Here is a 61,373-nt window from a genome sequence, read left to right as displayed (position 1 = left end):
GTTTTGAGAAGAAACTCTTCCACATAGGAATTCAAATTAATATTACATGAATATATAATGCCAAGGAGAAGAAGAAAAAAAAAATTTTTGGCCATAACAAGGTTTTTGTGATATCAAAGTTCGAGATATCGAGAGTATACTGTATATTTTTTGTAAAGAACTTTGATATTTTTTTTTTATTAGCATTTCACTTCAAATAATTTCATTAAGTCAACCGAAATAATAAATCACTAAAAGATTATTAATTATATTTTTTGTAAAGAACTTTGATATTTTTTTTTATTAGCATTTCACTTCAAATAATTTCATTAAATCAACCGAAATAATAAATCACTAAAAGATTATTAATTATATTTTTTGTAAAGAACTTTGATATTTTTTTTTATTAGCATTTCACTTCAAATAATTTCATTAAGTCAACCGAAATAATAAATCACTAAAAGATTATTAATTATATTTTTTGTAAAGAACTTTGATATTTTTTTTTATTAGCATTTCACTTCAAATAATTTCATTAAGTCAACCGAAATAATAAATCACTAAAAGATTATTAATTATATTTTTTGTAAAGAACTTTGATATTTTTTTTATTAGCATTTCACTTCAAATAATTTCATTAAGTCAACCGAAATAATAAATCACTAAAAGATTATTAATTATATTTTTTGTAAAGAACTTTGATATTTTTTTTTATTAGCATTTCACTTCAAATAATTTCATTAAGTCAACCGAAATAATAAATCACTAAAAGATTATTAATTATATTTTTTGTAAAGAACTTTGATATTTTTTTTTATTAGCATTTCACTTCAAATAATTTCATTAAGTCAACCGAAATAATAAATCACTAAAAGATTATTAATTAGATCTAAATATAAATAAAGTTGAAAAAATCATTACTGTGAGGGGTTAAGAAAACACCCTAACTCTCGGCATTTTTTTATTTTTTACCCTTCTATGGAAACATTAGGGGTCAGCGGAAACTGCTTTAATCTGTGATTTTTAATCAGTGATTTTTTATCTTCGTAAATATAGTATCGAATTATTTTGTTCACTATATTTTATAAATTTTTCGAAAATTATAAATAACTCCATATTATGGTCTTGTTGCATCATGATACGAATCCTTAACGTTATCCTAAACAGAGAAGAAAAATATTTCGATTGTTCTTTCTTATTGCTAAGCCTGCAACAATAGCCTCCAAGAATATCCTCTAACTTAAATTATTTAAGATCAAGACTCGTCTTTAAGAAAAGAATAATAAAATTTAAGTTTGAAAGTTGAAGCATATTTGATTAAAAGTGATAAAACTAAATTAATAAATGTCAAGCGCACTTACCGAATTTGGAATAGGCTTTCGATTATCAACACATACGCCATTTGCCGACTCGCACGGAACTCTGGAAAGTGAGGTAGTTAATGTGAAGTGTACTTTAAACAACCTTAAAACAAGCTTAGGTATAAATAAAATGACTTCATACATCTCAATAAATACTTCACTCTCTTTAGTTGAAATATGGTATACTTTTTTATACCTCGTAAATACCTCACTCTCGTTAGTTGAAATAAGCTAAATTTTTTTATACCTCATAAATACCTCCTTTGTTACAAGTGTCATAAAATCAACCTGGTATACCTTGAAAATCACCTCATTAGTCTGATTGATTTGAAGTGAATTTAAAACAACCTCAAAATGAGCTGAAGTGCATATAAAACAGCCTCGTATGCCTTAATTACAACCTTTACGAGGTATAATTTTTATTGCCGTTTTCTCAGCAACCTTAAATATACCTCAAATATACTTCAAAACAACCTCGATACCTCAAAAATACCACCGTAAATTTTCGTAAGGGTGTATTCAGAAATTTTGAAACTTTTGACCTAACTGAACCTAACTGACATTGCAATATTGAAACAAAAGCTAGATAGATTAAGTAATAATTGTAAAGACGAAGTATAGACAAACTATAAAAGTGATAATTGTGTAGACTAAGTGATAATTGTAAGATTAGTGTTGACTAAGTGAAAATTTACTGTTTCAAAAAGTAAATTCGCTTCGAAACAATTCTCAAACGAAGGATCCACATGGGCGTCTTGTTACTTTAGTCCATCAAATAAGAGTTCCCAAATTTAAGATGAGTTTGAATCTATTTCATGTGTTTATTATAATAGCTTCAGGCTAAAAAGGAAAACAAAATTCGTAAAAATTATAAGCATATAGACAAAATATAATGTCTACTATAAATAAAAGCAATATACTACAGTAAATGCCGACCAATTACATTTCAGTTTTTCGTTGAAACTCTTTTTCCCGATTATACAATTATGTAATAACTAAAAAAAAATTAAAAATTGCAGGATATATTGCCCTCTTTTTAACATGTTACAGGAGAGAGTTGTTTCGGGAGTATCGCTCATTCGCAGCTAATGTATACATCCTAAATACTTAAGGAATGTTGTTGTTTTTAATTCCACCAAGCAAAGGGTGCGTTTCTTGTTTTTCAGTGGCGCCATCTATAGTGAAGAATACGACTTCAGCCACACGCACGTCGTTTATAGGGCAAATCACCATTCATTCACAGACGGTAATTTTGACCTGAACCAGAAAACGATTATTTTCCATTTCAGTACCCCCAGAGGTATTGATTTGTTATGGGAACATAGAGGACTTTGTGACCTGACAGATTTAATTTGCACTAGTCACCATTTACGACACGGGGAGTTTTCGGTCGGTAAGGATCGAACTCACGACGTCTTGGAGATGAGCCCAATGCCCCGTCCCACCCTACTTATGGATTAATTAACCCAAACCTCGGATAACAGTTTCTGGAACAAAACCATATTTCTGTACATGCCAAAGACACTTCAATATATGAAACTTATTAAGTTGATAGACTTCGTTGACCTAAACCATTGCTTAGGAAGAAGGCGATAATACATTTCAGTTTATGAAGTCATAGATTAAGGTCATATGTTTTTTGTCTTAAGTGTATATGTATGTATACAAACCTATACGTTCTTTATAAACTTGTGCATTAAGACAAAAAAATAAAATGAAATAAATACATCATTTTAAAAAAAAATCGATGTCAAACCTTATGTTTACATTGAGTTCCAGAAATATCAATTATTTAATTGATAAAACTAAAAATTAAATGTATAATTTCTTTGTCTTATAAATTAATTTCTTAATTGAACACTTATTCAGACAGTGAATTGTTCACACAAACTGTTTTTCCAATATTATTTGCATTCTGTATTTTTGTTGTCCTTGTATTGATTTTCTTAAGTCAGAAATCACTTTGAGACACGAAACATTTAAATGACAAAGAACGGACAGTATTAATAAATATTACACTTTATAAATCTATACATTTTTTATTTATCTAAAAGAAACCATTTTGATGTTACAAAAGTTTGTTTATCAGATATTGATTGTTTAAATTCTCTAAACTTATTTTCATTAAACTCTTAAAAGATTTTATATTTTGGTAATACTTTTTCATTCAGAAATTAGAGATTTCATTTAAATTCATCATCCTTTAACTTCGGCATCATATTCTAAAAATATTCAGCCAATTAATTTCAGAAAAATGGATATTTACCAAACTAAACGAGCATTTAATACAAAATGCTTTATTTATTATTTTGTATATATGGGTTTGGTTCGACTGAAACCTTCAAAATGGCACATATGCGTTTTGTATTCAGTTCGCGCAATATTATTTTTTGCTTTCGTAGATCTTATGGCTTTGGGAGTTTATGTTGTCACCAAATACAGCGCACAAAAATTAGGCTTAATTCACAGTTTTGGTAACATTGCGAACGTAATTGCTTTGGTGACAATGAATTTGAAAAGGTCTAAACTAACGAGGCTCCTCACGACAAAAACGATGTGTTCTTATCTGAAAAGCAATCACATCACCCTCATGACAGCTTGCTTAATTGTATTGCCTGCATATTACGCTATTTCACCAATGATGTTTGCATGTGGAACTGAAGATATAAGTTTTTTCACATTTGGATACGAATTCAAGAATACAGTGTTGCAATACGGTGTTGTTTTTTTATCACGTTTGCCACAGGCGCTTCTATACAATACATGCAATTTAATAGCCGTTGCTTACTTAATTATTTGCCACAAGATCTGTCTTAATCTTGACAAATTGATTGAAGATATAAATGCCACACTTCCGGAAATATTCACCAAATGCTTGCAGAAGGAGTATGCTGTCAAACGATCTGCAATTTTCAGGTGTTTAGAGGATATTCAGGCTACATTCTCAGTACCCATATTCTTTGCGTTTAATACTTTTTTCTGGATGAGTCTCTACGCGATCGGAAGTTACATATCCACAGAAAACATCACTCTAATGTACAAAATAGAAGCGGCCAACTATATGTTCACCTCAGTGGTGGCAATGATGGTCATTTTGTTTAAGGTTGGTCAAGTACCCATTAACATTATAAGACTTCGGAAAGCTTTTTATGAAAAGATTGAAGCCATGTCTCTGAAAGAAATTAATGTCGGAGATGTGGACCGAATCCTTTACGATACTCCAGAATTCGTGCTCTCGGGAATGGATATCATTTATTTCCGAAGAAATACCATTTTAGGGTTGTTGGGGTCTATTCTTACTTACAGCTTCTTACTGATGAATGAAAAAACTTAGTTTCTCCGAATTCGACACTCGAATGTCATTTGACGCACTCTATTCAACCCCAAAGTACACATGTCTATTCAGAATGTCTCTGAACTTTTTTGTTAAAAAAATTATCTACATATAAAAAATAAGTGCTTCAATTTTAATCCGTTTCAGAATATTATAATTTTTGCAATTATTAAGATAAATAATTCTAAGCTGTAATAATTTGCAACTATTCAGCTACACATATATATATTCCAGACATGCCAACTGCTCCGGAAGCGCCAAAATAATTAAAAAAACGGTAAATAACTACAAAGTAAATTTTGCAAATATTTGACTATTTTTGCTTGCTTTTTAAGAGGTATAGCAAGACATAATTACTATAAAGTGGTGAACTATTTAAGCCCATGAATTATTTAGAAATAGTGGTGGATAAAAATCTACTAAATTGAATTTATTAAACCAAGAATCACAATTGATAAACGACCACTTGAAAATATATATTTTCTGTCCGGAGCAAGTTGGCATCTCTGATATTCCATTATTTCTAGCTTTAACACCAGAAATTTTAAAATCATTGTAATAGCATTATTGCAATTATTTATACAAATGCTTATTTTAATAACAGTGGTATTTTAAAAGTAATACAGTGCACTCCCGATTATCCGGGTTAATCACCAGGACAGGTCGCACGGACAATCGAAAAACACGGATAATCCGAAAACTCATTTTATTAAAGAAAAAATCAAGATCAATACAAAAAATATGAAAATTACTGATATTTGCTTGCTGTATAGCATCAAACTAGGAATTTTCCTTTAAAAAAATGTGTAATGCGCCATATATTGTCGCATATTTTACGAACCGCATTAATGTCACCGTAATCAAATACTCCCATATGAACTAATAAAGTTTCCACAAGGCAGCAGAAGGAGAAATTATATTTCCCTCATTTACTACATCTTCTGCATTAGTTACTATCATCATTATTTGATTTAACAACATAACGATGTCTTCATCTGCCAAATACTGGTAGCCAGGCTCGCAAGCATCACTTTGAAACCAATCTTCTAAATTTTCTTCATCAAGAATTTCGATACCTTCGATTTCTTTTGCTTGTTCAAGAATACTATTATCATATTCTTCTTGAATATCTGAAGAAGATTATTCAACAAGAGGTATCATCTTTCTCCACGATCGTGATAACGTAGACGATTTCACCTTTGACCATGCTGCTGATATTCCATATACTGCAATACAATAACGAATATTGTTTCCAAAAATTGGGTAGTGTTATAACTTCATGAATCAAATTTTTTTAATCTTGAAAATGTTTCTCCTTCAATTTTTTTTTTGACTTCGGAATGAGCACGGATAATCCGCAAACCGGATAATCAGCGCACGGATAATCGAGAGTGTACTGTAATTAACTTCCTAAGCTAATTTTGGTGGATGCAAATTTTCATGAGAAAGAAGAACTTAAACTTCGAAAAGCTTTAAATATGACTATTCAATATTTAAGTTTTAAGATAATACAAAGACGTCAACTATCAACTTTCTGTGCTTTGTTTTAAAACTTTTTTGAGTTTTAATTTCAGGTTCTTGTTTTAGTTAATTTGATGGAAGGATATTTTACCCACCAAAGCATTAAAATAATTCATACAAATATAAGAACAGTCTCTTTGTTCCTGTTTTCCTGAAAACTGCTAACTTTTGCATGGAATTAGTTTAAACCCCTGGTTTTCTTAATTATCATCAACTCATCCTCTCCAAAAGTATATTTTAACACTAGGTTTACGGACGTTTCTTATATTCCTATCTCTACCAACACGCGTCAATTTGAAGCATGAACGAATACATATTACTGCACTTATAGAGATGCCAACTTGCACAAGACAGCAAATATATATTTTAAAGTGGTAATTTATCAATTGTGATTCCTGGTTTAATAAATTCTATTTAGTAGAATTTTATCCACCACTATTTCTAAATAATTAGTAGGCTTATATAATTCACCACTTCATATTTGCAAAATTTTCTTAGTAGTTATTCACCGGTTTTTTAATTATTCTGGCGTGCCCGGCGCAGTTGGCCCCTCTGCACTTAGAAAGCTATGTAATTATATACTATAAGGGGAAAATATGAGATATATATTTATGAAATATTCTACTAGTTTATTTTTCAATACTCGAACTAAGCAACTTAAATCTAAACCTTCATAATCTGACACTCTTACATCCATTGACATTCTGCGTTTATTCTTTCTATTATTGCTTATCGGCAACAGTTGTTTATAGTTCGTTTCATTTGAGATAGCGATATCGGATAACGGATCGAAGTACTGTCGGTACATTCTTATTTATTAATGATGTGATGTTTGCATGTTTACTCGAAATTTTGTCTACCTTACGATAGCGTCAAATGGACGCATATCTGTAGAGATAGATATACCACAAAGAGAATTTCATTATTTCAACGCTTTTGAAGAAAATAGACTTCAATATATATTTACCTCGATCAATGGATAAAAGTCATTACAAGAGATAAAATAAAAATGCAAACGGGTTTTGTAAATTCCCTTATAAAATTCGAAATGCGTCAAAATGATGCGTCCCGTAAACCTAGTGTTAAACTAAAATGCTTAGAAAATTTACCTGTACCTTTACCTGTTACCTTTACCTGTAAACCTTTTACCTGTTACCTTTACCTGTAACCTTTTACCTTTACCGTCTCACTGACTGTTACCGATACTATGAATAGGCAAAGGCCGAGTTCTGACATCCAGTTAATTTTAAAGGGAAGTGAAAAAGAAATTAAACTAAAATATTTCGAAAATAAACGTAACGTGGTATTTGTTGACATACTCCTTAACAAGCCAGGAAGTAATTATAAAACCCTTGAAATATTTTTTTTTAAAGTTTGATTTTTACTTCCTTTTCTGCGGCAATACGATGAGTCAAGTATTTTTATAAAGAAGGTATGGAAGCCTCAAGAATATTCCAACTATTCTACATTTATTAATGTCAGAAGCCTTCAAGACTGATGAACCAGTCCGGAGAAGTTTAGCTTTTGTGGATGAAGAAAAAAAATGAAACTCACAAATGTCACCACCAATTAGACTCGGCTTACTTACAAATATCTTCCGCAGTTTGAAACTGTTTACAGTTTCTCTTTTTTTGCGATTGTTTTAGTTCAAGATTTCAAAATGGGAACCAAGGTTGAAAAACTCTGATGAGATTTGATGGCTTTACCTTGAAGACATGGTAGGAAAAAACAGATTTTTGTCTTCTTATTATCTCCTAATGAGTGTTGCCATCTCTGTTTTGGATGATCCTTAACTACTTATTGAATATACAGAAATTTTTAGAAGCTTTTTTTTCTTGAATTATCTGTCACAGAGATAAGTCTATAATAAGATTATAAAAATCGCTTTAGTTTCAAGTTTCAAAGCCTAATATATATCATAGGAACGTAAAAATTTATTGTGACATTCATTTCTATTTTTGCTCTAGGATATTTTTAAATATTTACGTATTTCAGACAATAATTCTTAGTAAGAAAAGACTCGAACTTAAAAATAACAGGGTAGAAAATTTAAAAATTAATTATTATTACAACATTGAATTTTGTATAACACCAATAAAGTAAAATAAGAAGATGCAAAATTATTAAATTTTAATAATTACCTACAAGTTGGTTCATATTATAATAAATAAGAATTTCATAAACACACTGCCCATTTTAAAAGCTCAATTCAATATAACGATAAGCCACATTTTACTAGTGTTCAGGAATTTTTTTTTCGGAGGGGGGGAACTTTACGATTTCCATTTGTCTATAAGATATTACTGCGTATTGCGCTGTACTCAAGCAGAAATTGTATAAACGCGATAAGACCTATCTGGGAAAAATACTAATTTTGCGAAAGTGTTAAGTACCTATCTGAAAGAATAATAAAGAGTAGTTATATGTATAAATGTGCCCTTTGTAAAAATGAGTAGCATAGTTCGAATGTGTAAAGTAAAAACGTGAAAAGTGGTAAATAATAAAAAGCAAAAATCTTTTAACCCTTAAATGGGCGCTTTATTTCTAGTAAAAGTAAATTAAAGTATTTTTGGAATTGAAATTGTTTTAAGAACAGTAATTGATATAAAAAAAAAACTCATTTAGTTTATAAAAATGCCATTTTTTTGGTGGTAAATATATTTAACATGACCTATTAGGAACTTACTGACTTTTATTTTTCTTTATTTATAAAATAAATTTCTTAAATGCTACAAACTTCAAAAGGAATTATATATTTTATAACTTTTATACGTTTTTCAAAAGTGACAAATAATTTACAAATTTTATTCAAACTCACTTCAAGAAAGCTGAAGTCATTGAAAAATGGAAACCTAAATTAAAAGTGGTAAAACGTGGTGGTAAGTATACTTACCACGGCCTTCAAGAGGGTTAAAAGAGATCAAAATAAACAACTTCTTCTTGCATGCTTCTTTCAGTTTACTATATAAAGGTAAGATTGTTTTCGTTTCAAATATGAATAATTTGCAATGTAAATTCATGGTGGTAGTGACAATAAAATAATAAAAAGCGAATTTAGGTTCCAGCACTACTTAAATTTTTCGTTGCATCCCTAATTAATAAAATTCTAAATCTTATTGAAAGAAATTAAAATCAGCAAATTCATTCATTTTATTTTACTTTTGAAGGCATAGTGTATATCGCTATTTTATTTTAAATATGAATAATTTAAAATTTAAGTCATAGTGGTAGTTAAGATTGAATAATTAAGGATATTATAGAAAAATTTAAAATGAATAGAGTTTTATATCACGTTTTAATTCCTACTGTTAAAAAAGATAACTTATTTCTTTATCTACTTCAATAGAACAGGTATCAACTAAAGGTTTTTTTACCTTGTTCTTCTACTCGGGTCGGTACGTACCTAAATAAATCATATCAGTGACCACAAACTGAATAAAGTACTCCTACGAAATGGTTAACATATGTATATTAACAGCACTAAACACTACAAAAAAAACATGATCTCTCCAACGACAGTAACATAATCAAACTAACTAAAAAATTGTTGTTCTTGGAGAGTTCTAAATCTCGTGGCGCCATCTATTGGTTCGTTTTCTAGCAAAAGAAAATGGTATTCTGTTTTTAACACCTACTATTAGTTCACATTCACCCTATATATATTTATATATCTTGCTCAAATTTCCAATCGTTCATAAAATACTTTTTATTCGTCCACTCAAGTTCATATACATTTTTTTAAACTTTGTAGTGGATAAAGCTTGATGTTAATACAGTTTTTTTTCTTCCAAATATTAATTCATTAATAAAATTTAATTAATTCATTTTAGTTTTATATGGGAGAAAAAAAAGGTAACTAAAAGCTTTGATAGCTGTAACAAAGAAGGAAGGAATCTACCATAGAATCTACAATAACTTTAGCCAGACTACTCTCCAGGATGCGAATGCAATCGCCAGTCACCATTTTAAAGGAAATGACTTTTAAAAAAAAGACTTGCAGATCTGCGAAATCAGTGCCAAGAGTGATCTCATAAAAATTATCACCCGTTTAAGATCCGGGCATGAAAATCAACAGAGATGAAGTAAGAACTTTTCGACCTTGCAACAATCGCCCTGATAAACCACCATCACCTCCTACAACAGTGAGCATATACACGATATTTTATAAGTAGTTGTGCGCACTAACCGAAACTGTATATTGAAAGTACTTTATTTAACAAAAGCTGGGCACCGCAGAAGACCCATATCCCATTCATCGTGAAATTACAGACAAATTAAAAAATATAAACAGTTTGTATACAGGGTCTCTGGTGTGACTGATATGTATATTGAAAGTCAGTTCGTTGTAGTGGAACTGGGCGTCTGAGGCCTTACGGCCCTTTTCCCATTCATCCTGAAATTAAACTACGAAACATACATGACAAAATTAAAGTTTGGGGAGTAAATGCAGTTCTTGATAGAAGAAAAATGGCACTTTGCCATTATTAGGCAATAACAAAATTACAAGTAATAAATATGTACATGAAAAAAGGTAAAATTAAAGCATAATGGGAAAATAAACACTAATGAATATTCACAGTTTGGGAATATATACAAAAGGGGCACTCTACACTTAAGTTACAGGAAATAGCTTACCTCTGATCAGACCCCGAGGCATACCTGTCAACTCTTCCGGATTTTCCGGAAGATTTTATTTTCATATTTAAAGTGATAGTAAATATATACTATTTTTCTTTTATAAAGTTAATTTTTAAATGATTTTGATCACCACTATTCTTTCAAAAATTAAGCACATATTTTAATATGCGGTACTATCATGGTTGTCAGCTTAAGTTTTTTCAAATGCAAACGTATTTGTTTGCTTAAAATTGAAGTTTTATTTCCATTTTAATACCACTGGGAAAAATGATAATGGAAGGGATTAAAAGTTGGCAGGTATGCCGAGGGGATGCTCTTGTACATTGAAAGTGATTGAGAGAAATTTGTCATATATATTTGAGAATTGAATCTGTAGTGGTAGACAAGTAAATAAGACAAAACAAACATATTCATAAATTAAACAAATTTTTAGACATATATTTGCTACCACTTTCCTATTTTTACTAGATTTTCTATTAATGGACTCTTTCGTAAACTAGTTTACCTTCATAGTGGTCTGATCGGACTACGCATAAAACACCGTGCTGAGGCTTTCAGTTGTAGAAGTCGTAGGTTTGATGCCCTGCAATTTTACGTCCTTTGACGTAGAGTGATTCTACTCGAATAAGATCACCGAGATTGCTGCCTGTGTGCTTCAAACCCATGAGTATATTTGATCGTCCGTGGACACGACACCACCACCAATAGATTAAATGATAAGTTATAAGACGCGTCTACATTAGACCACTCTGTGAACAAAAAAAAATTTTAAAAAAATATTAAAACAGTATACATTCCTGTGGGAATGGTAGCTAACGACAATGTCAACCTTCATCTATGAAAAGGTACCCCAACTTATAATTGAGGTAATATGTCTTATATACTAGTGAATTGGAATTATATATTTTGTAGTGTTAGATACAATACAGTTCTCCCCCACCAGAATTATATCAGTGATAGAATTCTATGAACGGATACCACTAGTTGACTCATTGCTGTTTCTTGAGAAGCCGAGAGCGCCGTTCATTTTGAGTACTGATCGTGAGAGTTGTATTAAGTTCAAGGTCGTGGTCGCCTTCAGCAGTCGAGCGTGTACGTTGTGTGTGATCGAGACTGAGTGGCAACAGCGCGAGGAGGTGGATAATGTCACAGTCGCAAGTCAACTGATCAATGTGGACCATCCATCGGAAAAGGCGTGTTCAAATCGCCTGTCCCTGTCACTGTCTGTCAGTGCCTGTTACTGTCTAGGTAAGCATGTTCACGTCACGTTCGAAGGTCACCAATGTGGGGTTGGTAATTATCGACAATGTCAACCTTCATCTACGAAAAGGTACTCCGGCATAGAATTAAGTCTGGTCTGGTCTTGTTGGTTGGTCGGGGTGCCTGAGGCCGGAACGACCCTTTACCCCTTCATCGTGAGATGGGATCCTTGAGGTGTTTCCTTGTGGTGCTGATAATCTGAAATTGAAAGTAGATGGAATTAAGTCATACCTGTTAACTTTTAATCCCTTCCATTATCATTTTTCCCAGTGGTATTAAAACTTCAATTTTAAGCAAACAAATACGTTGTATTTGAGAAAACTTGGTTGACAACCATGATAGTAATCAATATTAATATATGTGCTTAATTTTTGTAAGAATAGTGGTGATCAAAATCATTTAAAAATTAAGTTTTTAAAAGAAAAAATAGTATATGATTACTACCACTTTAAATATGAAAATAAAATCTTCCGGAAAAGTTGGCAGGTATGTTAAGTTAATATGTTTTAATTAAGTTAATATGTTGGAATTATATTTTTGTAGTGGAAGATACACTACAATTCCCATTAGCTCATGTGTTATTCAAAATGAAGATAAGCATTCAAATTTTATTGAAAAAAAGAATACAAGATATGTTTAAAATAACGCAGGGCTGCCAACTACCACGCTATGGGCAAATTATATAATAGAGAGGTAGCTGATCAAAAACTTGTAGATCATTGAGTTCTGACTGTATAATTGTATGCAGTAGGGTATAATTGCAGAAATGCCAACTGCTTCGGATTGGACAAAATGTTTTAAGAAACGGTAGAAAACTAGAAACTAAAATTCGCATATTTTCGGTTAATTTTGCTAAATTTTTTAAAAGGCTCAACCCGTCTTACTTGTAACAAAGTGGCGTTATAAATAAGCCTTTGAATTATTTAGAAGTAGTAGCATACCTGCCAACTTTTAATCCTTTCGATGATGATTTTCCCCAGTGGTAGTAAAATGGAATTTAAATTACAATTTTAGGCAGAAACATACACAGTATTTTGAAAAAGTTTATGCGGACTACCAAAGCTATATTGCATATTAATATACGGGATTAATTTTTTTCAAAATAGCGGTGGTCAAAAAGATTGTAAATTAAGTTTATAAATGCAAGGAATATGTAGAAAGCAGTAATTTTACTACCACTTTAAATATAGAAATAAAATTTTACGCCAAATGCGTAAAAGTTGGCAGGTATGTAGTAGTGAGTAAAAGTCCTGTAAATCGAATTTACTAAAACAAGAATAACAGATTAAAAGAATACCTCTTGAAAATATTTCTCCGCAGCTCGGAGCAAGTTTGCATTTCTGAAAATAACTGTTCTCGAACAAAATAACTGTTCTCGAACAAAATAACTTTCGAATCATTCAAAAATAGTGGTGTGGAAAATAACTTTAAATCTAATTTACTAAAAAAGGAATCATACAATAAAACGTAAACTTTACTACTACTTGAAGAAATTTTCTCAGAAATCTGGCAGCCCGACAAAGATTAGATTTTTTTTTTGTTGCTAATTAATAAAAGTTTTCCATGCTAGTCTCCATCTACCCTACAAATTTCTGATTTTTTAATGGATCTAATTTCGCAGTAACCAAAATTTTCTTGAAAATTTTAACATTGGAATGAATGGGAAATAATTTAATTCGGTAGGGGTAATAATCAGCTTCCTCCAATGCTTAAATTGGTAAAGAAATATCAAGTTAAATGAGATTTCTTTAATTTCGTCCTCATTTAACCCCTTCCTTCTCGCTCCCGTGAAAATGACGGGGTGAATTTTCACCCTCTATTTCTCGCTCCCGTGATATTGACGGGCTGGAGTGATCAGTAGTAATGCGCAAATAAGAATAAAACTTTTTTTTTTTTATTTCCAATGCAGCAGGCGATACGGACATTATCCTAACGCCGTACAGAGATCGAAATAAAACAAAAATACAAATACAGAAGGAGATGAAATATACAAAATACAAAAACAAAAGCAAAACATCAAACACAGAAATTAATTCAAGAACTTAAATTGAACAAAAGTTCTCTGGCCTCCCAGTATCGGGAGTAGATGCAGTTCTTTGTCAGAACTGAACAGTTTAGAAGATGTCCAGCATTCATCGTCGCACCACTGCGGCAGAGGGGGCAGGCAGGATTATCCACTATTTTAAGACGGAAAAGATGATCGTATAAGCAGTCGTGCTTGGTAGCAAGACGAAAGGCAGCTACAGCACTGCTTCTTGGGCAATCGGGGAGATTAAAGATGTCATTTCCCCACGATTTTTCTTTTGTTCGTTCCTTTAGCAATGATATATGTGTTGTCTTAATTGCATGATTAATCATTAATGAAGTGGACTTATAGCTAACCAAGTTGTTTGGGGCTTGATTAACAAAGCAACCTTTTTTGGCCAGTGCATCAGCTTTTTCGTTGCCAGGGATACCACAGTGGGATGGGATCCATTGTAAGGCAATCGTTTTATGTTTTTCACCTATCTCTGTCATTAAAGATCTACATTTCACAATGGACAAAGAGCTAGGGGCTTGAGAGTAGTTGGAAATGGCCACAATCGCAGCTTGGGAATCCGAGAAGATGACAGCTTGATCGTAAAGAGAAGGACGAGCATTTAAATTAGTTAAAGCTACTTTGATTGCCTCAACCTCACCATCAAAGGCAGTCTTGGCTGTTCCCAATAAGAATAAAACTAATTCATTTCTTTTTGCTTGGAAAACATTTTATTTTTCATTTTATACAAGATGGCAGTACCAGGATATTTTTAAGGTAATTGTAGATAATTAGTTTATTTTGTACTAAATGTCTGCAATAATCAAATGCGTTATACAAATACAAAAGCGGCAACAAAAAAAAAAACTTTTATGACAGTTTTCTTGAAAATTAACCGATCGTTAAGGAGTTAAAAACCCTTTGCACTCCGAGTAATTTCAAATACTATTTAAACTGGCGTAGAAACTACATTATTTGCAATACATATTGAAGTTTTATATAATAATCAATAATTATAAAATGACGAAGTTACTAATTATTAAGATATAAAAATTGTAATTTATCACCGAGTTAAATTTAAATAATTGTATACCTGTAGATTTGATTTTATTTTATAACCGTCGTTAAACAGCCGAACCAATTTTAGATTTTACGACTACTGATGTTCAACTCCTGGTATTCTATACTGGAGGCGTCACTACTTCCAAAAAATGAATCAAGGTAAGGTGCTCACTTACCTTGCTGTGTTCTGAATGATTCGAAGCAGTAAGACCAACCTTACTCTTTTGTTTCCGGGTTTGCCATATAATATATTTAACAATAAATATCTATAATGATCATCGATTTGAACTATAAAACATTTTTTGGATTGATTAACAAAACATGATGATGATGTATTTTCATTAATGGAATATGATAGATAATAGCTAATGAGAAGTTTTTAGTGAGATAGTTCGGTAAGGCGCATTCCGCGTTTTCTTTTCTACAACTCCTGTTTTTTTTATAACTCTCTCGTCCTCTCCGTGTTCTGCCACTAGAAGGCTCACGCTGCAACACCTAGCCTTCTAAATTTGAACACAATCCAGAAGACAAGGATATTTGGAGAAATTTGCCTTCTTGGAGGACTTTTTGACGGAACTGACCAGCATTTGCATTACATGGAGAGTGAAACCACGAAAACTTTCCAATAACTTATAACTGTTAGCATGACTACCAAGGGACTCAACCCATAATCCGTCTACCACTGAAGGTCAGCATTGTGGTCAGTGCGAGCTGGGTGCGGAATTCGTGTCGACCAGCATTCGAGATTGAACGATCATTGGGAGGTGAGCGCTCTATCCCCTGGGCTATGACGGCTCCTATCCTGATAGCTGTCACATTACTATACTTGCTTCTACGATGAAGACCATTCCCTGCACTAATGATTTTTAAGGAAAAGATCCACTACTCGTTATACTCCTGCCTGGTATATTGTATAAAGTTTTTCTTTAAAGGCATTTGCTCTGTATTTTCTACTTTTTTTGTTTTTTGTAATCAGATTATTAATACTAGAAAAGTAAAATTTGGATGTCATGAAAAAGCTAGTTAACTATTGAATAAAGAAAATGTTCAACTTAAACTTTCTTAAATTAAAAAAAAAAGTGCAAAATATATATTCTCTGATTCTTTAACTGTTATTAACTTTCATCAATCCTTGTTATCTTGCTTCACCTAAAAGCATTTACCTAAAAGCAACCAATCAAGCATTTGTATACAATTCATAAGAATTGTACATAATACCTTTGTAAAATGTGTAATTCTTCTCATACTTCATAATTTTTCATTGTACACATTTCCGACATTTTCCACTTTGCCTGTCATATATATCATTTAAAAAAATCGATTGTAAATCGATCCTCTTTCGTCTTATAAAAATTTATTACGCCACGTAGTATGAAACTACGTTATGCAACGTCGCATACACAATTAGGACATTTTCCACTTTTATATATTTTAAAAACATCGATTTTAAATCGATCCATTTTCGCTTTTTTAAAGTCCATCTGTCACGGCTCTTGAAATGTTTAACATTTGAAGAGCAGAAAAGGATTAAGAGCAAAGAAAATGATTAAATAAAAAGACGAAAGTATAAATAATTTATTTTTCTTTTCAATAACAGGATTTAAGCTTTTGGATGAGTAAAGCAAATTTATCGATTGCTCTTACTTAATCTCATTCCCTACTTTCTACGGAACAATTTATTTTCTCTTATGGACCGAAATTTTCGTTTTGACTAAAGCTAACTTCTGCTCCAAGAAAACTTTAACCAAAATAAAATTTTAGTTTGTTTATATGTTTATGTAGTAGGCCCAAAATTAAAAATAAGGGCATTAAATATTTCAATGTTTCACGGCCATCATGAATCAGTAATCATGGCCCAGTAAAAAAATCCCCTTATCAACCTGTGGGCGAAAATTGTATATATAGGTCCATCACGGGATTGCCTGGTTGGTAGGGCTCAGGGTCCATATCCGAGAATTCGTGGGTTCAAACCCCGCCGGTCGAAGTGGTGCACGTTAAATCTGTCGAGTCGCACTGTCCTCCATGTTCCCATAACAAATCAGTACCTCTGGGGGTACTGAATCGCAGATTGATCGTTCTCTGATTCAGGTCAAAATTACGATATGTGGATGAATGAATGGATGAACGAATGGGTCCGCCCTATAAACGGGTGTGACGTATCGGTGTGGCAGGAGTCGAATTCTTGGCCATAGATGGCGCCACTGGAAAACAAGTACAATCGCACCCCCTCTGCCATAACAGGCATAAGTCAACAACAACATCAACCTGTGGCAGTAAAAAAATCGAGTCAATTATAGCATTTTTATTTTAAAATATCATGAAAAAAGAAACATTTTATTTTCCTTGAAATATATTTCATGCTGATTAAAAGGATATCATATAATAAAAAAACTACATACCCGGCTCAAAATGTTTTGAATTCTTTCACTAGAAACAATTTTTCCTAAAAATTTATTTTTAATAAGAATCGATAATTTTTTTATAGAAATCGTATTTTGAATTGGGTTTTTTAATTGGAGGATTTTTTTTAAACCCTTTCGCGCCGACTGTCACAAATACGTGACAGCATGAAACCGTATCAACCAGGGTAAAAAGATAAAACTGGTAATCAAAGCAATTCTTTAGCAATTTATTTGTGGGCGGAGTTATAATTGTTTGATTTATTTTATTCACCTTTACTTTGTTCAAAATGAAACTATTTTGTTGCACTTTGAATTAACATTGATTATATGTATGATTAAACTAACAATAATTAAAGTAAAAGCAAAGTAAGTCTGTCAAATTAGAAACGACTACATTTAAGTCACCGTTTTTTATTTAATTACATCCTGATTCTGATTTTGTACGAATGCTTTTCTGAATCACCCGTCCCCAAAGGGGTTAAAGGATTTTTATGAAGGACATAAAAGTTTCTTTTAACATTTCCATAAAATTTGCATCTATTTTAATCTGTATTGGTGCATTCGACCCAAATTGCGCTTAATTACGCCAAATTACGACCAAATGACGTTTTGTATTGTAAAAGTTGTTACGTATTACCTGAAATTTGCTATCATGGCACATCTCTGATAGCTGCCAACTTTTCGGGACATTCCGAAAAATTCTTTTGACTGAATGCGGTAGCAAAATTTATGTTTTTCTATTTCTGCATTTTTTTCTAAACATTGTTAAAAAATCTGTAACGGGAAAAATATGGTCTCAGTTGCTATTTGAAAAGAATTTTAACAATGAATCTATTAAAACTTGTGAATAACAAGCAAATGACAAAATATTCCGAGAACTGTTATTTTGCAACAAATATTTTTAATATGTCCCGTTTTGTTTTGTAAAAGTTCTTTAAATTTACTGCCATGGCACATTTCTGATAGCTGCCTACTTTTTTGGTCATAGAAAGTCAGGCCTTGATTTGATTGGAAGGATTTGATCAAATATATATGCATGTTTTGATCAATATGCATGTTTTGCATTTTTTTCTAAACATAGCTTAAAAATCTGTAGCAGGTTGCTACCACTGGAATAAAGTTTTACAAAAAGTTGGCAACCCTGCATATGGTTTGGTGTCGTAAAAACTGGATTTGAACACTACTGTCTCTGATAGCTGCCAACTAGAAAATTTTTCCGAACTTAATTGTTGCATAGCTGCCAACTTGTACGGCTGTTGAGAAATAACTTTCTTACTGGTAGCAACATTAATGTTTTGGCATATTAAATCTTGAAGTTTAAAGTTTTAAAAAAAATTTAAATTACCATGACAAATCAATAATTGAAAAAAAATATGTAGATAAGATCTACTTGTTGGCAAATTATGCTTATAGATGTCTTAATAGTTTTGTTTGTAGAACTTACTTGTTGTTTTGCCAAAAGTTAGTAAAATCTTTTTCAACGACGGTACAAGTTGGCAAGTATGTAGATTCAACCTTGTGACGAATGTATCCGGCAGATCTAAGCAGTACATCTGATATATACATTTAAGTATAAATGCCCTACCTCTCTTTTTAATAAAGGCACCTTTTACATCCTTGTTTAGAGAGGCATAGTTTTTCAGTAGAGCTAATAGCTTAAACATACGTATGCAGAAAGCCATTGATGAAACCCTTGACTCTCTTGTTTTTCTTCTCCGTGGAAACGAGATATATTCTGTCTGATAGCAGAAATGCAATACAGCACTTGACCAATTGGCAAAGCGTGAGAGATAGTGCTGGAGTGTCAATACTCAAAAAGTTAAAACGGCTCTCCATTTCACATCAGATTTATCTGCAGTGGATTCCTTGCCACGTCGATCTTGAAGGAGTCGAGATTGCGGACACTTTGGCTAAAGCTGGTGCTTGCGAGGCCTCTGTTGAGGTTTGAGTTCGAGATTAGTTAGATAGTTTGAGTTTCCTGTGCTGGTAACATCTTCTTGTTTTTTTATATTCTTTTTGATGTAAGTAAAAGTTAAGTTTTCAGTTTGTTCTACGTGACATTCAGTCTGATTTACTCTCAACAAAGTCCAACATTAATAGGAGTTGTCAAGCGATGTCTACGAAAGGTACTCGGACGAGCACTTCTTGACGAGGAAGGTCTGTCCACGGCCCTCATTGGAATAGAAGCCGCTCTGAACAGCCGACCATTGGTATACGAAGATGGAAAAGATGACAGTTTCACAGCCTTAACACCAAGCCATTTCTTGACAGGACGAAAACTAACAGCCATTCCATCCAGCCCAAATAATAACACAAAGCTAAGAAAGATCTACAAGCAGCAACAGGACTTATTCGACTGCTTTTGGAAAAAATGGTTTAAGGAATATTTGCTTCAATTGCGGTCATTTCATCAAGTTCGTAATCAGGACAATATCATTAACATCCGAATTGGCGATATTGTACTCCTACAAGAAGATATCCGACCACGGCACATGTGGAAGAAAGCTAGAGTGGTGAACTTGCATGAAGGACGAGATGGAAAAATAAGATCCTGTGAGCTGAAAGTTAATGGTCACAATATAACCCGTCCGGTAGCTCTAGTCATCCCCCTCAGGTCGACCAGGGTGGGGAGGATGTTGAGGTTTGAGTTCGAGATTAGTTAGATAATTTGAGTTTCCTGTGCTGGCAACATCTTCTTGTTTTTTATATTCTTTTTGATGTAAATAAAAGTTAAGTTTTCAATTTGTTCTACGTGACTTTCAGTCTGATTTGCTCTCAACAAAGTCCAATAGCCTCTGTGCCATCGGCACCCCACACCTTTTTGGAAATCTTCTCAAAAATAAAACGCAAAAACAAGACCACTTGGAATGTCCCCCCAAAGGACCCGTGGTACCAGTGTTCTCGACCAGGGGGGCTCCCTGGCCCAAGGTTTTAATCGACAGGAACAAACTACTCTTGCCCGCTTTCAAAGTGGTCACCTTAAATCAATGAAATTTTCGGAAGGATCCAAGAACTTTGAAATTTGCACCAACTGTTCTGCAGACCAGGCTTTGCCTCGCCACATCCTCGCGTGCCTGGGGCTCACCAAACAGGATTTAGTAGGTGATCCATTGAGGGTGTTGGATTTTTTGAGGGTGTATAACGTCATGGACCTGGTCTAGCACTGCTGGCCAATGGGGGCGTGCAGCAACAACACATATGCAGAAAGGTGGCAATCAAAACAAAGAGTATAAAATAGTAGAATAAATAAGATAATGGTTAAGTTATGTTAAGTAATTAGTCGTTTTTGCTTTCACTTTACTTATTTTCAAGACGAATCCCTTATAACTAATTACGACACTTCAATTTTTAAACAGCTTTAATTTTACTTTTAACATAAGCCAACTCATGGAATTGTTTTAATTTTCAGATTGATTTTAGCGTAACTAATCCCTCTTTGTTCTATAATTAATATTATAATTTATTATTATTTAATTTATTTGTTGTCTAATTTTTAGTATGATTAAGTATAATTTTATCGAATTAGTTGAAATATAATTCTTTCTAGTCTACTTCTTTTATTTTACTTAGGTTTATTATTTGTTTATGTATTTTATTGTTACCACGATACATTTTTGTTTTGTGTACTTGTCAACTTCGATGCACAATAAGTTTGTTTATGCTCCACATGGCCATGTGCTTGTCTTTTTGTTGAGTCTTTGTGTAAATATACAGTGGTAGAATTCAAATCTTTGTGAAAGAATAAAGGCTATGTCTCTTAAGAGAATTGGTACTTGGTCGGCTTGACTAACTCGAAATAGAATGGAAGGAACAGTTGGTAACGTAAGCAAATGCCACGTTACAACAACCAAACCGGATTGAGATACCCACATTATAAATGATATACACGTGAGTGGGTTTTCAAAGTGGTGGAAAAACAATTTTCGAAATACAATCCAACTCATAAATATATTTATATTTTGACGGGGTGACGTTGAATTTCGCTATCATAAGGCATACCTGCCAACTCTTCCGGATTTTCCGGAAAATTTTATTTTCATATTTAAAGTGGTAGTAAATATATACTATTTTTTCTTTTATAAACTTAATTTTTTAAAGATTTTAATCACCACTATTCTTAAAAAAATTAAGCAGATATATTAATATGCGTTACTAACATGGTTGTCAACTTAAGTTTTCTCAAATACAACGTATTTGTTTGCCTAAAGTTGAAGTTTTAATTCCCTTTTAATACCACTGGGAAAAATGATAAATGAAGGGATTAAAAGTTGGCAGGTATGTCATAAGGGCGAAAAAACTTTTATATATTCGCTGTAATTATTTATAGGTAGTGGTAGTCAGAGTAATTTATAATTCAAAAAATTTAATGGAATGACATGAGTTCAGAGCTGCCAACTTTCTACGCTTTTTTAATGTAATATTTTTTATTCGTTTACTTATTTTCCGCACCACTTCACATCAATTATTTAAAAGTTCATATGCAACGCCACTTTGTCCCAGCTCTAAAGTGGTTAGGCTTCTAAAATGCTAGCAAAATTACCAAAAACTCTGAAATCTTTGGCTTTTATATGTCTGCCACTGTATAAAATATTTTTCAAGAAGCGTAGTAGTTGACAGGTCTGTGAGTTAACACTTTAAATATTGAAATTAAATCTTCTGGAGAAGCCACAAAAGTTCTTTGTAATTACTACTTCAATAGCACTAAAAAAATTTCTCAAAAAAGTGCGAATGTTGGCAGTTAACCCTTTCGCACCAACTGTCACAAATATGTGCCAGCATAAAACCGTATCAATCAGGGTAAAAAGATACAACTGGTAATCAAAGTAATTCTTTAGCAGTTTATCTGTGGACGGAGTTATAATTGTTTGATTTATTTAATTCACCATTACTTTGTTCAAAATAAAACAATTTAGTTATACTTTGAATTAACATTAATTATATGTGTGAAACTAACAATAATTAAAATAAAAGCAAAGTAAGTCTTTCAAATTAGAAACGACTACATTTAAGTTACCATTTTTTATTTAATTACATCCTGATTATGATTTTGTACGAATGCTTTTCTGAATCACCCGTCCCCAAAAGGTTAAGCATTCATATCCACCCTAGTACGTTTCAAATAAAATTTTAATGTGGATACAATTTTTTTTGAAGGCTCCTTTGAAAGAAGGTTTAAGCAGCAGCTATAAGATATAAATATTCACTCACATTAGAATAAATTATGTTAAGCAATTCACTGTTCAAAGGGAATTTTAATTGAATTCCTACCGTTGTTCAGAATACGAATCAGGAAGGAATTTTTTTTTTACTTCCTGATACGAATGTTTTCCATGAATCGCCCGTCCCGAAGATTGATATTGATATCTTTTAAATTGACGCTCAATCAGCAAGGCCAAATTATAAAAACTTCTGCATAAATGGATTAATTAACAAAATTTTCCTCCGAACCTGTTTGAGTCAATAATGTAAGACTTTTGTGGATAAAAACAGTTCAATTGAAATTTCATAAAAATTCATATTTATTTCTATAACATTTATTTAACATATTTACAATAAGATCCTTGAGCGCAACAAATGAAAGACATAACTTCCACTCAGGGAATCAATTCACTCACAATTATGTACACAATGTTGCAGTTCAAGGATATCACTCACAACTATGCAATGACAGAAATCACAGAGTTCATTTGATAAAAGCAGCCCAATAACATGAAAGTTCAATAATTTAGACAAAATTGTTTACAATACGAGAATATTTTGATTATTCACCTAAATTAAAAAAATATTAACATATTTTCATCTTCAATTGACAGTTACAGTTATGTTAAACAAAAAATACCGAATAGCATGCATTAAAATAAATACATCAAATTTCGATAAAAACGTGATAACTATAAAAAAAAAATTTCAAGTTTAAAAATGCAGAAAGTTGACGTACGTCCGTCTAACAATGAATGCTTCAGAATTTATGTTATTACACTAAACAGTTAACAGATATAAAATACTACAATAAATGTACGAAAGTTCAGTAATTTATAAACAAGTTTGATGTGCATAATTTTTTGAGCCTTATATTAAACTTAGAATATTGAGATACAATACAATAATTGTTTCAGAGTTCTGTGAAATCTTGCCAAAATATACCAAATAACATTTTCTAAAATAAATTCTGGTAAGCTCCATAATTTTTAAATATGTTTACAATACATAAATTTCTTAGTAATTATTTTGAGCTCAAGATGTTGACATACTACGTACAGTGCGCTGACCAACCTAATGATCGGATCTTCATATTCTAGGGCTCAATCTTAATAATTTCAGGAGCTGACATCAAATATGCTAATTAATTAATGCAAACAACATTTTAAGCTACAAAATCAGACCTCAAAATATACTATCTCTGAATAAACTTTTTTTTAGACAAACTCGGAATAATTGACCCCCGAAATATAAAGGGTAGCTTCAATCTGGGATATATGACCCCAATACTTTGGTCAGATTGATGTTAACTTTATTTTTTGCGTATTTCACCAATTCTGGCGAACTTTTTAAGCGAATTTAAAAAACTTTTGTCCACAATTATAAAATCCATGCGAAATATAAATTTTAGTAAATAAGATATTTAATATTTTATTTAGTAAAAACCGAAAAAGTAAGCAATTTTAATTTTTGTAGCACATGCGAATTGAATCTAATTACTTTTGAGGTCACCCCCTTGAACCATAAATGTTGAGTCCTAGAACGTGAAGAACCGATCATTAGATTCAGAGTAGTCCGTTTTTTATTTTGCTCAAAGTACATTTCGTAGTCATTTGAAGGAGATACCAAACAGTAAAATAAAGAGATGAAATTTCTATAATTTATAAATATGTCTACAATGCATAATTTTTTTAAGGTTATCTTGAACTTGAGAGTTGTCACAATTTTGTGTAATCAAACTATTTCGAAATCAGTGAGTACCAACATTATGCGAGTACATTATTTTGCAATGTTTAATGCTTGCAGTAAACATGTAGGTTAAATAGTTGCCTCTCGGTAATAGAGTATTACAGCTTTTAAGCAATTTTTGCATTGAGTAAATTTAATTAAGACTAGTTTCCAATTTTTTTTTCACTTGCTGTTGCACAAAAAAAAATCTATACTTGGACTTTTTTTTGAGAAAGTACATATATTTTCTTACTTTTAGTATATTTCTTTTTTATTTAATTAACAACCTAACGACGGGCAATTACAAAATTAAACATCAATTACTTCAATCACAAAAGTCTAGATTGTTATAAAAATAACAATATTACTTTATATTCCTAGTAAACATTTATCAAAACACTGGGTAAAAACATTTAAGCACTTCATTTAGATTATCGGTAATAAAATTATAGGATCACAGGTTCATAGAATATTTATGTACAAACATTTAAAAAAAGTGTATTTTTAGATTGGTTTATTTTGTACATTTAAATCAGATTTTTTAGCTCTCATGTTTAATCGCTCGAACGAGCCAATTTGCTTAATGCTGTACTTGAACTACCAGGACAGTGCAAGTTACTTTTTGCAAACACATTTAAAGTCTATCATCAATATTGTCATAGAAGGAACTCTGCATGTATACTTCATATAAACTATGCATTTTTTGTAAACACTCTAAAGTAATTGCAGATATTTAGCATTACTTTACTTAAGACTTTACTTTTTTAAGAAACATTACTTTACTTCAAACTTCAGATATTATAGAATGTATTCAAAAGTTTAAAAAAAAACATTTCAATACAGAAAAGTACTAAAAAGGTATCAAATATAAGGGAAATTATAAAAAGGGATTGTCTATAAATTATACATTCACAGAGATGCCAACTTGCTTCATTTTATTAGCTAATTTTTTCTCGAAAAAAAGCAAAATTTATACTTTAACCCTTTGTACTCCGATGTCGCCTCTGAGGCGCCATCTACAGTTACTTCTCTTAAATTAAAACTTTTTATACTAAAATAATTAGTACACATTACACATTATTTCAAGAAGTATAAAACTATATAAAAAATACTGTATTATGTAGTATAAATTATTTAGAGCTTACATTACTTTTTTTGCTAACAGTATTTTGAAGTACTCGGATTGCTAACTGTTAAAGTAAGATTCTTCCATTGATTGTTACAGCAAATTTGTGATGTGTCTTTTAAAAATTTAACATAATTGACCCTAACGCTATATGTTTTAGTTTTTAGTTCTTTACCACTTAAAAAAACTACTGAGCGGGAAGCAGCTGTCATCCCTGCATTTATTGATAATTTCGAAATACATCTAGGAATCTTTTCATACGATTCACTCCAACACATGGTTTAACATTTAATAAACAAATTGAGCATTTTATAAATGTTGTGTTTTTTAATGAGGAAACAACGTTGTCCCTTTCTTATACGTTTTAAAAACTTTTTAACGAGACAGTCATGGAGGTTAAGTCACGACAAACATTTTATTTTTTTATTATTTTTTTAAGGTGCTTGTCATGTATTTACTATTTTTGTGGCCTGATTTCAATGAATTAAAATCTCGACACCCAAAGCCACCATATATCAGTACGAAAAGTGAAACAGAATTATTAAAATACTGTGGTTATAACTTCACACAAAAGTATAAATATTCTGTTTAATTTTTACAATACCTTTAATTTTTAATGACCTTAAGTACAATTGTTACAACTAACAAACAACGCCATAACACTATGGTAATTTGAAAAATGCATGAAGGTCAAAATTTATATTTTTGAATGGTTATTCAAACTATTCAAGATTTAACTCAAATTGTTAAAAATACAGATTCAACCCTAATTACAAATTAATGTGCTTATGAGTGCAATTAAAAAAGTAGTCCTAGATGTATTTGATTCCTTTTGATTACCAATACCAAAATTATGGTGGACCATGTCGTAGGTGTCTTAAAATTTCCATATCCATGGAAACGATATCTTGTTTGACTTAGTTAAATACTCATCTGCCGAGTTTTGTGCAATAACTACTCGACTACTTGTCCTTCGAGGACTCGCCAGAAGCCGAATCTCATAAAGATAAGGAAGGCCTTTTCTTGTGACTATGATCAGCCATCATGGATCCGCTACGTCCAAACATGGCGCTGATAATTTTGGAGACAGACACAACTGATATCTTTCTTCGACTCGAGGTATTTGTGGGTGAAGAGTTGGATGATTTTGGTATTGAAGGGTAAAGATTTGCAAGAATGGGGCGGAATGCTTCAGCTACTTCAGCATATCCTTCGGCCGCTGACACTTCAGCAAAGGACACACTGCCCAGTTCTTTAGCTAAAGATTCACCTTCTTCGGTCGAAACTTCCCTGATATGTTCCAAATCATTCTTGTTAGCCAACAGTAGAATAGGCAGTCCTCTAGGGAGTAAATTTCGAACACAGTCTGCAGCTACTAAGAAACTACTTCGACTAGATATGCTGTATACAACAACATACACAGAGCTCCAATTTAGCTTTTCTAATGGAATAGTGTCCGTCTAAAAAAATAAAGCAATGGGTATTAGATAATGCTTCAAATAAAGATAAAAACAATTTAAAATATTTCCAAATCTGAGCAAATCTTTATATATTTGACATGGCATAAACATAATTAGAAATTTTCCTTTAATTCTTCTATCATGTTGTAGCGTATACAAATGGGAAATTCCTTTAAAACCGCTAGTTACTAATATTGATTATCGATCTCTTTCGAAAATTAGAATAAATTTTTAAATTTATAAGACATTATTACTTTAAATAGTCCTGGGAAATTCTGGTACTATTTATAGCAATGATAAAATTCTCCCTAAACTTTTAGGCTTTCATATTTCGATGGTAATACGCACTCGATAATACCTAACTCGATTCATGTAACTTTACGTACATATACGTAATAAACTATGATTTATATCTACAGATAAATGCTAAATATTTAGGAATTTAGACAAAAGGGAAACCCTTCCTATTTCTTTTTATGTAAATCCTTAAAGTAAAAAGGCGTGGAAAGTTCAAATGCTACAAACTAAAAATTATTAGTTGCGATTTTATTTTCTCTTTTGCTTTGCTGTTTTGCTAAACAAAATATGTTTTTCTTGCCGTGGGTAGTCTTATAAGGGAAAAGGTTTATCGCAGGAAGCGTAGGTTGCATTGAAACACACGAAGCAATCAATTTCAGTTGATGGGTCAGCAGTTCATTTTTTACTCTTCTCTATGACGAACGAAATATTTTTTGAATCTTTGTCGACGATATTCAAAAATATCCAACAGCATTAAAAACGTAAATTAAATGCTTATTTCCTTCAAAAATTAATTTATTGCTCTTCGTAAGATACAAAGCTGCGACCCTGGCTTAGGTGCAAATATGGCGGATTAAATAAACATTTGATATTGCAATATATTACGACATCTTAAAAAATTTCACTGAAAGGATTATTTATATTCTTCAAACCTAACGACAAGTTTCTTTCCGATAGGAAGACGCAACGTAAGCTTAATGCCTATTCCCATTCAAAAGCATGTTAAAGAAACTGATATTCAATCCTCTCACAGGCAGGAGGTAAGAACGTAACCACGATACAAAACGTACATTAACCGCAGAATGCCCAGGTTAGCTCTCACCAACTGGAATAAATCCAAAAAAGAAGCATGGCGGAGTAAAATAAATGACAGAGATCACAGCGATTGGACACGTTTCGATCCAACTCGCGACTTTTGGACAGCAGCCAGTACCTCACGCCGTTTCGTTTCACTTTTGTTCTTTGCTGAATGATATTTGCCAAAAATTTCGTTTAAAATTCTTCAGAAAACTCCTTCTTTTACGATCCGAAATATCGAGACGATCCGGCAAGTTTTTGTCCTTATTTCTTCCCAACGAGCTATGATGGACGAGTTCGTAAAAACCTTATTGTCTACGCCCTCTTTAAACGCTATTTCACGAAGAGAAGAGTACGCCTAATTGGGTCGATGGTGTTCCAGACAAATTATGTGTTCCATTAAGGGTTGGGCAAATATATTTCACGCACAATTTACTTAACTGTTTCTTTTGAGAAGCTAAAAATACTGTTTGTCCCGTAATTCAGTTCTGTTTTATGTACTTCTGGTGAAGACTTCTTTGAAGATTTGACTGTTTTACAACTGGTTCATTTTTAGAATAGGCTATCCCATTAACGACTACTAAGTTCGTACAGACCTTTTAAGTGGCTTTAAATCTCGTTATTTGGTTCCATTTTATTAACTTTGCAGGGTGACGTCTTAGAATATTTTATGTTCTTCGCATTAATTTATTTTTAAGTACATATTTTTCATTTATGAATGATTAAAGCAACAGAAAAGCTTATGCAATCATTTTCAATTAATGTCTTCTTACGTATGCGTATGTAGGGGCAAACCATAAAAAATTATTGTGCAATAATAATTGTGAATAAGATGTCAATAATTTATCATAACTCATGCACGGAGAATATGAAAAAAAATCCCAAATATGCAATAATAACTAAAACGCCCCCCCCTTTGACATTTTTGACTTAGTTCGTCGTTTTTTTTTTTTTCTTCTTTAATTTAAATTTATATAGCGGATACAGTTCTTTATAAGAATTTGGATATGTATAAAGCCTCTAAAACGGGCTCCTACTGGTTTGATCATAATGTAAAATTACGTTAAATCTAGAAGGGCTTTTAATTTTTTAAGATACCACTTAACCGTTTAGAGGCAATTCTTTATGCAAAATATTCACAAAATAACAGATGGCGTTAGCCATAAATGCATTAAATTAAATAATCAAGGTTTGTATATTTTTCCTTGATGCTATAGTAGTTCTCGAAAGCCAATAGACCCAACGATCGACAAAAACTCGTTATAACTTCGATTTAATTAGTTAAAATCTTGATTACTAACTTGGTCTTTGGTGGTGTCTAGTACTTCGACATCAATTGGAGATCCAGTTACTAGGGTCTGGGAACAATAAAGTAAATCTAAATTTAAAAGAAAAAAATATATAAGTTTTAAAGAAAAAAGAAAAAAATATATAAATCTAAAATTAATAGTAAGAAAAAATATAAATCTAAAATTGAAAGAAAGAAAAATATATATCTTAAATAAGAAAAATACAAATCTAAAATTAAAAGTAAGAAAAATGTAAATTAAAAGAAAGAAAAATATAAATCAAAATTAAAAGAAAAATCATTAAATATAGCATTTTTTCACTATTTACTATAATTGAAACAGCTAATTTCAATTCGGAATTAATATTTTTTTTTCATGCGTCGCATCACTCTTTTATAATAGCTAAATTAAAATGCAATTTTTATGCAAAAGCCCTAATTCAATCCTTACAAAATTGTAAAGCAAACATCAACGACATATATATAATAACCACTAGCAAATTTTTATATATATATATATATATATATATATATATATATATATATATATATATATATATATATATATATATATATATATATATATATATATATATATATACACGATGGTACTATAACTTCTCCATATAGCTAGCAGCTTTAATTTTTCATTTAACATAACTATTAATTAACTTTATCTTTTCCGTCTAACTTACAATTTTTAATTTTCAATTACCTTTATCTTTCTGCTTAACTTTACTCATTCTGTTAACTTTTTTTTTATCTGAAGGAACTAATAATCACACCGGCTCCGTTATTGACATTTGCTGAGATTTTAACTAATTTTTTAATATAAATTTAAGTTTAATCGAGTTTTATTTGTAGTTCATTAATTTATGGTGATGGATTGTCCTGTATTGTGTTGTTATTAGTTTCTCTTCGTAAAACCTTATACTATATTTCAGAAACGTATAAAAGCAATATATCATCGCAATTTCATTTCTCTTACCAGTCGCTGCGTGTTAAATTTTGTTTCAATCACCATGTATGTATATTTAGATCGATGAATTAGTGTAAAAATCAAAAAAAAAAAAAGAAAGAAAGAAATATTTATGCCTTTAAATTCTAACCTTTTTGTGAACTGTACTCCCCTATAAACCTCTGAGTCAGAAAACGAACGGTCACAGCTACAAAGAAAAAGAAAGATAATTAGATCACAAACCAATTAAATAATTATACTAATAACTAACATAACTATAACATAATATTAATTATCATCATACCACTAATAATTAACATAAAAATACATTTCATATATATTATCCAACATTCGAGGTCCTAGCGAAATATTTTTCAATATTCAACTGAACTAAAGCAGAAGTTTTTTTTTTAAACAAATAGAATTATTTGTAAGCTTTTATCATAATCTAAGAAGACGATCATTTGACTTGCTGACCTTTAGACACAAAGACTATCTCTTTGTATCATACTTTGTATCATACAAAGATTATCTCTTTGTATTAATATCCCCTCGTATATTAGAATGGTGAAATAAAACTCCTTTGAATTGAATATATGTTAAAAAGAAATGCAAATCTTATTTGGTCAGATCACAGTAAGGAAACAAAACACACATAAAAAGGGCATTGTGGTATATTCTCCAAAATTCAAAATATGTACAACAAAAATTTAATAACGCATTTGTAATTAAAGAAACAGATTAAACAAGTTTTTAAAATTTGAATTTCTGTATTGAGTAGAAAGTTCTCTTTACTTTCCCAAAGGGTACTGGAATAAAAGGTTTCACCAATCAAATATTTCACTACCTATTATGTAATGAAACCAAATATTTATAAATTTTCGAACAAAATAATATTAGAATTAATTACACTTCTGGACAATTTAAATACTCGTAATTATAAGTAGTTAGTGCTGTCGATTACATTCTTATGGTATCTAAATGTGTATTATATTTTGCTTAAGAAAATTCAGAAACAAAGACTAACTTTGAACCTGATCATTATACTACTTTTAATTTATCATGAAAAAAAGGAAAAGAAAAAAACTTTTTTTTCCTTCGTAATATCCCTTTTTATATTATCTTTTTTTCCCCTCTGAAAATCCTAAATAATTGAAGGAGCTCAAAAATAATTATCAACTTAGTAAAAAAAAATATTGGAACTAAAGATTAACTAAATCTGCAAAAAGTGCACTTAATATGAAACCCTATTATATTTACAGTAAAACTAATTCGAAGAATCTAGTTATTAATTAATGCATAAATTAAAATTCAATAACACATCAACTGCAGTTCCGAGCTAGTGAGCAAGAATTTTATCCAAGAATAGAACCCGTAAAACATTCTTGGCATTTCATTTCCTTAGAATAGTGCAGCGCGTTCTGTCTAAGTCTCGTTTCTTTTATCAGAAAAGATGATGGCGATATTGAGATTAATCCAGACAGCCAAGTCAACCAGAATAACAAGCATCAGTGATGAAGACAATTATATGTGATACCTGATTTATATTTATTCAGAATTACGTTTCGGAGTTTGTTGCGTTGGCAACGGTTGCTTGTAAGGCAATAATCCAATCATATGCTAATTAGCAGAAGAATGTGTCGGATTTTATTTGTTTATCCATAAACGCGCCAATCATGGCTGGTAATGAATGTTTGTTGTTCCTTGAAAGAAATAGTATTTTCTTGAATGAATTAATTTGACGAAGCCAAATATTTGAATTAATTAAAATAACCTCTAAGCGGGAATCATTTTTATGTTCCTGGAAGTTAAAAGCCGTTTGAAATTTCATTCTTTTTTAATCAGTTTATGGAGAGAAAAAAAACATCACATATATCTTCTGAAGATAAATATTTATAATGAAAATACCTAGTTCGTGCTTGAAATATTTCTGTCACCATATTTTTTTTATCCCATAAGATATGAGAAAATAACTAGAGAAAGTAAGAATTAAATAACCCTTTACCTTTTTTATTCTTAAATGAGACAACATTTCCTGGGAACTAAATTTAACCATAGCGTGTGTATAAACAACAATCTACTACAAGTCATTTACAGCAGCAGTAAAGGATTTTCATTAAATATTTTCAATTTATAATTTGCGTACCCCCATTTGGATCCTAGAATTTAATATAGAGTGTTACTATCTATCGTCCCTTAATCGTTTGCAAAAACTAAATCACAAGCATTCCAAAAATTCCCGAAAGATTTTTCAACAATGGCGTCTATAAATATAGTCTTACTCATAACCGTCTGTTAAAACCAGAATCACGAACAGACGACAACACTCAAGGGTGGAGATAACACGCGACTCATTCACTATAATATGGAGCATGCTAGGTGAAAATAGCCAAAGACCCTCACAGGTAACAAAATGAGGTTAAAGCGTAATACCTGGTTTGTTTATGCGGTGGGTATGGAGCAAAATTGGGGTCTGGCAGGAAATCAAATCTCTCCGCCTGACCGACAGCCTTTGCATAAAACAGTCGATAAAAGAGATGTTGTCACTCTAGGTGCTTTATCTGAAGGTAACGTCTACTGTTGAACGCAATCCCTGACCCTCTTTAGTAAATCTCTCGAGTTCAAATTGGATTAAATTGAAATGTTTTATGCAAGGATTTCGGGACCTTGCTCCAGTATGGGATCATTTCCCTTTGACAGGTTTTTAAAAGACTGTTTCGTGACAATTTCCAAATAAAACTGACAACCTGAAGACATAAAGTATCAAGACTGAATCACTTCAATATCAAAACCTTTTTTTTTTCAACTTAAGAGACTTTGAATAGCACAATGAGAGAAAACATTTAATTTGTCAATGGCAACGATTGCTAAATAAGAAAATAATAAGGAATCGAAGGAATATTACAAAAAGTTTATTGGAAAAAGTAGAAATAGAGCAAAATCTTGGTTATCCGGAACACTCGTAAACCGTCGTTGGGTTGTTGAGATGATTGTGCTTGAAACTTCTTACCAATTATTGATGCGCCCCTTTTTAATCAATTGGTTAATCAATTAAAAAATCAATTGATTTAAAAAAATATTTAATGAGTTATGCATTTAGTTAATTTCAGTAATTTTTATGTAACTTAACTTTGATTATTCATTGTGAGTTTGACTTTTTTTCTCATTTAAAGTTTATCAAAGGACTTAAAAAATTCTTAAAAATAATAACAAAAAGAAACAAAGCTTGATCAGCTAATTCATTTTTGATTTGTATGATCCAATATATCTGCATGAAAACTCTACTAGACCTCGAATCATTAATGAGTTATAGGTTAGATGTAAATATAGGTTAGATTTAAAGTGAAAGCAAAAGTAAGTCAGTCAAATTAGGTATGTCCAAACGTAAGCTACCGCTTTTTATTTTTTGCTATCCTGATTCCATGCGACTCCATTTATGACTCACCCGTCCCGAAAAGGTTAAAGAAAGCGCATTAAATTAAATGTTTAACGAATTTTTAAATCAAGTGTCTTCATGAAAAAACTTCCTGCCTAGACTTTGAAGGCGATTTTATTCAGATCCAAATATAAATATTTATATTATTAGTTATTATGGTAAATGGAACTTTTTTTAAAAAACTACAAAAGAAATTCTAATAATTTTTAATTTTATATCCATAGGTTGAACAGCCGACCCAACTTCTAATGCTCAGTTCCGTAACCTTCTCATTCGAACCTAATCCAGAAGACAAGGGAAGTCCTGGATCAAGTACTGGGAGAAATTTGCCTTCGTGAAGGAATTTTCGATGGAACTAACCAGTCATTGCGTTACATGGAAAGGAAAACCACAAACATCTCCTGCGGTTAGCTTGACAGAAAGGGGCGCTAACTCATGATCCGTCGGTCATTAAAGATATTTTACGATAGCACCGTCATCGGTGCGGTATTCGTATTGACCACCTACCACTGGGGTTCGAACCCGGGTCACCTCATTAGGACGTCAGCACTCTATCTATCTACCACCACGGCTCAAAACGCCAATATTGAACAACTTAAATTACCACTAATTCCTTTTTTTTTTCGTAAAAAGGAATCGTCTCATTAGTCGGACGCGGGGCATAAATATATAATTCTCCGGTATACACAATTGTTTTCTCCAATTTTAAGACTGGTAAACGAAATTGAGTAGAAAATTAAGAAATACATTTGAACAAAAAAAAAAAAGAAAAGCAAAATGGCAGTTAATATATATTATAGTGCTTAAATTTTGTAGATTTGAAAACTGAATGATAACTAATTTGATAACTGAATAATTAAATATAAAATCCTTAACAATATCAGTTACGACCATTTTTAAAAGCATTTTCATCAAGGAGAAGTAAATCCGGAACTTGAACGATAAACGGTAATAACGTAATTATTCGTCCTGAAACCATTAAAGCATCTTAATGATCTCCATATTCATTAAACAGAATTTTAAGAGCGTTAACTAATTGAATTTTTTATAACATTCAGTTGCAATTTATTCATTTCAGTTCATTCTAGAAACCGTACGAGAAATTCCTTTACTCCTATCCTTTCTTCCACTTAAAATATCACAAAGCACTTTATCTTAACATTATTTCGAATATTAATTGCATCGTATGGCAACATATGAAATTCTCTGTTAATGAGCAGACGAACCTAAATAAGCAAACGATTTTTGAAGCTCGATTGTTCTCTTGAAAATAGCGTCGAAGACTAAAGGAAGACCTTTGTTAAACAGAACATTTCCCAAGCTAAGGAAAGGAAATTTCATTGCGACATGTTTTAATAACAATCATAAACGCAAGAGATGTTAAATTCGATAGTTAAGTGGTTGCAGAAGAGGCATGCGTGGGATACAGACTTGTAACACCCTCTCGAAAATTATAATTAGAAGTAGGAATAAGGAAAAGTGCGAAATGGATTGAAATTCTTAAAATAAAACATCTTGTAGAATCTTTTTGTGCATGGAAGAAGAGTCAAATTCTAATTAAATCAGCTAATATATAAATTCCAAGCCGTTATTTTAAGTACCGTCTTACAAGCTTTTTGCAGTATATAATTTTTCATGATAATAACAAAAATTTAGAATCATTGAAAAGAAAAATTTAAAAATATTGGTAGCTAAGAAAATATTTAAAAAAAATTAGTAATTTGTCCACAAAATGGAAACCGTACGAAAACTTCGAATTGATTCAATATGTGTTAAAAAAAAAACATTTTTTCTTTTAAATTATCATTTCAACACATGTGCATCACAAACGTATTTTTTTAAACATGTTTTTTTTTTTAACAAATGATAAAGACTGGTAACTCAACTATTTCACGGTTAAAATTTATGTTGGATACGCAAAACATTAGCATCAATTAAAATATTAAAATTTATTCAGGGGTTGCCAATTGTTTTGGTTTTGGCAACAGATTTATCTAACACTTATAAAAAGTACGAGTGACACTTATAAAAAGTAGGCATAATTTCCCTTATTCTACAAGTTTTACTATTTAATTCGCTACCAATTTATAAAAACTTTTACAGAAATCAGGAGCAGATGACATCTCTGATAAAGATAATAAAAAGGAAATTTGACTTCTCATGGAATTCAAATTTTCCTTCCACTGAATTGCGTCAGTTGTTACAAAAAAAAAATTCTCATTATCTACAAGTTTTCTAAACGATACTAAAAAAAAAAAATTGTCACTAGATGTCTTTGTTTCAGCACCCATGTGACTCGATATCCGCGGGATATTTAAAACAACATGCCTTACATTCGAATTATTTCTATAATAAGGGGATTCACTCGAAGTTGATGACGCAAAAGGCGCTGGCTCCAGACGTCGCCATTTCATTCCGGATTATTTGTTCCAATTACGAAAACGCTTCTCAAAAGGACATAATGAAATGGCCAGTTCAAGTGGGCTTTAAGTGACCAGGGAGGACAATACGGATCACGTGAGAGAGATAAATTTATCCCGAGTTTATTGTTTTTCCGGGATAAAATGAAAACGAGCAATGAGACAGGAAATGTTCTCACTAAAAATTCTAACGCTAGGGCAAGTTTTAAAGCAACAGTGGGGAAAAAAATCGTTCGATAATAAACTTATTTTTAAGTTTATTAATATCGATAAACTACTTAGTTCTGCAATAAATACAATTGAATTTTCGTGTATTATCTTAAAAATACAGAGAGACCTACGGGAAAGACCACCTCTGTGCAGTGACCAATTACCGACCACTTTGGGGAGGCACGGAATTTTTTCCATAAACTTTTTATTGAAGAAAATTTTTACGAGAGACCATCGACCACCGGGAGGAGGAGAGACCATTCAAATTAATTCAAAATGTTTGTGGGTGACTCTTATCTATTGAGCGCTTCTTGAAGATAGCTGAAAGAAATTGATAATTTCATGTTACAGATAAAGACGAAGCTATCAGAGATTTAGTTATAAAGTTAAATTAGAAAAATAAGTTATTTTTAAAAAAAGAACTATGCATCTCTAACAAATAAACCTCTCATTTTGTAAACTAATTTTTATGGTATAAAATTAAATGTAAACTCAAATAAAAAACATATGTATCTATTTAATTAAAATAGTTCTATCATTCATAATCGGTAAATTTGTTTTTACACATAATTATTACCAGAAAGGGTCATTTTTATTGATGGTAAAATTAATTAATCGATCAGGTTTTCATGACTCCAACACAAGTGGCGTTTCCGCACCAAGAAAATAAGTGGCGTTTCCGCACGGAGTAAAATAAAAATCGCTTGCGAAAAATCATGTACCTTCGATAACATTTTGAAGTCAATGGAACTAACCCCTAAGCACGTCCAATCTCCATTAACGACCATTTTACTGAGGAACAAAGAGTGGTCTTTCCCAAGAGGTTTCACTGTACCAGGAGTTTGAATATATAACAGAAGATAATAAATGATTTTATAATTTCGCTAACGTATTCAACTGAAGAAAAAATAAAACAAAAGAACTAGACACCTGAAAATTTTAAATGGGTATGAAAAATATGAAAATGATTAACGTAATAGTTTTATTTCAGTTTCAATTCAAATTTAATTTTTAGAAAAATTATGATTAAAATTCTATAATATTTAATAAATTTTCAAATGGTTGAGTTGTCACAATGTGTTGTTTTCTGACTGTGCTTCTACTTTATTAACATCTCAAGTTCTTCAGACTGAATTTTATTGATTTTTTTACTATTTAAACTTACAGGTAAAAATTAAAAAATTAAAATTAATAGCCTATGTTATTTTGAATAAATTAACACTTACGAAACGAAAAGGAGAAAATATTCTCAAAATGGCAAGAAAACTCAAAAACTTGCAATTAAGGAACGATACATTTAACATACTGTTTTGCATTTCGTTTGTTTTCATATCACTAACTAATGAACTGAAATTCTTTGATAAGTTTGTAAAATAAAATGAAAGAAAAATTTTGAAAACAGTTTCAGAAAGGTAAAAAAAACAATAAAAAGGAATTTGCAAACAAAACATCAAGAGTCAAAAGCTCCAACCACAAAGCTTTCAGGAGCTAAAAGCGCAGATATAGATAGCTTCCAATGACATGGATATTTTTTTTTCCTTCACTATTATTTGAAGGTCGTTGTGTTTAGAAATTCCAACCAGAAAGTAAGTAAAAAACACTGAAAGTAAAAAAATTATTTCCTTTGGAAAAAAAACAACAACTTGGAAGTCAAAAAAGCTAGAAACAAAAAAGACAACAAAAAAAAATCAGGGCTTTCAAAACAAACGTTCCCAGTAACAGGGTTTTTCTTAGAAACTTAGGGGATGTGTATACAGTAAATATTAAATGCACTCACGTTTATCGGGAAGATGTTGTCAAAATTGCTAATAATACAGGGCGATATTTTAAGTTTCATAACGCATGTGTTAATGTCTCACGATACGTCGATAGATGTATCATATTTAACTTGTTATTTTTATCATATTTAACCATTATTTTTACAATGATTAATATTTTCAATTTCCAAATTAAATTAATCAACAATTACGATAATATCGTATTAGATAATTTTATATTTTATAACCGTCGTTGAATAGTCGGACCCGCACCAATTTTAAGTTTACGACTACCGATGATCAAATAATAATTTTGAACCCAATCCAAAAGATAGGTGAACTCCTGATAAAGTTTTGGGAGAAATAAGGAGGACTATTTGATGGAAATAATTCGCATTTGCGTTACGTGGAGTGGAAAACAACGAAAATCTCATACATCGGTTGCCTGACTTCAAGGGCACTCTAACCATTGAGGATATTTTACGTCACCACTGTGGTCTGTGCGAAGTGGGTGCGTATCTACCAGCCATCGCTGGGAATCGAGCCCGGGTCAACTCATTCGAAGACGAGTGCTCTATCCCCTGTGACATTACGGTTCCGTATTCGATAATTATTGTTATCCATAACACTTGCTATTTTACAGTATTAGATAATAACTATTGTTGATCATGATCGTCTCAGTGGTTAAAGGCGCATTATGAATTATCATTATGAAGGACCGGGGTTCGATCCTCGGTGATGGCTTGAAATTACTCAGCTTTAAGTCAACGGGTATAAAAAATAAATGCGGCTTGCACAGAATGATGAACATACTGCCGCAATCATGCTTAATCTATCCTCAAAATCTATACCTAATCTTTCTTCTAATCTATCCTCAGCCGATCGATGAATCAATATCAATGAATATCGGATATAACAAATATTTCGGACATTCACCAAAGCGACTATGTGATTGTTGACATTTACCGGTGAAAATGTCGACATTCTCGTGATTTCGGTCATTCACGGTAACATATATATAGCCCCCGAGTCATGTTTACATGTTTTCATTATTGTATGCTTTTTTCGGAAAAACAAGATGGATGATTAACCGCTGTTATGCTTCCTATTTTTTTATTTTATGTAAAAACTCCATCCCCAAGGAGATTTCTTTTTTCTCTCGTTCGAAAAGAAAGAAAAAAATATCCTCCGCAGATTTGTTTTAAAAGAGAGTATGAGGAGATAGTAAGTGATGGCGCATACCATTCGGAATTACTCCTCTTCAACGTTCATCGACCCCGGGGGCTGACAAATATCCACATTACCTGGAACACTTTTAATATCCCCGTATTGTTGTTCTACAAAAGTAAACTTCCTAGTCATAAATTTTTACGAAGTGCGACAGTTTGAACTTCTAAACCCTCCTTACATAATAATGTTTATGTTTTAGTTTAGTTTGAAATCGTACCATACGAAATACCGTTAATCACTAATAATAAATGTTATAGCATGTTTTTTCTTCTTCTTTTAATTGTAAATTTAAAATTTATTTGGCAACTTGGCGATTGCGGATGGCCCGACAGATCACAATGCGGAAATTTTCCCGAATCTACGATTATGTAAAAAAAAAATTTACAACCGATTCTATAGTTTTTTTAGAAAAATCATCTAATTAGTTATTTTAACCTTTTTGTTATGGAATAGCAACAAAAAATATGCCTTTTTTGAAAAAGTTATGTTAATTTTCCTTCCTGACTCAGTTATTGAAAGCTATATTTTTCACGTAAGCAAACATTTTTTTCTTGAAAAATCAGAGTTTCATATGGTTTTAGATCTCGTCTTAGATATTTTATTGCAATTGGTTGAAATGTGGTGTTTCTCCAAGTTAAATACCAACAATGAAACAATTTAGTTATCAATCTTTTATTAAAAAATGTGAAATTAATTTTTATTTTCAAATTAATAACAACTGCCAAGCCAAGTAACATAAGCTAAAAAAAAACTACAATCTACTTTAAACCTTTAACAGGGCACTCACGAACAGCAAAATGTATTTTAAGACTACAGAAAAACCTTAAAACTATTTATTTTATCTACTACTTATAATCCATACCTGCCAACTTTTACGCATTTGGCGTAAAATTTTATTTTCATATTTAAAGTGGTAGTAAATATATACTAATTTTTCTTTTATAAACTTAATTTTTAAATAGTTTTGATCACCAATATTCTTAAAAACATTAACCATATATATTAATATGTGTTATTATCATAGTTGTCAGCTTAAGCTTTTTCAAAAACAACGTATTTTTTGCTTAAAATTAAAATTTTAATTCCTTTTTAATACCACTGGGAAAAATCATAATGGAAGGGATTAAATGTGGCATAAATACTTACTTAATCTTTCATTTTAGAATAATTACAAAATTATTCCCGAGTTATGTTTTGCACCCACATATTTCCTTTATATTAAATATTTATTGATAGCTCTTAAAACATTAACATGAATAACATATATATGTTTAATATAACATATAAACACTTTTGCTACCACTTTTAAAAAAATTTCAGACCGTGGAACTTTATTTAGCACTTAATTTTCAAATCTCACTAAAAGAACTCTTATTAAAAACTTATGAGACATTTATAAACCAAATGAAAATGCCTCTCAGTTCAGGCATGCCACACACGACCATGAATGCAAAAAGTGGTAGAAACTCAATTCACTTGCATTTATTTATTATTTCCTTAATTATTCAATCGTAAATACCACTAGGACTTACAATTAAAATTATTATTTAATTATAAACAAAATATTCTTTGTGTTCACTTTCAATAGTTAACTGAAAAAAATATATTATAATAAGATTTAGTTTCCTTTAATAAAATTTTAAATTTCACTAGTCAGCACTTTTTCTTTTTTTTTTTTTAAGAAAAAGAGCAGGATGTTGATTTCATAAAAAATATATTGATTTTCACTATAAATACATACGTTCAGACACAAATGTTTTGTTACTTAAGAAATCATGCGATTAGCACTAAGCAACTCTTTGAAAATAATTGCTCCTGTTTAAATGATGACTAAATTCACATACCGTCGGAAGTTAAATAATGGTCATGCTATTTACTCGTATTAATCTTCATATAGCAAAACAAGTTAAAATGATTTTTTTTATATAAAAATATCATGGTAGCAAATACATTTTAAAAGCAAAATTAAATTTTTCTCACCACTGAGAACTCGAAATGACCATTCTTATGTAAATAATTTAATCGTGCCATTCAATGTAAGCCTTAGTTATCTATGCATATAAAACATTTCGCATTACAAACATTGCAGGATTTATTAAAAAACAAAGTTTTATTAGAATTATTTTATCTACTCTAAATAAAAAATCAGACATTAAAAAGATACACCCTCTTAGAAAATACGAATCATTTTAAGCAACAAATATTTTTAAGAAATTCCGAAGGAACTTTTCTACTCAAACGATTTCAATGAATGGGTTAAAAAAATATCGCTTGTAAGTTGTTGTAAGTCATTAATCATACGGGTAACGAAATCTTTGTGAAATTCCTGAATCTTTCCAGAACCGCGACTTTTTTTTTCGAAAGCAGATGCAAGCTCAACTACTTGAGAATAAATTGGCCCCTCACCAGACACGATATGATATTTTCTGGGCATTGAAGGAAAAAAAAATGAAGAAGCCCAAACTCAGCGCATTCTCTTTTCCCTTTCTTACAAAAACGGGCCATGATTTTTTTCATCAACGATGTTACTCAAAAATGACGCGTACAGTTCGCAGTTTCGATCGACGAATTTCAACTTACCTCAGTTATTCTTAGACGTCTTAACCCTTCTCGTGAAAACTACCAGGTATGAAAGTTTTCAGAATCACGTGAATCACGTCTATTTTCTATTTCAGGAAGACTAAAAAACTGCATCCGTGCATTCCTTATTAAGATTCGCATAACATAAACACAAAAGAAACAAAGTGAAAAATCTGTCAATTATATATATATTTTTTTCTATTTCAGGAATGGTAAAAAAAAATACATATGTTCGGTCTTACTAGAAACTTTCATTAGATATTTCCATTTTTACGACAGCGCCCTTTGCTGAGGAACGCTTTAATTATTAAAGATGCTGTATAATAGAATTAGATAGACGGTTATTACAGGGTATATTTAGACAGGTAAGTTCCCTGTAAGGCCGAACAACATCCGTGCTTTCCTTATCATTAGGATTCGTATAACATATTAAAAACAAAAGAAAAAACCTGTTTAAAAACAATTATAAATGTGACACTGGTTTTGTTTTGTCCATTTTTGTTACCTCCCATTTCTTTAAAATAAAGCATCTACAAGCAAAGTGATATTTCTAAACAATTTGAGATATTAAGAAGATTTTTAAAACCACAAACGTAATATAAGCGTTGGTTCCTTTGACTCTCCTAAAATTTCTGAAACTTTTGACCACTATGCAAGAGATACAGAATAATTTATACGTAATATTTTATTATATTGTATAACCTTCAGTCAAAAATTGACATCAAACCAAAGAGCTTGCTCAACTAAATTGCTCAACTAAAAACACTAGAGTCATAATTGAATACTAATTTTTGCAATTTAATTTTTTGAGAAGTTTACTACATGATATAAACTTAAGAACATATTTTAGTTGGTAAAGAACATATTTTAACAAGTAAAATAAGAACATATTTTAGTCTTCATGCATAGAGATTATCTTAAAGATTGAGAAAATTCAAATTTGCGCTTTACATATGCCTTTTATATATTGAAATAATGAATGCTATATACTAACCTTTTAGTTAATTTTAAATACCTAGAGTTTCTTGAAAAATCTTTTTAAAAAACCTCTTTTCTCATTGATTTTGACTCAACTATCAGCAAAATTCTCACTTTATGTAATTAGCTTCACAATAAGCACATGGGTTGACAATCCCGATACCGTTCCGGGTAAATTAGACATCTTCGAAATTTATTCAGAAAAACTTAAATAAATATTGATATTTTCAGTAAAGTTTTATTTATAAGAACACTAATTAACTGTAGACACGAGTATATGTACAATACTACAGTGCCACTAATTACTGAAAATGATACCAGAATCTCCTCAATAGGAAGGCCAAAATTTTAAAATAATCAAGATGACATGTGCAAATTCTAAAAATTTCGATAAAACTTGCATGTACTCGTATGTGTGTTTTTTAATGATAAATTTTGTCAATTTTTTTAACGATTTTGGATAATTTGAAAGAACTCTAATTCACTATAGCCATAATCTTCGGTACACCACAACAACTGTGTCACTAATTAATGTAAATGACTACAGAATCTCCCCAATAACACGGTCAAAATTTACAAACATTTCAGATAACATTTACAAATTTTAGTATTTTTGGTATAAATTGTATGCATGTCTTTTTACAATAAATTTTGTCGATTTTTTTTTTAACGATTTTCGTTATTTTTAAAGTTATTTGCGATAATCATGATTTTCGGTACACTACTACTGTGTCACTAATTACTGTAAGTAATAGAGACACAGTAAGTAAGTATTCCCCCAATAAGAAGGCTAAAAATTTCAAGCAACCCAGTTGACTATTTCCAAATTTTAGTATATTTGGTAAAAATTGTTTACGTATGTTTTCTGACGATAAATTTTGTCGATTTTTTTAAATTTTTTTTTTTACAATTTTCGAAAGTTTTATTTTATTGTAGTTGTTTATTTTATTTTGTTTATTATTGTTTATTGTAGTATTGTTTTATTTTATTTTATTGATCTTCAGTACAACATTACTATATCACTGATTACGATAAATGATATCTCCTCTCCTATACAAAAGCCAATATTTTCAAATAATCCAGATGAACGTTTGCAAATTTTAGAATTTTCGATTAAAATCGTACGTTTTTGGACTATAAATTCTGTCAATTTTTTTAAGTGGAAAATACGCTTGTTTTCTAACAGGAGGTCATATTCTCTTTTGACTCCGCTGTGGAGCTATTCTTACTAGTTAAGAAGAAGTAATTGAATTCAGATAAGGATATGTCAAGCAATCTCAGTCCATTACATTTACGGCGTGAAAAGTTAACAGTAATTTAAAGATATCTTCAGAAATGAATGTTTAAAAAAATAGGGTACTAAACTGGCGCCAACCAGTTTTAATGACGTCATGAAAGAGTGAAAGGGAATGTAAAAAAAAAAGTTTTTTTTCCAAGGTCGAGTAGCTTCCGCAAAAGACAGGAAGGAAGAAATGACGTAAATTTAGGAGGATTGTCGCACAGGTGCCATAAAAACGATGCCTTTCGAATATTAAAGAGTTACGACTTCGACAAAAATAAATTCATCCCAAGTCGTTTACTTGTTGCACATTCAAAGAAAATTTTGGGTCTAAATGAAGTAACGGAGATTTTAAATTTAGAATATTCCCGTAAATGTTTTAGTTACACTTATAAATTTAGAAATATTACGAAACTCTTCTGAAAACAAACACTTTGAATAATGGCAGAATCTTAATTAACTGTTGTAAATAAAAATAAAAGTATTATGCTTGCATCTATTTCATACCTACCAACTTTTTCGCTATTTTTATCAAAATATTTAGAAAAACAGCAACTTTTATGAATTAAGAACCCCCTCGGGGTCTGATCAGGGGTAAGCTAATTCCTGTAACTTAAGTGTTCAGAGCAACCCGGCAGGATTGGTAATTACCAAGACGGCCAGGTCTCTAGTACTTTAATTTAAAGTACTTTTTTAGTACTTTAACAGAGCCACACTTACACAAATACACACATTCTCACATTCCTTTAACTCGCCCCCCTTTGTATGTATTCCCAAACTGTAAATATTTATTAGTGTTTATTTTCCCATTGTACTTTAATTTTACCTTTTTTCATGTACTTTTTAATTACTTTTAAATTTGTTATTACATAATAATGGCAAAAAAAGCTTTTTTTTTCTCTCAAGAACTCCATTTTGCTCCCCAAACTTTATTTTTGTCATGTATGTTTCTTAGTCTAATTTCAGGATGAATGGGAAAAGGGTCGTATGGCCTCAGACACCTAGTTCCACTACAACAAACGAATTTATGAATTAAGATTTAATAAATTTAATTTTAAATGTTTTTTTGCACCACTACACACAAACAAATAAAACATACGATTTATTGTGTGGTATAATTTTGTTTGTAGGCAAAGTCAAACTTTTTAAGTTTACCCTTATTCATTAATCTGGAAACCCATGACCAGGGGTGCCAACTTGCTCCGCTCTGTAAAATAGTATTTTCTAGTGGTAGCGAAATTTAAGTTACTTTTAGTTTAATATTATGTAATACCAAAAATTATGTGTACCATATAAAATGCAATGTTAAAGCATCTACTGGTTACTCCACTAAAAAGTAGGCGTAACTATCCATCACTAACGAATTTTACTATATAATTTGCTACCACTTTATTAAAACTATTCCAGAAAGTCATGCATCCCTGCATGACTATCCCATAGCAGCAATATCATTTATAACTAAAATTTTAAAACTACCACTCTTAATGTTGAACTTTTGTTATTAATAATTTAATTCTTACTAATATTTTAAGTTGATTATTCATCCTGGTTAAAAATAATCAAAATGGTTTTCTTTTAAACGGAAAGAGAACTATGATTTAAGGTAAAAAAGATTCTAATTTCAGTTCTCAATCACTGGTATCCCTTAAAGCTTATCGAAAAGTAAATCTTCTATTTTAAATACAGAAAGAACTAAATAAAATTTTACTCTGGGCTATTAAGTCACCGCTTAATCGTAAATCCTGTTTTGCTCAGCTCATTTTAAATGCAGGACTGCCCAACTTTCGACGCTTTTTGTAATAGTTAATTCTAGTGGTGGCTATGTTTATGTTTAGAGTATTATTTTACATTCATTTAAGCTATTTTTCCACTCCAATACACATAAATGATTCAAAAGTTCATATGTAATTCCACTTTGTTCCAGCTCTATCAAGGGGAAGCTTTAGATATGTTGGCAAATAATTATGAAGGATTTGGGTTTATAAAAAAATTGCACAGAAGTTAAAAATCACAACTAGCTGTTGACACCACTAATTATTAACTGTTAACTCTGCAAAAAAAAAGCCAATAGAAAAATTCGTAATCGTAAATTTTCATGGCTTTGCTTTTAAATAAAAAATTTTTAAATTTTCGTTAGTTGATCGATATTTCGCATAAGAACGCGTACCCCCGCTAAACTGTTCCCGTACCCCTGGTAGTACACTTTGGGAATCACTGATCTAGGGTAACAGTGGGATTCGAACCCACTAGCACCGTTCTACATTCAGTGCATGGTGGGTGATTCCTCTCTGACAGAGAAGCCCAAATATTTGTAATTGGATCCGAAGATAAAAACATATTGTATAAACACAGAAAGAAATACCCACTAGGTAAAAACAAATATGTACTATCAGATTTTCAGATAAAAGTTTTTCGTATATAAACGCATTTATGGGTTAGTATTAAAGATACGAGTTCCAAATTTAGTAGTTTTCCGCTATAACAACAAAAGTATTTTTGATATAAATATATTTTTTTACTTTGCTGTTCATATGATTGTTCATATCATATGATTAAATTGCTGTTCATATGACGAAAAACGGCAAAATGAATGATTTTATTTATGTCTAGTATCAATTAATGTAAGTGAAAAACGAACATCATTTCGCCGTATTTTCTTCTTTCAATCTTATTCCGATAATCCTTTATGTTCATAAAGCAAATATATCTTGATTACTTTCTAAGATATCATTGGTAGAAGGTAATCCAGATACATATGTTAATAAAGCAAATATATCTAGATTACCTTCTGCTAATGTTATCTTCTTTCTTATTAACACGTTGAATGCCATGGGGGGTCACCGGTGACCGGCGAAGCCAAGATTAGTATTAACACATAATTCGAATAAATTTTTAATTTTTTTATATTATTATTGTTACTAAAATGGTTTGAAAAAATTAATACAATATAGAAGACACAAAAATAGTTTTTCTTATATTCACAGAGATGCCAACTTGCTGTGGACAGCGAATAAATATTTTCAAGTAGTAGTTTATTAATTGTGATTCTTGGTTCAATAAATTCAATTTAGTAGATTTTTATCCACCACTATTTCTAAACAATTTGTAGGCTTATATAATTCACTGCTTTTTTTAGGTAAGTCATGCTTAACCTCTTAAAAAATTAGCAAAATTAGTTTATAGTTATTAACCGTGGAAAATTAGCCTAGCATTCAACGTGTTAAAGAAATAAGTCCTGACACACACTTCAAACAGGCGTGTCTTTTTTTTTACTTTTATCTACCTTAATTTCTCACTTTGACGACAAACTATTGAAATCAACATTCAGTGTTATCGGTGACATCACAAACTATTGCACACAGTTATACTCTACCTTTTTAATTACTATTTTAACATTATAATGCGTGCAGATTCTTACAACGACTTTACCAACTGCTATTGCAGATTGTCGACACAACGTACTTATATTGTATACATACTACAAAAACTCATGCTAAATCCTCGAAAGATCATTCACAAAAAGTTTTCTGTGCAAAAAAAAAAATACCTTAAGAAAAAATAAAGCGCATACCTGCAAACTTACACTTTTTCCGAGAACGGTTTATCTAAATGGTAGTAAAGCAATTACCGAAAAACAATCTTATTCGAAATTATATTTTTATTTTAACGAGTTTGAAATTTCAATTAATATTATTATGATATTTTATATTTGTTGAAATTATATTTATATAGTGGTGGTCTAAGTCATTTATGATTAATATTATAATTCTAAAAGTTTAAGGGAAATAACATGAGTTTAGCTACCACTTTACCTAAGAAAATAAAATCTTCGGGAAAAAAAATAAGCTTAATGAGTTAGTTCGAAACTGTGAAAATAGAAAGTGTCAAATCTCCTAATTATAGCCACGATTTTATTTGTAACTTTTAAGTGGTAACGAAATATATTTATTAATATTTTTTTATCTACATTTAGCAAAGTTGAATTATAATGATTTCGACCATCACTGCATATATATCTCAAATTAATATACAAAATTCCTAACAATATTCTTTAAAATTATTAAATGTTCTTATAGTTAAAATAATTCCTGCTTACAATTGTAAATTTAAATGTTATATAGAAATAGCAATCAGAAAGTGAAGAAAATGACAGATAATATATATTTTTTCATAGCAAATGGATATTTATTTCTGTTAAATTTAAAAAAAAGCATCATGCTTTCCAAAATATGAATCTTTATACCATTAATCTAGCAGGGCGAACAAAACTAGCTTGTTCTTTAAAAATAAATATTAGTAATGAAACATTTATTCATTGCTTTTGACAAAAGGCACTGCACCCTTAAGAAAGCTAAGCACAAATAGATAAACATTTGGTGCACATATTGAAAAGTACAAAAAAAAAGACATGTTTTCTATAAAAATTATTACTGTTTCGGTTTTAATATTTATTGCATAAAATTATTTTAAGAATCATAGCAATTTGAAATGGTTTTAATTGTTCAATTAAAGTGGTAAATAACAGAAGAAAATATTTACTAAGTTTAAATTTGCAGTTAAATTGCAAAAGATTAAGAAATAAAAAATTTAAGTGATTAAGAAATAGTTTTAACATATTTTAGCCTAAATTTACCACTTCTAACAGTATACATGCCTTTTATTTCTTAAATATCTTATGGTATTTCCTCTAGAAGTAAGTTTAAGAATTAAAAAGTTTTTCTTAGTCTGAGTTTTAAATAAGAAAAGATAACACATATTGGATACGTAATACTTCCATCTGTTTTATCGAATTTTAGAAGAGACTTCTTATGTTTACGAATAAATCATTATTATAAATTGTTAATAAATAAGACATTGTGAACAAAAATAAACATACCAGATTTTCCAACTTCTTGAGCCCCTAATACCAAAATTCTTATACAAGGAGGAGGAGATTTTTGCATCATTTTGCAAAAAAGTAAAAAGGTCTATAAAAAAGTCGCACTATTACAGTCAATAACTTCCACGGAAGAATGTAACGAACTATTTCACAATACGTTGCCACTAAACAACCAAATATTATCCTTCAAAGAAATATACAGCATTGACACAATGTGGAAAAATTATCGTCAGCACGAAACGAGGGAATAATCGTCTGCAGCGAACGATGATAAACAGCTGACTGAAATGATCTCCGGATTGTGAGAAGATGAAGATGAGGATGAAGAAGGGATGGAGAGAGGAGAGGCAGGGTGTAAAGGCGACTTCATGGCGCGTGCTTCTGGTGTCGGGCCAGACGTCGCCCTCGACATCTCTTCCCACGTCGGTTAAGGCTGCGAGTGAAACAGAGAGGCCTTTGTGATCGACCCCGAATCGATTCTTCAGAATCGTCTGCCGTTGGTCATTTCGAAGTAAAGTGAAGCGAGACGAGAATCGTTTGTTTAATTTTGCTGGCGACTATAATACTTATGAGTTAAGCGTCTATGATTGATTGCAGGCGACAAATATCGTTATGATTTTTTTTTTCATTCCCATATATTCTTATATATTATTTTCCCCATTAATAAAAAGCTATCAACTAATGGGAATCTGATCTCAACAAATAATCTGTATCCGATGAAATATTCGAGAGCTTCAAGGTTAAAGTTGAATATAGAGCCTTTTGAAAAAAAGAAAAATATGTATTTTTATTTAAAGCAAATTGTATTTTTCTCATGCATGTTATATTTTGGGAAAAAGATTTGTTTATTTTGGGAGAGCGTTTCATTTAACTTTATCACAGACTTATTGTTAATTTCAAGCTAGGGTGATGAAATAATTATCTAATAAACTGTGAATGTTTTGAGAACTATAATTTGTCGTCTCTAAATTCAGTTATTGAAAGAGGTAATATAGAAAACTATATTAAGTATTTTGATAGCTGCTTTTTTTATCTCTTTCACATTAAATATAAAGATAAGTTATTTAAATAGAAACATTGAATAATTTAGGTTTGTTATTCTTCTTAAATAACTGATTAAACCTCAATTGATAAACAAAATGATAAACCATTCAAAACACTTAGTTAAAAATTTACTTCCACTTGTTTTATTTTTACTACTTTTAGAACTGTCTCACATTTGCTCATCGTTGTCCAAAAAACCTACGAATTCTTTTTACTGAAAAATAAAAATTGGTATAAAAACGATTTTGTTGTTATTTTTGAAAATGAAGAAACAAAAAATGCCTGTTTACCCATATATATTATTAGTATAAAATTTCTAATTTTATCATATTAATCATCAATGCACCCATCGTTCGTTCGTTCGTTTTAATGGAACTGGGCGTCTGAGGCCTTTCGGCCCTTTCTATGCACACAGCGTGAGGGGGAACATGTTCGTTTAAAAAATAATAATAAAAAGCGGTAGCTTATTTACAGATCAGGTTTGCCACGGTCTGGAAAGAATTTAAAAAATGGTGACAATGGTTTTAAGAAACTATTGCAAATTTTACTTTAATTTCAAATCAATTTTAGGAATTCAGTTTGTCAGTTGTAACACAAATATTTAATTTTCGAATATTTTTAATCAATGATAATCAGTTAAAATATTTTGATTCTTTGATATTTTGCTACCACTTTTTACATTTTTCTGAAAAGTGGCAACCCTGCCACTGCCGGCACCCAGATGCTCCAACTACTAGGAAATTTCCGGAGCTTCAGAAAATATTTTTCATAGTGGTAGCAAGAGTAGTGTATTTATAATTTTATGAATTAGAAAAGAATTAGGCCCACCATTAAGCACAAATACGGGACTGCCAACTTTCTACTCTTTTTGTAAAAAATTATTCTAATAACATCTAAATTTATCTTTTAATGCATTATTGTATTATTGTTCCCGTCAAGTAACAATTTTCTTCTTACGTAGAAGTAACGACGCGCATGCGCACTGCCAAAAACAAAAAAAGAACTGAATATTAATATTCATTCGATGTTTAGAATTTCATGTAGCTGTTGAGCTTTAAAAATGTAATCTCTTTCTTTCTTTTCTCTTATTAAATACTTAAAATATTCTTAGATTTGACTGTTGAATTAGAATTGCGTTGATTTCCTCTTAGTCGAATTTTTAGAATTATGTTGATCACTTCCTGATAGAATTTCTAAAATCAGATTTTATAGATGAACCACCGTTACCATTTGGTGCATCGCCGCCGCGAAACAACATTCTTGTTGTTATAGATTGTTTCGATTTCGGATTGATCAGGAAGTGTAAAGAAAAGAAAGGTAGGAATATTTGATAATTTGATCTATATGAAGATTTAGATAATTTGATGCTTCAAATTTAAAGTAGTTGTTTTGTTGAAAGTTGTTTTGTTTTGATTGTGTGATGCGCGTATTTGTTTACATATTTACTAAATATTGAAGCATCATACAAATTATAAATTTGATTATTAGTGTTGATAAGAATTTTTAAAATATGGAAGAATTAACTAAACAGAGAAAAATTAGAGGCGTTTTGCGTTCTAGCATAACAAAGTATATTAACAAATTAGAACAAGAATTTGATGAAATAAATACTGATACTGAACTAGAACAACATTTAGATTTTTTGACTAGTAGATTAAAACAAATAAATGATTTAGATAATACTATACAATCTCTAATTGTAGATGAAAATGATTTTGATGCAGAAATTGAATCTGCAATGGAATATGGTCAGAAAATTGTTTTATGGAATTCGAAACTTTCTTCTAAGATAAAATCCTTTCTTCGTAATGCAACTGCTAATAATTATGATGGGGTAAATTTAATTCAGGCACAAGAACATTCCAACAATACTATAGCCACAGAAGTTTTGAATCGGAAAATAAACAATAATGTTAAACTTCCTAAATTATCGATAGAAAAATATTATGGAGATCCGTGTGTTTGGATAGAATTCTGGAATCAATTTCAAAGTACAATTGATAAAAATGAAACATTATCTGTAATAGACAAATTCTCGTATTTAAAATCACTTTTAGGAGGTGCTGCAGCTAATGTTGTTAATGGGTTTTCGCTTTCTGAGGAAAATTATGGAAAAGCTGTTAAACTATTAAAAGAAAGATTCGGTAGAGATGAATTAGTTATAAATGCTCATATGAACAAATTGTTAAATCTCTATCCTGTTAAAGATGCTAATAATGTTTTAGGATTAAGAAAATTATATGACACTTGTGAAGTACAAATTCGAAGTTTGGACTCTTTAAAAGTAACTTCCGGAATGTATGGACATTTATTGTACCCCATTTTGATTAAATTAATTCCTGAAGAATTAGCTTTAAGCTTTAACCGTAGAAAATTAGATAAAGCCAATCTAAGTGATTTTGATGTAATGGAACTGATAAATTTTCTAAAAATTGAAATAGAATGTAGGGAATCTGTTTCATTCCAAAACTCGAGGGTAGATAGAAAGAAAAACTTCATTAATCATAATACTGTCGCAAAACAACAATTTGGCAATTCGCGTGAGTCACCTCGAAATCAAAATCGCCCTTTCAATTCAAATGTAAACAAAACAGTAGAATATTTAGCTCCTGTCACAGAAAGTAATTGTATCTTTTGTAAAGAAACTCATAGTTCGGAACACTGCAACAATGTAAATATTGATGAAAAAAAGGATTTGTTAAAAAAACAAGCTCGTTGCTTTTTGTGCCTTCAAAAAAATCATAGAATTAGAGACTGTAAGAAAAGGACATTTTGCGATATATGTAATCATAAACACAACAGAACAATTTGCTATCAATTTGGTAAAGCTGAGGATAAAAACGAAACTAAAATTGTTACTGCTATTTCGCAATGCCATGAAGTTTATAAAACTGATTCGTTGATTAAATCCACTATTGGAATTTATTTGCAAACATGTACCGCTATGATTAAATCATCATTAAATGAAGAAACTTCACCTGTTAGAATATTATTAGATAATGGATCCATGCGAACATTCGTTTTAGAAGAAGTTTCAAGAAGATTAAAACTTCCCATTGTAAGATCGGAAACCTTATCTGTTTATGCCTTCGGAGCTGATGGAGCTCAAGAGAAAATTTATGATGTTGTTAAAATAAGATTAGCTAATAGGGATCAACCTTCTTTAAATATTGAACTTGAAGCTCTAGTCACCGATCAAATATCTGCTACTAATTTACCAGCACCTGATACCAACATTTCTAAAGCATATAAGCAGTTGAGAGGCTTACAGTTAGCTGATTCCTATGACTCTAAAGAAAATAAGATAGAAATTTTAGTTGGAGCTGATTTTTATTTTGACATTGTCAGTGGTAGAATTAGAAGATTGAACGATAAACTGGTAGCTTCAGAAACCATTTTTGCTGGTGTCTTCAGGGACAAGGAAGCATTCATAAAGATCTATGTAGCTTCAAAATTATCGTCGAAGAAAAATCCATCTCCGATCAACTAAGAGAATTTTGGGAGCTGGAAAACTTAGGGATTAATGTGGACACAGAAACTAAAGATAATGTTGAAAAGGAGATAATGAAAAATTTTGAAGAAGGAATTTCATATGCAAATAATCGCTACAAAGTGAAGTTGCCCTGGAAACCTGAATTAAAGAGTATGTTACATAATAATAAGGTAGTCGCCAGTAGAAGATTTCAGTCTTTGAAAAAATCTTTCATCAACGATCCAGTCTATTTTTTTGAATACAACAAAGTTTTAGAAGATTATCAAAAAGAGCACATTATAGAGCCTGTTACAAAGGAAAACGAAACTTTGAATGAAGAGAATTGCTTCTACTTGCCTCACAGAGCTGTGGTCAGAAATGACAAGAGTACAAGTAGATTACGAGTCGTCTTTGATGCATCATCGCATTCTGCTGGACTGATTTCACTAAACCAATGCTTGTATACTGGACTTAATTTATTACCTGATCTTTTTCTTCTTTTGATTAGATTTAGACTTCATCCTGTAGCTGTGACTGCTGACATCAAGCAAGCTTTCCTGCAGATTGAAATTGATGAAGAAGACCGAGACTACACCAGATTTCTTTGGAACAAAAGCCCAGACGATTTCAGTCCTGATGAGACCTACCGGATGACAAGAGTTCTGTTTGGTGTGACGTCTTCTCCTTTTCTACTTAATGCCACCATAAAACATCACTTGAAGAGGTATGTACAGAAATTTCCTCATACTGCTCAACTGTTAAATAAATCGTTGTATGTTGATGATTGCCTCATAGGCGAAGATGAGGTAGAAAGTGCTCTGACTACTTGTTTAGAGAGTTATAAAATTTTTAAAGATGCTAGCATGTGTTTGAGAAAATGGAAAACAAATTCCCCAGAACTGTTTCACAAGTTGAAAGAACATAAATTAGAAGTAGATGACATAACTGATTCTTTTGATCAAACTTTAATACCTTCAAAGGTCCTGGGAGTTGCATGGAATCCCAAGGAAGACTATTTTTACTTTGATACTCGAAATGTTGAATTATTCCTTAAGAAAAATAAGGGGACTAAAAGATATATTTTACAAATTGCAGGTCGCATATTTGATCCTATTGGATACATTGGGCCATTTACTATTCGTATCAAATGCCTGATACAAGAAATATGGTGTTTAGGCTTAGATTGGGATGAGGTTGTACCAAATAAAACCATTGAGGCATTTAATAAATGGTGTGATGATTTAAAGAAATTGAGTAACATTCGATTACCGCGTTACTATTTCTCACATGCATTACCTAAAGATATAGACAATATCCAGTTACACCTATTTTCAGATGCTTCCATCAAAGCTTATGGAACGGTTGCCTATCTAAGAGTAAAGCTAAACGATGGAAACATCATTACTAGTTTTGTTGCCTCTAAAGGACGAGTTGCGCCGTTAAAGATGCTCTCTTTACCTAGATTAGAACTTATGGGAGCACTTTTATCTGCTAGACTGAGTGAAAAAATCATAGAAGGTTTGGAATTTCCAGTTGAGCGAATTTTTTGGACTGATTCGTCTATTACGTACTTTTGGATAAGAGGTTCACCAGATAGGTTTAAAATTTTTATTAAGAACAGAATTCAGGAAATTCACAAACACAGTAATCCTTCAGAATGGTTTCACTGTCCTGGAACGGATAATCCCGCTGATTTAATATCACGTGGACTTTCGGTTTCAGAATTAGAAAACAGCGACTTTTGGTGGCAGGGTCCACTGTGGCTGAAAGAAGATGAATCGTCGTGGCCAAAATCTTTAGAAACACACAAAGAACTTATTGCAAATCCAGAGACACTAGAAATTCGGAAAGTTTTAAGTTTAAACACAAACGTCGCAGAGAGAAACGAAAACATCAACAATTTCCTTAATCGATACTCCTCTTTCACTAGGTTGGTTAGAATTACAGCTTATTGCTTAAGATTTCTTAAAAACTGTAAAGATACAAATAGAAAAAGGGATAATTTAAGTACATTCGAGCTACAAAATGCTACACAGGTGTTAGTAAAATGTGTGCAATCTATAGAGTTTAGCTCTGAAATTAAATGCCTAAAAAACAAACAGCCAATTCCTCAAAATAGCAAAATCATATCATTGAATGTGTTTATGGACGACAATGGACTTATGAGAGTTGGTGGTCGCTTGAAATTCTCCGAGTTAACAGAATCACAAAAATATCAAATGCTTTTACCGAAATCTCATCACTTTACACAATTAATCATCGAACACTTTCATAACAAATCATTACACTCGGGAGTTCAGACAACACTTTATTTGATTAGACAATTTTACTGGATACCTTCTGGACAAGATAGAGTCCGAAGATTCATACATAAATGCTTGACTTGTTTCAAGACTAAGACACAAACTATTAATCAAAAGATGGGTAACTTGCCCAAAGATCGGATCGTACCCTCACGACCCTTTGATAAAGTTGGTTTAGACTTTGCTGGTCCCATATTAACAAAACCTAATTTGAAGAGATCTAAGGTTGTAATTAAATCTTACATCGCTATATTTATTTGCTTCAGTACTAAGGCTACTCACTTCGAGGTTGTCTCAGACTTGACAACAGATGCTTTTTTAGCTTGTTTGAGAAGATTCATTTCGAGACGTTCAAAACCATCGATTATTTGGAGTGATAACGCATCTAACTTCAAAGGTGCAAGAAATGTTTTGAACTCAATGCTTGAACTTTGCCAGTCAAACTCTGTGAAGAACTTTAGTGCTGAAGAGGGAATTCAGTGGCATTTCACACCGCCTGCGTCTCCTAACTTTGGTGGTCTGTGGGAAGCTAATATTAAATCCATGAAGAGAATACTCTTGAAAGTCACAAAATCTAACTTACTAAATTTTGAAGAACTGACTACGCTCGTAGTGCAGATCGAAAGTATTCTCAACTCACGCCCACTTTCGCCCATGTCATCAGACCCTAACGATCTGCAGCCGTTGACACCAGGACACTTTCTAGTTGGAGCTCCGTTTATGTCATTTCCTGAACATCATACTGCTCCAGATTCTTTTTCTCTTTCTTCTAGGTGGAGCCTGATTCAACGTCTGAAAGACAGCGTTTGGAATAGATGGAGCCATGAATACCTGAGTCAACTACAAACACGTTCGAAATGGACTTGTCAACAAGAAAATCTGAAAGTTGATCAACTAGTCCTTCTTAAAGATCCTAGTAAGACAGCAATGCAGTGGAATCTGGCTAGAATTGTGAAAACTTATCCTGGAGAAGACAATCTTGTCAGAGTGGTTGACGTCAAAACAGCTAGAGGAACTCTTCGCCGAGCCATCTCTAACATACTTCCACTACCGGATGATGTTGGACTAACATCCAACGGGGGGCGGGATGTTCCCGTCAAGTAACAATTTTCTTCTTACGTAGAAGTAACGACGCGCATGCGCACTGCCAAAAACAAAAAAAGAACTGAATATTAATATTCATTCGATGTTTAGAATTTCATGTAGCTGTTGAGCTTTAAAAATGTAATCTCTTTCTTTCTTTTCTCTTATTAAATACTTAAAATATTCTTAGATTTGACTGTTGAATTAGAATTGCGTTGATTTCCTCTTAGTCGAATTTTTAGAATTATGTTGATCACTTCCTGATAGAATTTCTAAAATCAGATTTTATAGATGAACCACCGTTAGCATTATAATGTTACATGTAATGTTTAATGTATTATAATGTTATATGTAATGTTTAATGTATTATAATGTTATATGTAATGTTTAACCCTTTCGCGCCGACTGTCACAAATACGTGACAGCATGAAACTGTATCAATCAGGATAAAAAGATAAAACTGGTAATCAAAGTAATTCATTAGCAGTTTATTTGTGGGCGGAGTTATAATTGTTTGAATTATTTAATTCACCATTACTTTGTTCAAAATAAAACTATTTAGTTATACTTTGAACTAACATTAATTATATATATGATTAAACTAACAATAATTAAAGAAAAAGCAAAGTAAGTCTGTCAAATTAGCAACGACTGCATTTAAGTTACCGCTTTTTATTTAATTGCAACTTGATTCTGATTTTGTACAAATGCTTTTCTGAATCACCCGTCCCCAAGGGGTTAATGTAGTATAATGTTATACGAATTTATTCATTTGAACTTATTTTCCACAGTACTAAACATATATAGTTTAAAAGTTCGCATGTAACGTCATTTGGTTCCAGCTCTATCGCAGTGAAGCTTTTAAAATGTTGCCAAAATTAGCAAAAGTTCTTTGATTTTTAAATGTCTATCACTTTATAAAATACTTTGTAAAAAGTGTAGCAATCGATAATCCTGCAAATAATTTAAACAGATAAATATAAAACCAAATAGACGAATACTTAATCCACTTCCTTTATAAAAGAACCTTCTGCATAACTGTAAAATGAGGAGTGCACATTCGCGATCAGATATTTCCTGTAAACCTCGTATTATTCTCTGCTTAGAAAATTTTAATAAAAGTTATTTTGCCCACCATTACGTATAAACAATTCAACAGTTCATAGAAAATGCACATTTCCGTAAAATATCTCATAATGATCTTATGTAAACGTTTAAAAAAATCTAAATGTCTGCAAGTTTCAGTTTTTAACACTTTATCACTTTCAAAAAACTTTGCAGAAAGCGTAGCAGTTGGTTTCCCTGTGAAAATATCTTTATATGGATCTTAAAGCACATTAGACTGCGATTTTTAAAAAAAACTAAAGTATTAATGAGAAAATATTTACTTTTAATTAATATCCATTTTTTCATGAAGGTAGTTACCCTTCTCAACAGAGAATTGCAAATATATAACTATGGAATATTAATTTTAAAAAAAATCGAAACAAACTTAAAAAAATAGCCATTTAATTTAAGCTTCATTGAATTTTCACTTTTTTATCATAGCATTACAATATTAAAATGCCAGATGTTAATAATTTAAGACCACAAATCATATAAATGCTTACAAAATTGAATGATTTATCACGTATTCTGCTTAACCGGTTAACGCCCAGCGTCATATATATAGGACAGTTCCTTTTTTCAAAGACATTCATTGTGGCGGGAAACTTTTTTCAGCATTTTCATTTATCTGGGTGAATTAAAAGATTCTCAGATACCACAATGACTCAGTTATTTCTGATTAGATCTAGAATTATAAGGAACAAGTACTTTTTGATCTATCAATGACTTTTTGAATGCCCTAACAGTAGAAAAACCAATTAATTTCGATAATATATTCTACCACTTTATCCATAAAACCACTTTTTGTATCATTTCAATAAATAAATTCGGGACAAAACGGGTTAAACTGTTTATAATACAAAATATTTGGATACTATCACTTGATTTACACTGCGACTGCGATAAATCGCCAAATCCTCTAACCACATATTTTCACTTATGGTTCCATTTACGCTTTGCATTCAAATCGCGTGATGTTGTAATTTATTTTTTTCCAATTCAAACATTGAAAAAAAAAATTTGCAGGTTTTTAATCTACCGAGGAGAAAGGAAGATGTCGTTTCGTTTTTCCAGGAAAAAGAGGTACTACCTCGCTATCGAATATGTTTACTATTACAGAAGTTGAATAGTTTGAAAAAATAAATAGATTTACTCCACCCAAAAACTAGTTATATTTAAAATGGTTCTACTGACTGCTTTTCCTTTTTTCCGACTCACTTTCGCCCCTGGAGTTAAATTTAACACGTTCAAGCCGGGTATTACGCCTGAAAGCGGGACGGAAAACAGAAAATACTGGTAGAAGAACTATTTCAATAGTAGATAATATTCGGGAGGAGTTAATCTATTCTCAACAATCACAAATCACTGTAATGAAATTTATCACGGCGAGGAAGCAATTCAATATAAAAATTGCATCCGTTAAAAACAATTGGTAGTTATGGATTTTTATTATTCCCGGAAAAAAACTAAAAAATGAAATTTATTTGTTACCAGTTTTTACTCCGGTGCGCCGCCCGATGAGACAATCTAGCGTGACCCACCGGTGGGTCACCCCGTCGTGAACGTGTTAAACTAATTTTATTGGTATATCTTAAATTCAACAGAAGAAATGGTTGATACAAACTTTCCTGTCCCTCCCGAATAAAGAGGTAACAGAGAAATATTCCTACTTCCACTATATATTTTTTTAAAAATTGCAACTGTTAAACCCATAAAAGACCTAAAATTCCATTAGCTATTTTCAAATTGAAAAAATTTCAATTATTACATTTTTGATGTTAGTTGTTAAAAAAATCGTAATCACCATTATGTATTAACATCTACATTAGTTGAAAAACAATATGGAAACTCTTCTATTTTAACTCTATGTAGGCAATTTTTTTTTGTAAGCAATATTTCAGCAACAAATGTTTTGGAAGAATTTACATGGCTAAATTTTAGGCACAGTTTGAAAGATCCTTTTTGTAGGATTTAGACATGAGGTCCTCTCTGCATAATTTGCATAAACCAAAGTGAGTTTAGGATGTTAAATTATTCCTTCCTTTTTCAATGTCACTATAATTAAAGAAGCATTCTAACATAAATATTGCAATCCTTGGAATGATTGCAAACTAGCTGGTATTCAAACTAAAAAAAAGAGTCATTAACTTCCTTTCCTCATTTGGATCTAACCAAATTTTGCATGAATAAAAAGGACACCGACTTTCTAAAATGATTCATTCAAATTGTGCCAATAGTTTAATATGAAAAATCTCCAAAAACATTTTCTGCTTAGAGAAAGATTGTATATATAGAGTTAGTATAGAAGCGTTTCCATATTTTTGTCCCACTCCTGTTTCGTCTCTATTAAATATCTGGATATTCTATTATCTATGAAAGCGGAAGTCTGTATATTCTCTAGTAACAGGGGAACGGGAGCACCAATTTGGATCATGTTTTTTTTTCTCTACAGTTTACAAAAATTTTATGGTGTGGTTTGTAAACAACGTGCAATGTCAAAAATACGAGATAATGTTGCGACTATAAAACTTTCTCGATGGAAACAATATATTGCTGGAAAATCCAACGAATTTCACTAGTTATCTATGTAAATGGCAGCAAATGGGTTTCAAGTCCTTTTGGTAATAGGTAGTCTCCATGTGGCCTGGGTTAAAAGTCAGGTTAAGTTTACTACTCTATCTAAACCTTTCTTTTCCATAAATAAATCTCCACCTTGCTGTGTAATGGAGAAGAAATCCTTTTTTTTATATACAGTATACTCTCGGGATCTCAAAGTTGAAGGGACGCGAAGAAAAATTCGAGATAACGAGTTTTCCAGATAACGATATATTCTAAAATATTACTCTAAAAAGTAGTCATGAAACATAAAAATAACTATTAAATATGTATGTAATGATAGTTGACTAGACTATAAGTCATAAGTATTTTTAAAAATAAGACGAAAATAAGTATGTATTAAATGGAAAATAATTGGTTTACAACGAACTTACATTGTTATTTTTGAGAAAAAATTCTTTTTCTATTTCGAAAAAAAAAATTCGTCATAGCTAATTTTCAGAAGAAACCCTTCGACATAGAAATTCAAATTAACATTAGGTGGATATGTAATGCCAAGGGGAAAATTTTTGTTGTTGATATAACGAGGTTTTCGATACATCGAAGTTCGA

The 61,373-nt window shown here is 31.1% G+C and overlaps 3 protein-coding genes across 3 annotated transcripts; 2 read left to right on the top strand and 1 right to left on the bottom strand.

The window, feature by feature from the left end:
* Positions 1-23,075: 23,075 nt before the first annotated feature.
* Positions 23,076-49,500, bottom strand: LOC107457265 (ras-related and estrogen-regulated growth inhibitor-like protein A). Its single transcript, XM_087149790.1, has 4 exons — positions 49,195-49,500; positions 30,580-30,636; positions 29,484-29,560; positions 23,076-27,087 (listed from the first exon to the last, which is right to left on the bottom strand). Exons 1-4 carry the CDS (start codon positions 49,262-49,264, stop codon positions 26,626-26,628), a joined length of 666 nt encoding a protein of 221 aa, XP_087005916.1. The 5' UTR covers positions 49,265-49,500; the 3' UTR covers positions 23,076-26,625.
* A 2,251-nt stretch (positions 49,501-51,751) lies between these two features.
* LOC147805267 (uncharacterized) lies at positions 51,752-53,731 on the top strand. The gene has a single exon (XM_087149401.1). It carries the CDS (start codon positions 51,752-51,754, stop codon positions 53,729-53,731), a length of 1,980 nt encoding a protein of 659 aa, XP_087005527.1.
* Positions 53,732-53,733: 2 nt separating this feature from the next.
* On the top strand, positions 53,734-57,120 carry LOC122270483 (uncharacterized). The gene has a single exon (XM_087149400.1). It carries the CDS (start codon positions 53,806-53,808, stop codon positions 57,118-57,120), a length of 3,315 nt encoding a protein of 1,104 aa, XP_087005526.1. The 5' UTR covers positions 53,734-53,805.
* Positions 57,121-61,373: the final 4,253 nt, after the last annotated feature.

Source organism: Parasteatoda tepidariorum, chromosome 8, assembly GCF_982258835.1.
Source record: "Parasteatoda tepidariorum strain Cologne lab strain chromosome 8, Ptep-v5.0, whole genome shotgun sequence".
In the NCBI taxonomy this organism is placed as follows: domain Eukaryota; kingdom Metazoa; phylum Arthropoda; class Arachnida; order Araneae; family Theridiidae; genus Parasteatoda; species Parasteatoda tepidariorum.
The sequence above is the reverse complement of the archived record's forward strand: the minus strand, read 5'-3'. Positions and strand labels throughout refer to the sequence as shown.

Bases quoted from the DNA above. Each gene is read 5' to 3' on its own strand.
- LOC147805267 (XM_087149401.1), top strand. From the start codon at position 51,752: ATGGAAGAATTAACTAAACAGAGAAAAATTAGAGGCGTTTTGCGTTCT.
- LOC122270483 (XM_087149400.1), top strand. From the start codon at position 53,806: ATGAAAAATTTTGAAGAAGGAATTTCATATGCAAATAATCGCTACAAA.
- LOC107457265 (XM_087149790.1), bottom strand. From the start codon at position 49,264: ATGATGCAAAAATCTCCTCCTCCTTGTATAAGAATTTTGGTATTAGGG. The intron at 30,637-49,194 runs GTATGTTTATTT...TTTTCTTTGTAG, and splicing joins TCAAGAAGTTGGAAAATCTG to CTGTGACCGTTCGTTTTCTG. The intron at 27,088-29,483 runs GTTAGTAATCAA...TTATTTTTTTAG, and splicing joins TAGACACCACCAAAGACCAA to ACGGACACTATTCCATTAGA.